The 71,214-nt window shown below is 44.7% G+C and overlaps 4 protein-coding genes across 6 annotated transcripts in view; 1 reads left to right on the plus strand and 3 right to left on the minus strand.

Moving 5' to 3' along the window:
- Positions 1-17,927: 17,927 nt before the first annotated feature.
- LOC121440281 (paraneoplastic antigen Ma6E-like) lies at positions 17,928-20,252 on the minus strand. The gene is made up of 2 exons (XM_041641060.1): positions 19,788-20,252; positions 17,928-19,430 (listed from the first exon to the last, which is right to left on the minus strand). Exons 1-2 carry the CDS (start codon positions 20,250-20,252, stop codon positions 17,928-17,930), a joined length of 1,968 nt encoding a protein of 655 aa, XP_041496994.1.
- Positions 20,253-37,457: 17,205 nt separating this feature from the next.
- On the plus strand, positions 37,458-52,228 carry LOC121440315 (zinc finger protein 92-like). Of its 2 annotated transcripts, none has more exons than XM_041641130.1 (6): positions 37,458-37,677; positions 37,947-37,996; positions 44,634-44,703; positions 45,019-45,145; positions 46,355-46,453; positions 46,780-52,228. In XM_041641130.1, exons 3-6 carry the CDS (start codon positions 44,671-44,673, stop codon positions 47,934-47,936), a joined length of 1,416 nt encoding a protein of 471 aa, XP_041497064.1. In that variant the 5' UTR covers positions 37,458-37,677; positions 37,947-37,996; positions 44,634-44,670; the 3' UTR covers positions 47,937-52,228. The 2 variants fall into 2 exon arrangements, with proteins under 2 accessions (XP_041497064.1, XP_041497063.1); XM_041641129.1 differs by lacking the exon at positions 37,458-37,677 and adding an exon at positions 37,726-37,745.
- A 13,161-nt stretch (positions 52,229-65,389) lies between these two features.
- LOC121440262 (three prime repair exonuclease 2) lies at positions 65,390-66,100 on the minus strand. Its single transcript, XM_041641014.1, has one exon. It carries the CDS (start codon positions 66,098-66,100, stop codon positions 65,390-65,392), a length of 711 nt encoding a protein of 236 aa, XP_041496948.1.
- Positions 66,101-68,709: 2,609 nt separating this feature from the next.
- Positions 68,710-71,214, minus strand: part of LOC121440304 (HAUS augmin-like complex subunit 7) — a 21,134-nt gene continuing 18,629 nt past the window's right edge. For both annotated transcript variants that reach the window (XM_041641113.1, XM_041641112.1), the window contains one exon: positions 68,710-68,938. In XM_041641113.1, the coding sequence (XP_041497047.1) occupies positions 68,868-68,938 (71 nt within the window). In that variant the 3' untranslated portion in view covers positions 68,710-68,867. The remainder of the gene's footprint in view (positions 68,939-71,214) is intronic.

The following is a 71,214-nucleotide window of genomic DNA, read 5'->3' on the forward strand; positions in this document are numbered from 1 at the left end:
GGTAGGGAGGTTTTTTATGACAACTTCTAATTCTTCACGACTAACAGGTCTATTTAGATTGTTCACCTGGTCCTGGTCTAACTTTGGTATATGGTACCAAAAAAAAATGTCCATTTCTTTATCATTTTCCAATTTTGTGGCATATAGGCTTTTGTAGTAAGATCTAATGATTTTCTGAATTTCCTCTGTGTCTGTGGTTATATCTCCCTTTTCATTTCTGATCTTGTTAATTTGCATATTCTCTCTCTCCGCCATTTGATTAGTTTGGATAGGGGTTTATCAATCTTGTTGATTTTCTCCAAGAACCAGCTTTTTGTTTCATTGATTCTTTGGATTGTTTTATGTGTTTCTATTTTGATGATTTCAGCCCTTAGTTTGATTATTTCCAGTCTTCTACTCCTCCTAGGTGAGTTTGCTTCTTTTTTTTCTGGCTTTCAGGTGGACTGTTAGGTCTCCAATGTGTGCTTTCTCTGTTTTCTTTAAGTGGGCACTTAGTGCTATGAACTTTCCTCTTAGCACTGCTTTCATCGTGTCCCATAGGTTTGAGTAAGTTGAGTCTTTATAGTCATTGAATTCAAGAAAGACTTTAATTTCTTTCTTTATTTCTTCCTTGATCCAGGTGTGGTTCAGTAGTTGACTGTCCAGTTTCCATGAGTTCTTAGGCTTTCTGGGGGTAGCATTGTTGTTGAATTCTAACTTTAATCCATGGTGATCTGATAAGACACAGGTGGTAACTAATATTTTTTTGTAACTGTTTAAGTTTGCTTTGTTACCGAGTATGTGGTCAATTTTCGAGAAGGTTCCATGAGCTGCAGAGAAGAAGGTATATTCTTTCCTATTTGGGTGGAATATTCTATAGATGTCTGTTAAGTCCATTTGATTCATTACCTCCCTTAATCCTCTTATTTCTCTGTTAGGTTTCTGTCTGATTGACCTGTCCACTGGTGAGAGAGGAGTGTTGAAATCTCCTACTACTAGTGTGTGTGGTTTGATGACTGCCTTGAGTTTTAGTAATGTTTCTTTTACATAAGTGGGTGCTTTTATATTAGGAGCATAGATATTCAGGATTGAGACTTCATCCTGATGAATTGTTCCTGTTATGAGTATAAAATGTCCCTCTCCATCTCTTCTGATTGATTTTAGTTTGATGTCAACTTTGTTAGAAATTAGTATGGCCACACCTGCTTGTTTCTTAGGTCCATTTGCTTGATAAACCCTTTCTTAGCCCTTTACTCTGAGTAGATGTCTGTCTTTGTGGTTGAGGTGTGTTTCTTGTAAACAGCAGAATGTTGTATCCTGTTTTCGTATCCAATCTCTTAGCCTGTGCTTCTTTAGAGGTGAATTGAGTCCATTGATATTAAGTGATATTAATGACCAGTGGTTGTTAACTCCGGTCATTTTTTCTTTTTTTGGTAGTAGAGTTTGTGTGTTTCCCTTCTTCGAGTTGTACTGGTGAAGAGTCATTAGATGTCTGAGTTATTGTGGGCATTGTTGGACTCCTTGGGTCGTGATTTTCCTTCTATTACTTTCTGTAAGGCTGGATTTGTGGCTACGTATTGTTTAAATTTGTTTTTAACCTGGAAAATTTTGTTTTCTCCATTTATAGTGAATGAAAGCTTGGCTGAGTATAGTAGTCTGGGCTTGCATCCATGGTCTCTTAGTTTCTGCAGTACATCTATCCAGGACCTTCTGGCTTTCATGGTTTCCATAGAGAAGTCAGGTGTAAGTCTGATAGGTTTACCTTTATAAGTAACTTGACCTTTTTCTTTTGCAGCTCTTAATATTCTTTCTTTATTCTGTATGTTTTGTGTTTTGATTATTATATGGCGAGGAGATTTTTTATTTTTGGTCCAGTCTATTCGGTGTTCTGTATGCTTCTTGAACCTTCAAAGGAATATCTTTCTTTAGGTTGGGAAAGTTTTCTTCTATAATTTTATTAAATATATTTTCTGGACCGTTGAGCTGTACTTCTCCTTCTTCTACCCCTATTAGTCTTAGGTTTGGTCTTTTTATTGTGTCCCAAATTTCCTGAATGTTTTGTGATGAGAATTTGTTGGTTTTGCTGTTTTCTTTGATCAATGTGTTTTTCTCTATGGTGTCTTCAGTGTCTGATATTCTTTCTTCTATCTCTTGTAATCTGTTGGTAGTACTTGTCTCTGTTTGTTTACCCAGATTTTCCATCTCCATCCTTCCCTCGGTTTGTGTTTTCTTCATTATTTCCATTTCATTCTTCAAGTCTTGAACCTCTTCCCTTACCTGTTTGATTGCTTTTTCTTGTTTCTCTTGGTTTTCTTGGGTATCTTTGAGCGATTTATTCATTTCCTCTACCTTTTTGTTTGTAATCTCTAATTGTTTATGGCAGTTTTTCACCTCCTGTTAAAGGTCCTCTATTAATTTCATATAATTCACTTTTGAGTCGATTTCTTCTAATTCTTCTGGAGTAGGGTGTACAATTCTTCTTATTTCGGGATCCCTGGATTCTGGTGATGTCGTGTTGCCTTTCAGGTTGTTAGAGGAATTCTTGCATTGGCGCCTTCCCATCTCTTCCTTCAAATGAAGCCAGGAGAGGCCTGGTGTCTTGATCCAGTCTTTGCTGTGACTGACTCTCTGGGTGTATCTATCTCCTCAGTGTAGAAGCAGGAACCGTTCCAGTCCATATGGAACTCCTCAGCACCAAAACATGGACGCCTGGTAATCCAATGACCCGCGGACAAACGGGCGAACTTGGGGGGCAGGGCAGGGTTGAGTAGAACACAGGAGACCCTGCAGCACACGCTGAAGGTGCCCGGGCTCCCTTGCAGGGGTCCTAGAGGCCTGCCCGATAGGCAGCCACTCACTGCTTTGAGTGGGTAGCCTTAGTGTAGGAACAGAAAACTGTTCCTGAGCAAAGGACCCCTCAGAAAACGCAGGCTTGGGGGGGGGGGGTCGTGTGTAAGAAAGACAGCCCTGCAGAAGGAGCTGGGGGAGGGGGGTTTGTGCTCTCTTCCAGGACAATCCGCCTCTGGATAGCACACACTCATCCGTCCAGATGGAACACCTCAGCACCTTGTAGAATATTATTTTAAGGTGTGTTAGGACCTAGCAACAGGCACTGTTTGAGGTCCTGATTGTTCCTAGCCAATGGAGGGGCAACCATGTGATGACAACAGATCGGAAAGCCTGGGTGCTGGGAGGGTATATATGTTTTCCCCATTGTCAAATAAATGAGTCTGCCCGATCCCTTTCACCAGATTCCTAATGTCTGCGTTTGTTGATGTCAGGCCTTCTCACCCCCTCCCCCAAGGAAAACATTAGGTCCCAGCAACAGCAATCAGGAGAGAGGACCCTGCATCTCACTTAAATGGAACCTGAAAAGGAGAACTGGCCCAGCTCCTTGCTGTAGGCTATATTGGGTGAGCTAACCGAGGCAGTGTTGGAGAGCAGGCTGCCCAGGTCACAGTGACAATAGGGAAAACCTAGACTGACCAGCCCAGCTACTAACCAAGTCCAGAACCAGGGCAATGAGTTATCCCGTCCCAGCATCTATGGTCTTCTGGAGCACATGAAGGGGCTGACCGTGCAGTTCCAAAGTTGCAGGATCTCCATGACATAGGACAAAAACGGGATATCCAAGAGGAGCCCCATTGAGAGCCCAAAGATAATAAACTGTGATTAATAGGAAGATAAACATAAAGGATTCATTTCTAATTCTCAAGTTGTAATATTTAATTTCTGAGTTTTTCAAATTCTGATTTATCGTTTTGTCTAGTTTGCTTTCTATTGCTGTAATAAGCAATTTGCGAGGGGAAGGAGTTTCTTTGGCTTCCATTTCCATGTCACAGCTGATCATCGAGGGAATAGGCAGGAACTCAAGCAGGAACAGAGGCAGGAACCACAGAGGAACACTGCTTACTGGCTTGCTCCTTATGGCTTCTTCAGCTTCCATGTCAAGCACTATTATCTGCTGAACCGCCTGGCTGAGCCCTTTTACCTCATTTTTCAATATTAATTGCTATTTTGCTCAGTTTTAAAGACTTGTCTCTTTTAATAGCTGTAATAACAATAATTATAAATAAATTAAAAGTTATCAAATATGCTGTGTGTGATGGTGCATTCTATAATCTCAGCATTGAGAGTAAGAAGCAGCCTTTGAGTTCATGGAAATCTGTTCTACACGGTGATTACCAGGCCAGCTAAATCTACATAGTAATACTTGGTCTCAAAACAAACCATCAAATATGTTTAAACACAATAAAAAAATCTTTGTAATTATTTTTTAAATGTCTGCTGTATCCACTGTGACTGCCTTCCCACACACAACTCAGCTGGCCTATATATGGGCTGTCCTCTCCCAGCCAGCAGCACAGAGTCCTTGACAAATGTAGCTCTGTATTAGTCAGGGTTCCCTAGAGTAACAGGAGAGTTTTTGGAAAGACTTACAAAAGGCGAAGTTCTGTGGCAGGAGGGATTCTTTGATTGAATCTCAACTTCCACTGTGGCCAGTGGAAAGCTTGTTAGGGTGTTTGTTTCTTTTGACTATGTTGGCCAATTTTATGGACCTTTGAGCAGCAAATGATCTCTGCTTTTATGATTTTTGGCTGTATACTTAGTGACAAACATAGTGGAGCCATTCTTCTTTGGATTATTATTCTGGTAATGCCCCCACAAGGCCCTATCACCTACTGTCACCTGAAAGGTAGATGTAAAACTAACCTTCACATCTTTTTCTCCTATGGGTCAACAACAGGAGCTTCTCACTCTGCTGGGGAACTGGAGATACACAGAGGAGGTAGTACAAAGTGATACTCACCTTCATGAAGCCCTTGCCTCACAGGCTTATCTCCTTCCTCCTAAGCAGCCTGCCTTTGGTTGGTGAATGCTATTTGGAGATCCCTTGATATTCCCCCACACACACCTCATCTCAGGGAACCAAGGAGGCATGAACTAAGGTAGCCACAATTTGCTCGAGGCCATGAAATTAGCAAGATCATGTATTAAACTACAGTTTCCTTCTGGATCCCCTGTTAGTCAGAATTATTGACTTGAGCCCCAGGAAAGAAAGGTGGCTGAGTTGGTCACATGGAGAGTATAGCAGTTGATGAGCTAATATTGATTCAGAGTTTGTGCATGACTTGTTTACACCAAGAACTGCTCCAGTCTTTGTGGGAGCCTAGGCAGTTTGGATGCTCACCTTACTAGACCTGGATGGAGGTGGGTGGTCCTTGGACTTCCCACAGGGCAGGGAACCCTGATTGCTCTTTGGGCTGACAAGGAAGGGGGAGGGGAGCGGGGGGGGAGGAAAATGGGAGGCAGTGGTGGGGAGGAGGCAGAAATCTTTAATAAATAAATAAATAAAATTAAAAAAAGAACTGCTCCAGTATGGATTTATGAAGTTAATTAAAGCCCTGAAGATGGCTCTTTATGTGGCATTTTGCTTACCAATGCACCATCTGCACATCTGGCTCTGTCTGGTAAATACCATATATTGAACTACAAGGGATTTGCCTTTTATGAACACAGATTTTTTTTATTTTCTTTTTCAGATTTTCAGTTTTATATCAAGCCATTTCATGGTGCAAAATCTCTGGGCAGCCAGCAGTCTGCATGTGGTTTTCATTGCAATTTCATCTCCCATGTCAGATGAGTAGTCTGCTGTTGCCATGGTGAATTGGTATTATACTGTGACCTTGATTCTGAACAGAAATGTACGTTGCCTTGACCATGATTACACAAAATTCGTTGTCTAGGAAACAGCACAGTTCCGAGAACAGGAAGGGCCAGATAATTCTTAGCTATAACTGGAAGCCACGCAGGGTTACCTTGTACCCAGCAGTGTCTTTGTTTTCCTCAAGAGGCTTCTGGACTTCTTGTTTGCCTGTGTGATACAAACTGAGTGAAGGAGGGATGGAAGGAAAAAATGAGAGCAAGAATTGGGGGAACCTCTCTCTCTGTGACGGAAAATTCTGAAGCAGAGCAAGCTCTTGCCGCTGTTGAAAGTGGCCAGGGCTTAGCACACCCTCACATTTTTTACTGGGAGCTACGAAAGAAGGAGTGAACAATACCTCTGTCCTCCTGGATGTTCCCTGCCATCCTGGTTTTATCTATACGGAAGGTATACATGTGCATGAATACATAAAACACTGAGACACAAACACACATGTATGAATCTAGCCCACCCCCCCCCCACATCACATAAGCCAAGGGCAGATTGATAGGACTGGAGTCTGTCACTTTCCTTATACACACACCATACATATCCTCTAGCTTCTTCCCAGTCATCTGTGCAAGTCACCTGAAGCAATCACAGAAGAAGCTAAAATGGCAGACAGCCCTAGTCCATCCAGGCAGACATAAGGTAGAGCCAAAGAAACCCTTTAAAAGGCTGCCCACAGGAGAAACAGCCCATGCTTGTATGCATTTTGCTTCCAGTCCAATGACTTCCTCTCTTCCAACCCCATGTCCTTTCCTCTCATAGAATCCTAATTGCTCAAATTGTTAGCCTCATCCACAACACCCACCTTTTCCTCAAGCTTAGGTTCCAACTTGGCCCTGCAAGTCTGTCAGGAACACCCGATATCTTCACCCCTCAGCAGTTCCTAACCACCCACCATCCCTCCATACTCCTTTGACCCTGGCCTGGGCCTACCACCTCCAGTGTGTGGCCTGCACACAAGAGCACAGCAACTACTTCATGAGTCAATAGCTGAGGTAGAGAGAGAAGTCACAATGAGACAAGTAGCAAGAAAAGGAAAGAGAGCTGGTATCCACTGGAAGCAGTTGTGTATTACAGGAATATCCAGAGATAGTGGAATCCACTCCCAAATCTTGCACCCAGCAAGCAGTACCTGCCACTAACATGAGCCCCAAACCCAGAATTTCCAAGACAGAAAAGAGATAGATACAGGAACCGGCAGGTGAAACTACTCCCGACAGGGTTATACAATACACCAAATGAGTGCAGTCAAACACAAGAATATAGGATTCCATTTCTATAAAACTTTAGAATAGATAAATCCTAAAGTCAGAGAGCAGATGGGTGGCCGCCAGTGGCTGAGGCCAGAAGAATTGGAAAGTGACTTGCCGACAGAGACATGGGCAAGAACTATTAAAGGAAGAGGATTTCTTTCTTTTGGGGGTGGGGTGGGGGTTCAAGACAGGGTTTCGCTGTAGCTTTGGAGCCTGTCCTGGAACTAGCTCTTGTAGACCAGGCTGGTCTCGAACTCACAGAGATCCGCCCACCTCTGCCTCCTGAGTGCTGGGATTAAAGGCGTGTGCCACCACGGCCCAGCTGAGGATTTCTTTTTGGGTGGTAAAAATACATGTACATTAATGGGGGTGTTCTTAGAATTTTGTAAATATACTAATGACCACGAAATGGTACAAACTAAAATGGCGATGCTTAGGGTTCTTTGAATTACAGCCCATAAACTCTGATCATTGTGTGTGAGTGCATAGAGATGGGGGGGGGGGACATGTACTGTGTCTATTTGAAAATGTTATACTCATTCATTTGTAAACAGAAAGAAACTTAAACACAACGGAAATAATTGTTGACCTACAAGAAGTATTTGTTCCTAAAAGGTAAGGAATAAAACTATGTAAATGTTAAACAGTTTGGAATATTATGCTTACTTGCATGTTCTGGAACAATGAGTAAAAACGTCTTGAATGACAGGTGAAAAAAAAAATCCTACATACACTTCTTTTCCATAGCATAAGTTCTCAACCTATGACTTTTGTTACATTATATTTCCATGGCATTTGACACTTGCACTCTGCCCTATAGTACCAGTCAGCATATGATTACCCTGTTGTTGAATATTAGTTCAGCAGGCAAACACTGTGTCTGTGACTCTCCCATTTCTGAGTTCTTTACTCTGATATTTCTTTCACTTGGCTAGAATTTGTTCCTTTGCTAATTTGTATTGCTGTTTTTAAACATGAATGACAAACTAGATAGATGCACAGAGCACTGTGGGATGCCGCACATCTTCCTTGCTTCCTGGCACCATGAGCAGCTTGCTCTACCATGCATTTTTCTCCAGCATGATGTAGTGCCTCACCATGGGCCAAAAAGCAACAAGGCCAATCAAATCATGACTAAAAAGTCTCCAATAATGTAAGAAGAAATAAGCCTGTCCTCATTTTAAGATGATTATATCCAATATTTTGTTATAGAAATATAAGGCTGGCTATCACATCATTAATCCATCCATGTGTACTTCAGTTTATTCTGTATCTTTGCTATTGTGAATAATGTTGCAATAAACATGTGAGTGCAGGTACCTTTTCTTTGGATATCGTCCCAGTAGTGGGATGAATGTATCACATGATCGTTCTATTTGTAGATGTTTAAGGAACCCCCCTGCTGCTTTCTCTACCAGCTATATAATTTACATACCTACAAACATAGATTGAGAGTTTCCCTTGCTCCCCATCCGCATCGGATTTTGTATTTTTATAATATACATTCTAACTATGATCTATTGAGATCTCATAGACTAATAGAACAAAAAGAGAACCCCTAAATAAATGCATGTATTTTTAGCTATGTTATCTTTTTTACAAAAGCAACAAGAACATACTTTGAAGAAAGGACAGTGTCTAATCAATGATATTGGAAAACTGGGTATCCATGTGTAGAAGAATGAAATTATACCCCTACTCCTCACCCTGTACACACACTGATTCTAAATAAACCAAAAGCTTGCATGTAAGATATAAAAGAAACTCAACACCATAAAACAATTTAATGGCTGGCAAGTGATCTGAATTACCATCCTCAAATGAAAATTATCAAGTGGCCAACAAGTTTAAGAAAAAATTATTCAACATCACTAATCCTCATTATTTTTGTAGTTATGATTACTGTTTTATGTATAAATCCTATGCTGGTTTGTGGTACCTCATTTCTACCAGTGTCTTCAAATCATCTTTCACTTTTATAACATCTGCCTTGGGATGTTCTGCTACTCCTGTGACCTGTAGCCTTCAATTTCATTAATCTAATTCAAGATTTGCTTTCCATTTTTCTGTGACTTTGGGGACTGTGACCCTTAATTCTGGAGCAATGATTTCTGCTCCGGTTCTGAGAAGCCATTGTTGGCTCAGGTCACCCCTGCTTTGTCCATGCTTATCACGACTTGGCTAGGTCACTGCTAATTTGTGGTTTGGAGTTGTAGCACTTTTCGATAGCATTTTTTTCCTCTTTGAAGTTGCCTTTGAAGCAAGGCCAGCCCATCATTTTTCTATTTAAATGAAAAGGAAAATAACCCAAGACCTTGAAGGAATTTCCTTTCTAAAGTTGGTATCTTTTGCAGGCAGATAACATTATAGGCCATGAGCATGGCATGTCCTTGGCTCCATCTGTCCCCAAACCAAGTTAGATCATACAAAAGGTGCTGGTCCTGGCAGCAGGGTACTTGTGGCCCCATCTTGAAGACTGGTCTAGGTTGGGAAGCTTACCCTATCTAAGGGCTCATCAGTGGGCAAGATGAGCCCTGACCTCTTCTGGGATCATATCCACTGTGAGGGTCATAGCGATTGTGTCAGTAAAATGTCACAATATGGATTCAGGATATGTCTGACATAAGGGCAATAGTCACACTGGGAACCAGTCCTCAGCTGATAGGTGCCCCAGGAGGTTGCTGAAGACAGTGCAAATAAGGGGATGTCTCAGTGTTCCTAACTCTGGCTAGAAGTGACTAGTGGGCAGGGATATCAGACACCTTGCTCAGGCTCAGCAATTCTGACTGTTCCTTTAACTGTGACCTAGACATAGACCGAGGCCTTTCTCACCCATTTGGGAGGTTAAAGAGAATGTGGTCTGAGTCATCCCTGAAAGGTTAAGCGAAGGAGTCAGCTCTCGAGCGCCCCCAGGACAGAACAAAAAAAAGAGCAGGGGAACCAGGCGCTCCTTGTCAAGCCAGGGGCCAGGCAGAAATGGGCAGCAAATTCCTTGGGAGCCAAAAACATGCAATCCCTGTGCCAGAAAGGTGCCCTAGGGGAATGGTATGCCACTTATGGTTTATTAGTCAAAATCAGAGTTCTATATCTGGATGACAATTGATTTGTCATGGGATTGTAGCTGCTGGAAGGGGCTGCCAACTTTGTGCCTACAGCTGAAACTGAAGTCAGTTGGACTAGATGCAGGGAGAGGAAAAGGATGAGGATGCAGATGCCACTTGGCTTCTTGCTACCTGAAACCCCCACCATGGACGAGCCTTCTCATAGAGCTGCACTTGGCCTTGCACGTGGACATTTGCCAGGGAGTGATGAGGGAATGACACACCAGGTGAGGTGACTGTTTGGCAGTTCCATGTGATCTGCAATGACTCTGGACTACATTGAACCAAGCTGGGCATAAAACAAATGAACAGTTTCTGGTTTATTTCTCCTGTGGTCAACCATAACCTAAAACCATAAACGTAATTGAGAAAAATAGCTCTAGGCTAGTGCCATGGGCACAGTATGCTTAATACTATCTATAGTCTGGGAGTATCTCCTTGCTGCCTCTGCCTGCACCAGCACTATGTACCTACAAACATGCACCTTATGCTTCAGTGACATGCATTGCCCTCAGCTTCCCAACATCTCCCAATAAGTCCCCAGCAGGCCATGTGGAACACCCAGTGCCGCATGCACTTCAGTGTATAGCACCAGAGGACTACCCCAAATAAAGAGACTTGGAATCCCTAGGGTAACGCAAGAATACTGCAGATCCAGGTGACTGAAGAGCAAGGCCACTGCCTCTGCAGCAGATCTGACACACAGTTCACACTTGGCCTATGTCAGAGCCAAGCTCCCAGTTTATCTGGAAGGTGACAGTGGCGCAACTGGCAACAATTTAAACAATGATAATAGAACTTGTCTGTCTTCAGACAGGGGCCCTAAACTTCCAGAAAGTAAGGCTCTGGAGCCTGCAAGATAGCCATAGGAGAGAGGCCTTAAGGCATGTTTTCACCCCACTGCTCTGCCTCCCCCAACAGCAGGTAAGGAAAAGGTCAGAGACCTGGAGAGGGCTGAAGAATCCAAAAAATGGGAGAAAAGGAGACAGACGAGGGGGAAGATTTAAAAAATGGGGGCAATTTACTGAAGAGTGGTCCCAGGGGGAAGGAATACAGCAGGCAGAAGCAAAGACAAAAAGGAAAGTAGATATTGTCTGTGACGAGGAGTGGCTGCCTCCTTATGTCCCCAGCCACTGTGGAAAGGATAAAATGGGAGAGGGGTTTGGGACAAATAAGGGGGTTCCATCCTTGCTAGGAGGAAATGAATATACACTTGGGTGGGCCAAGAGGGAGATGAAGGAAAGATCAGGCCTCTGATCTCCTGGGACAAGATTTGTTAGAACAAATTAATGCTGTTATTACAACTGACCACCTAGCCTTCTATGATGATAAAACTGATCAAGATGTTATCAGGCAGACTCCTGACACCTGGATTCATCCCCCAAAATAGAGGCCACCGCTCCTAGAGCCCCCCCCATTAGATGGGCACCTGGAAAGCCGGTATGGGTGGAGCAGTGGCCATTTCCTGAACTTAAAGAAGGATGGATAAGGCCCTCAATGAGCCCCTGGAACAGCCCTGTGTTTGTGATATGTAAGCTTAATGGGACCTGGAGATTGTTACAGGACCTATGAGCAATCAATGCTCATATGGAGCTAGTAGGGACCCCTTTAAGGGCATTATCTTGGGCCCCAACAATCCCCTCCCAACTTCACCTCACTGTAATTGATCTAAATGACTGCTTCTTCTCAATTCCTCGTCATGAGGAAGATGTGAAAAGTTCCTACAGTTAACTCCTCTCGACCTGACAAGAGAAATAAATGGGCTATTCTCCCACAGGGGATGGCCAATAGTCTGGCATTTTGCCAACAATATTTGTATAGTACCCCCTCTCCTTATTTTGACAAAGAAAATACTTACTATATATTTATATAGATGATCTAATCATTGGGCATTTTGAGAAATCAGAGCTAGCTCCCTGGGTAACCTCTATTGTTGATATCTTCCAACAGCATAGCTTTAAAATAGCCCCTACAAAATACAAGAGGTACCCCTATTCCATATATTGGGATCCCAATTAACACTCAAGCCAAAGTGAATGAACCCCAATTAATCCTGCCTGAACCTCTCACTTTATCAGGGTTAAAAAGATGCTGGGGGAAATGAACTGGGTAAGGCCCTGGTTGCCTGTAGAGACTGGGGGACTAGATGTGTTATATGATCTCCTAAAAGGGAGGCAACCTTATGAGATCATTGGACCACCAGGGACTCACTGAATTCCTCAATGAGCTCCATCAGGCTTCTTTGGTGAGATATAATCCTAACATTCCAACCCAAGTCTAGATATTATTAGGGAAAAAATACCATGCTGGCTGCCCTTGTACAGCAGTTACAACCACTAGAATGGGTACACACCACACTGAGGGGCACTCCCAGAGTGTACTCTCTAGTCGATCAAATAGCTGATCTGATCATAAAAATCAGGGACACTTCCCTCAGACATTATGGAAAAGAACCCTCTAAATTAATAATTCTATTCAAAACTAAGAATGTAGAATGGGGTGGTCAGACATTGTTCTCAATTGGGCCTCACCCTGGAAGGATTTCTGGGGACCCTGAACACCCACTTTGGGGTGTCCCAGTTAGTGAAGCTATATCAAGAACTATGTTGGAGAGTGTAATGATCTGTCCTGTCCCTGTAAGACACAAGCCCTGCCCACTCCCTCTCCAGATCTTCCTTCTTGCTTGCAGCCTGAGTCTCTCCTTTTTCCATCTCCCTTTTGAAGAGGCAGCTTCTGTCTCTCCTTTCTCTCTCTGTGTCTCTGTCTTTGCCTCTCTGCTCTCCTCCCCTTCTCCCCTTTCCCCTCCACAACCCACTAAATAAGTATCCAACCTCACTCTGCATGGTGTGCCTATCCATGTCTCTGTCTCTCGCCCACCGCATGGCTCCCTGCCCAGGACCAGCCACCTTTGGAGACCTGTAGCATGGTCTTGTGGCATGTCCATCTGTCTGTCTCTCCTTGTGAGACTGGCTGCCCCATTGAGGTCTCTCACCCACCATGTGGCTCGTGGCCACTCAGGGAACTGTGCTGTCCCTGCCTAGGACTGGCTGCTCTCGGGACTGGCTATCCACTGTCGCTGCTTGGGGACCTGCAGCATTTCTGCCACTGCAGCCACTCATTTTATTTTTACCATTACAGAGAGTGCCCTTAGTCTTTTCTTCTAGGCCCCTGCCCCAAGCATTCACTGTTTGTACAGATGGCGGGAAGAATGGGGCCACCTTTGTAGTTTTCCCGTGGGGGGGTCAAGACAAAGATTACCATAATTCTCCCTTGTGGGCGATGCACTCAATATAAGGAAAGGATGGCTGTATATATTGCACTACAAGAGGTCCCAGATCCCTGCAGCCTCTATTCAGACAGCTCTCATGTGGTGAACTTACAGCCACACTTACTTTATGCCTATATCAGAACGGATGCTAATCCTATTTCTGCCTTGATGATACAACTCAGATCACTCTTGGAAGATAGAAAAAAAAACCCATATATATTCAACATCTCAGAGGACACCAAAACCTCCCTGGCCTCATTTCCCAAGGGAATGCTGCTGCGGATGCTGCAGCTTCAGGGGCCTGTCTCATAGAGATCTCAGCTCTGCCCATACAAAATGCTACCCATATGCATGACTTAACTCATGTCAACTGGAGAGGACTCAAATACCTATACTCCCAGATCCCTAGAACAGATTTAAAGGGAATTGTTCATACATGTAAGAATTGCCAACAGTTTCTCTGCACTCCCCCTTTACCAGGGCTGGGGGTGAACCCAAGAGAGTTATCATCTGGCAAACAGACACTACCCTCCAATTGGCAAATTAAAACATATGTTTGTGACCATACACTCATACTCTAAGGCATGCTGAGCTCCCACCCACTCTGGGGAAAAGTAACTCATGCCAAAAGCCACTTTTTACAATGTTTTGCTACACTGGGACTACCACAACAGGTCAAAACCAACAACGGCCCCTGTTTTATAAGTAAAACCAGAGATGGAATATATCCCATATCACCGGGACCCCATACAAGCCTCAGGGTCAAACAATTGTCAAAAGACATCACCAATATCTCAAAGAGGTCCTTATGAAACAAAAAAAGGGTATAAGTCTCCCCCTATCTACAACTGCAAAAAGCATTACTAACCATCAATATTTTAAATTTTCAAAAATCAGATGAATAAAATAGATTCCAGAAACATTGGAGATCCCTACCAATGAGGCCCTGCCTAAAGGTTAGGTGGAAGGATCCTCTCACTAACCAATGGAGGGGCCCAGATCCTTTGTTGACACAAGGCTGAGGATATGGATGTGTCTTCCCAAACAGAGGGGAAACGCCCATATAGCTACCTGCTCATAACTTAAAATTTCTCCCCTCCCCTCAGGACAATGGGGAAGACCAAGATGACCAATAAAGAAAGAAAGAGATTATGGTGGACAACCCTTAAATTCAAACACAAGATAAGAAAAATCACCACTGCCCAAGGGAGACTGACCCTTGAGGAGAGTGTTGCCTGTTTATCTATTTCAGATGGCCCTCCCGGTAGTAATCATATTAACTCTTCTCATGGGGACCAAGGTCCAGGCAGCAAGCCCCCACCAACCACAGAAGGTGACGTGGATCTTGTCAAGCGCTGGCACTGGAAGGATCCTAAACCTCCAGACTTCTCAGATGACGACACCCTGGACATTGTGGCCTGACCTGATGTTTGACCTCTGTGATTTGCCGCGAGGGAACCGGGATGTGGGAGACTGGATTCTGGGGATGGAAGGGAGACCGGCATTCAGGTTCTCAGGGGTGCACCCTACCTCAGGCATCTTACCATAATGAGCCTGGGTGTTCTAATGTCCTCAGGAGACATGCCTTCCTGCAGACACCCTTTTATGTATGCCCAGAAAGCAACCGGACTGCCTCTGCTATTAGAAACTGTGGGGCAGCTCCTGATTACTATTGTTCTTCCTGGGGATGTGAGCAGACTGGGCTGGACATAATTAGAAAAGGCAGAGACTGCATCAAGTTATTTACAAAAGTCTTTGGATTCTTTAGCAAGAGTAACCTTACAAAATAGGAGAGGCTTGGACTTTCTGTTTATGGAACAGGGTGAATTTGCAGGTCACTTGGAGAAGAATGTTGCTTCTATGTGGACCATTCTGGGATAGTCACGAGAACCCTAGATGAGTTAAGAAAAGATATTGATTCATTTAAGTCAAGGACCCCCTATGAGACCTGGTTTAATTGGTCCCCATGGCTTGCCATACTCATCTCTTCCCTAATTGGGCTGATGGCTATTGTTTATTGATCTGTCTTTTTGGCCCATGCGTTCTCCAAAGGCTGAAACAAGCATTCCAAAAATAGATACAACAGGTACAACTCATAGTCCTTCGAGTGCATTATGATAGGCTCGCTACATCTGACCCCACGGATGAACTCTCAATTTGAGGGTATTCAGGCCAAAACTCCAGATAGGGGTGGCCCTGACCTGTACTCTACCCGGTTGGCTATTCTGGCTTGGTGGCACACAGAGTAAATGCTATGACAAACATTTACAGGTCACCACAGCCTCTCTTTCCTTGCTCAGGGCCTTTACACAGTCAGTTCTATAGACATATTGTTGAATATAATGCTCACACTTCATAGTTGGGGGCTACATTGATGTAAGGAAAGACACAGGGTTGAAAGGTACTCTCTGTTTTATACCCTGAGCCACATCGAACCCCACAGCCTATGCTAGCCTAGGCATTTGGCACTGTCAGTAAGAATGAAGGCCAGCGGCTAGAGGTATTCAGTCTACTACAGGCCTCAAGTCAGTGTGGCTCACAGCTGGCAGAGTAACAAAACGTGAAAAGTGGTATAATGGTTAGTATTGTCTTCTCCATGTGGTACTGTCCTTAAACTAAGAAAACCAGCATCAACAAAAGTCATTTTGCATGTTTTAAGAGACAGCCTAGCAGTTAAGAGCACTTGCAAAGGACCATAGCTCAGTTTCCAGCACCCGCACTGGGCAGCTCACAGCCACTTGAAACTCCAACGTCAGGATATCCAAAATCCTCTTCTGGCCTCTACAGGCACCTGCACAAATGGCATATGAACACATATGCATAAATAAAAATTAATAGGGTTTTGCATGTAGCTATAGCCTAGGCTGTCCTGAAAGTCCCTGCATGGTTAGACTACAATTGTAAGTCTAACAAGTGCTAGGATTACTCATGGGTCATCATGTCAGGTTGGTACAATATTTTGTTTTGTTTTGTTTTGTTTTGTTGGTTTTTTGAGACAGGGTTTCTCTGTAGCTTTGGTTCCTGTCCTGGAACTAGCTCTTGTAGACCAGGCTGGCCTCGAACTCACAGAGATCCGCCTGCCTCTGCCTCCCGGGTGCTGGGATTAAAGGTGTGCGCCGCCACCGCCCGGCTGGTACAATATTTCAAAAGCCCAAATGAGACCAGTGAAACTGAACCACAAATCATCTCTCACAATCCCTAGCTCGCTTATTGAAGTGCTTACTCCTTACCCTCTCAGTAACGATATATCCCACGGGTGCCAAGCTGAAATTTCATACTCCTGTAAACCCATTCCTTCCCCCAACTGCCCAAGGAAAAGGTTAGATAGAGCTGAAACATCCAAAAAATTTATTAAAGAAAAACATTTAATGAAACCATTGAAAAAATGTAAAACACTAGTCAGAAATACATCATAGTCACCAGAAGCTACAGTTCCCAGACTACTCCTCCTGGGGCTCTGAAAGCAGCTTGGAGCCCCTCACCGTTTTCTACCTTTTCAAACATCCAAGATGTGCATCTTATCAAGACAATGGCCTCTGGTGATACTCATTTACTTTGGAGGATGACCCGGCGGGGCTGCCTTATTATTGACACAGGCCAATTATGGTATACATCAGATATCAAAACGCAGAATACTCCCACCAAGTAGAGGATATAGGGGTCATGAATAACAACTTAAATGGAACAAAAACATGATGTTCAAGTCCCTCCCAGGTCCAATGTCTTTTTGCCTGTGCAGAGCAATCAAGTGACAGTCACAAGATAAGCATCAGTCAATCCCTTGGTGTCTTCTGTTCTTCCAGCTGGGTCATGATGCTGGACTTGGGGCCTTCGGAAAAGACCTGCTCAGGTTATAATGCACATATCTGGAAGACAATCAGTCAGTGGCAGACCTAGGTTCACACTGAGAAAGCAGCTAAGTAGCTCACAAAGAACAGGAAAGGCCTGACTAGGACAGCAGCTCACTGCACTTGTCTATATGGAAGTGGCTGACCAGGTGGCCAGAATTTCCACTTGTCCAGTTTAACGTATTTCATGGCTTGGCACACAACCAATGGATGAGGGGGAGTGTGTGAAGGTGAACGCTCTGGAGAGCTGGCACTATAAGGCAGACAGATAAGAGTGAACTTCCCATGGCAGAAAGCAGCCTGCCTGCCTAGACACTGCAAATGGGAGGCGGTGGGTTGCCTGTGCTGGGAGAATGAAGTAACCGAAGTGTTGGGATGGCCTCTTTCCCACATCTTCCAGACTAGAGCGGTTGCATTCTCAGGCCACATCCTTAATTGTGATGCTGGGACCTCAGCAATGTGTTTCAGGCAAGTCAAGCCAGAACAGGTCAGGACTAGTTCTGGAGGTAACATTGTCATGGGAAAGGGAACCTCTCCTGACTCTACTTGGTGGCAAATGTGGTCACCTGGATAACTCGAATGAGAGGTGGTGGTGGTGCTGGTGGTAGCCAGAACCCCTTGGGCATTTGTGGGAGAGAGTTGGTTTAAGGTTGGGTAAAACTTTTTCTGGGCCCTGCTGTACTTTGGGGGTGAAGCATGGGCCTTGGGCTTCCCTTGCCTGCCTCTAAAACTTGAGGAAGGAGGAAGCCCTTGAACCTTGTCAACCTATTTGCCAAAGGATTTGGGGTGACTACCTTCCCATGCCCCATCCTCATTTTCTGACTCTTCCTTCAACCCCTCTGGTACAGGCTCTACTTCTTGCTCTCCTGCACTGGCCAAGCTCTCAGGCACACCTGGACCTTCAGTGGGTCCTGCCTGGCCTGAGCCAGAAGGGGCCAACACATTTTCATCTCTGTCGGTGACAGGGAAGACCTTGGCCTCGTCAGAATCAAGGCCTGCCTTTGTGGCACCATCAATATCAGCAGCAGCCTCAGCAGCTTGCTCAAGAACAGCAGCAGCAGCCTGGCCAGCAGCTTCACTGGTTGGAAGGGCCTCTCTAACAGCAGGTGCAGGCTCAGTGCCCCCAACACCAATAAGGGCAGCCTGGACCACATCCAGCTCTCCACCATGCACTTCCACCCCTTCCCCTACTTGAACCACTGCATTTTCTACCAGAGCTGCCTCCCATGCCTCAGTCTCCCGAACAAGTCTGAGCAGCCCAACAAAGCGAGGTGGCCGCCTCTCCAGTCGCATCCTCCTCAGGTTGTTCTGCAGCATCTGGTTGGGCCGGGCTCGCATTAGCACCTGCCTTGCCCTCACCTGATCCACCATTGCAGGCTGAATGGCCCCCTTCTCCACGGCCATCTGCAGCAGAGCTTCCAGGCGCATCACATAGGCAAAGAGCGTCTCCTGAGGCCCTTGGGAGCAAGTCAGGAACTTCATCCGCGCGGTCATCACGGGATCCTTGTTGCCAAACACCTGCACCAGTGCAGCCAGGCAGTCCTGCGCAGGGGTGTCTGGATTCTCTTCCAGAAGCTCACACAGGAGATCCAGGGCAGGGCCGCCCAAGCTCTCGACCAGCCGCCGACGCCGTTCCGTCTCGGATATGTGGCGCCACATGTATAGCATGTCATTGGCGTGGTCCAACCAGCTCTCGAAAGACAGACCCCCACAGCCGGGCTCTTCCATCCCAGAGAAGTGCCTCAGCTCCTGGTAGGCCATGTTTTCCAGGATGGGCTGCATGGCTTGGCCCCACTGCTGGGTCCAGGCTCCAGCCCCACGTGCCCCTCCTGCCACATCAAAGGGCCCTTCCTCACCCGAGCCTCCTGCCTCACCTGCGGCTCCTGCCAATCCCACGGCTCCTAGAATGCCTGCAACTCCCATGTCACCTGCAGCTCCCTCCTCATCTGACAGTCTTGCCTCACCTACTGCTCCTGCCTCATCCTCTCCTACAGCTCCTTCTTCTCCCACGGCCCCTCCATCATCCACAGAGCCTTCATCCCCTGCGGACCCCTCATCGCTCCCAGAGCCCTCATCACCTGCAAACCCCTCATCATCTCCAAAGCCCTCATCACCTGCAGACTCCTCATCACCTGCAGACCCCTCATCACCTCCTGCTCCTGCCTCTAAAACGCCTCCTTCTCCTGCAGCTCCTACCTCACCTGCAGCCCCTGCCCAACCCATAGCTCCTATAACACCTGCGACCCCCATGTCACCTCCAGCTCCCTCCTCATCAGACATTCTCGCAGCCCCTGCCTCAACTACATCATCTTCCCCATCCACAGCCCCCTCATCTGACAAGCTTGCTTCATCTACTACTGCTGCCTCATACACAGCCCCTCCCTCATCTACAACTCCTTCCCCATCCGCCGCTGCTCCTTCCTCATCTGGCATGCTCGCCTCAGCTGCAGCTTCTTCCTGGGCTGCTCCTCCTGCCTCACCCGCTCCTTCCTCACCTTCTGTTTCTTCCTCTTCTGACACTCTTGCCTTGGCTGCAGCTCCTTCTTCCAGTAGGAAGGGGGCAGGAGGAGCCACATCTGCTCCTCCTTCCTCACCCTCGGCTCCTTCCTCAACAGGTACTCTTGCCTCATCCTCGGCTCCTTCCTCAGCTGCTCCTCCTGCCTCACCCATAGCCCTAACTACATCTCCTTCCTCCATTGTAGCCCCTGACCTACCTGAAGCCCCTGCCCCACCTGAAGACCCTTCCAAAGCTTGCCCGTGAGCAGGGAAATTGAGTATGTCCTGTAGCTCGATATCAGGGACCCGAGGCAGGAAGATCACAGTCCAGGGCCCCCTATCATTTGGTATTTGTTGGGGGATCAGACTTTGGTTTAAATTGTCAGCGAATTCAACCAAAGCGACCTTTGCCCCGATCTCTTTTCTGAAGACCTTGCCAAGCACTCGGTACCTGCCCAGGGGCCTGAGGGCAGCCTGCACAGCCTCCTGGAATTCTTCTTCCTCACAGTCATCGGGGATACCCAGGATGAGCAGGGAGCGCTGGGCATTGGCACCCATCCACCTGCACCAGTCCTGAAGAATAGCCAGTCCCATAGCAGTGAACTTGGAAGGAAACATGACCAGACAGGGATGTGTGCTGACTGAAGCAGGCTTCTCCTCCTGTGAGTGGAAAAGACAGAAAGGCATATTGATGGCAGGCAATCCAGGTCCTACCAAGCTTCCCCAGAAAGTGTAGGACCAGTCCTATTAGGTCCATTTTGTTTAGTTTTAAGAAAATCTTTAACAAATTAAATCTATTTACGATATTTTATCTAGTGGCAGTTCTAGTATGTTCTGTCTCCTGAAGAAACCTGCAATTTGTAAGTTTTCAAGCTTTGGTGAAAATCCACACTTAACATTCAATTCTCTTTTTAAATGTCTGCATAGCCTGATACAGTGTCTTCTTTTCATTCTTGATATTAGTTTTTGTTCTTTTATCTTGATCAGTAGTGTTCATCAGTTTTACAACTCTATTTTGATTTTTCAAAACAGAGTTTCTCTTTGTACCCCTGGCTGTCCTGGAACTTGCTCTGTAAATTCCGCTGGACTAGAACTCAGAGATCTATCTGTCTCTGCCTCTTGAGTGCTGGGATGAAAGGTGTGAACCACCACCACCCGGTTCCAGTTTTACAACTCTTTAAAGGAACATTTGTGTTGTTTGTATACATTTCTGATATCCTCACTTGTGCACAACATTTCTTCATTTGACACTTTATAAATTAGATTTACTCTTGGTCCTGACTCTAGTTTCTTTAAACTGACCCTTAGATCACTATCTTAAGCATTTGTTCTTTACTTTTTGTTACATAAAATTTATTTTATGTCTGTGAGTACATGTGTCTTATCAAGTGCCCTATAGAGATTAAAAAACAACTTTTAGTCTTGGAGAGATTAGGGATACAAGGTTCATATCTAAATATAATAAAAGTAATATACAGCAAGCCGACAGCTAACATCAAATTAAATGGAGAGAAACTCAAAGCCATACCACTAAAATCAGGAACAAGACAAGGCTGTCCACTCTCACCATATCTCTTCAATATAGTGCTTGAAGTTCTAGCAATAGCAATAAGACAACATAAGGAGATCAAGGGGATTCAAATTGGAAAGGAAGAAGTCAAACTTTCATTATTTGCAGATGATATGATAGTGTACATAAGCAACCCCAAAAACTCTACCAAAGAACTCCTACAGCTGATAAACACCTTTAGTAATGTGGCAGGATACAAGATCAACTCCAAAAAATCAGTTGCCTTCCTATACACAACGAACAAAGAAGCAGAGAGGGAAATGAGAGAAACATCACCTTTCACAATAGCCACAAATAGCATAAAATATCTTGAGGTAACTCTAACCAAGGAAGTGAAAGATCTATATGACAATAATTTAAGTCTTTGAAGAAAGAAATTGAAGAGGATACCAGAAAATGGAAGGATCTCCCATGCTCTAGGATTGGGAGGATCAACATAGTAAAAATGGCAATTCTACCAAAGGCAATCTATAAATTCACCACAATCACGATCAAAATCCCAACAAAATTCTTCACAGACATTGAGAAAACAATAATCAACTTTATATGGGGAAAAAAAACAGGATAACCAAAACAACACTATACAATAAAAGTACTTCTGGAGGCATTACCATCCCTGACTATTCTATTACAGAGCTACAGTAATGATAACAGCTTGGTACTGGCATAAAAACAGAGATATTGACCAATGGAATTGAATCGAAGACCCGGATATTAACCCACAAACCTATGAACACCTGGTTTTCAACAAAGGAGCTAAAATTATACAATGGAAGAAAGAAAGCATCTTTAACAAATGGTGCTGGCATAACTGGATGTCAACCTATAGAAGAGTGAAAATAGATCCTTATCTATCACCATGCACAAAACTCAAGTCCAAATAGATTAAAGACCTCAATATAAGTCTGACCACACTGAACCTGATAGAATAGAAAGTGGGAAGTACTCTACAACACATGGGCACAGGAGACCACTTCCTACGTATTACCCCAGCAGCACAGACATTAAGGACCTCATTGAATAAATGGGACCTCCTGAGACTGAGAAGCTTCTGTAAAGCAAAGGACACTGTCACTAAGACAAAAAGGCAACTTATTGAATGGGAGAAGATCTCCACCAACCCCGCATCAGACAAAGGTCTGATCTCCAAAATATATAAAGAACTGGTGTGGGAGAATTGTCTGTATTCTGTCAATCATGTTTTGAATAAATGCTGATTGGCCAGGCAGGAAGTATAGGCGGGTCAACCAGACAGGAAGTAGAGGCAGGGTGATGAGAACAGGAGTATTCTGGAAAGAAGGAAGCTCTTCCCACTCTCCTGCACAGACCACTAAAGAAGCAGGATGTAATCTGCCCGGCTGAGAAAGGTACCAAGCCATGTGGCTAACATAGATAAGAACAATGGGTTAATATAAGCTACAAGAGCTAATAAGAAGACTGAGCTAATGGGCCAATCAGTTTTATAACCTATGTAGACCTATGTGTGATTTTCTTTGGGGCTTGCCAGCTGTGGGGAACTGGGCAGGACATAAACCCCAACAAGCAGGCCCCTTCATATTACAAAGAACTTAAGAAACTAGACATTAAAACTCTAATTAACCCAATTAAAAAATGGGGTACTGAACTTAACAGAGAATTCTCAACAGAAGAAGTTCAAATGGCCAAAAGACACTTAAGGTCATGTTCAACCTCCTTAGCAATCAGGGAAATGCAAATCAAAACAACTTTGAGATACTATCTTTCACCTGTCAGAATGGCTAAAATCAAAAACACCAATGATAGCCTATGCTGGAGAGGATGTGGAGTAAGGGGAACACTCATCCATTGTTGGTGGGAATGCAAACTTGTACAAAAACTTTGGAAATCAGTGTGGCGGTTTCTCAGCAAACTGGAAGTCAACCTACCTCAGGACCCAGCAATTCCACTCTTGGGAATATACCCAAGAGATGCCCAATCATACTACAAAAGCAGTTGTTCAACTATGTTCATAGCAGCAGTATTTGTAATAGCCAGAACCTGGAAACAACCTAGGTGCCCCTCAATAGAAGAATGGATAAAGAAGGTGTGGCACATATATACTTTAGGGTTCTACTCAGCGGTATAAAAACAATGACATCTTGAATTTTGCGTGCAAATGGATGGAAATAGAAAACACTTTATTGAGTGAGATAACCCAGTACTCACTCATAAGTGGATTCTAGCCATAAACAAAGGACATTGAGCCTATAGTTCGTGATCCTAGCGAAGCTAAATAAGAAGGTGAACCCAAAGAAAAACATATATTTATCCTCCTGGATATTGGAAGTAGACAAGCATTGCCGGGCAAAAGTTGGGAGCATGGAGGTGCGAAGTGGGTTGGGGGGAGGGAAATTGGGGATAGAGAAGGGAGAAGAGGAGGATTGGGGAGAGCTTGGGGGAGTGGGATGGTTGAGATGGAGGAAGGGTGGATATGGGAGCAGGGAAGAAGATATCTTAACTAAGGGAGCCATTTTAGGGTTGGCAAGAGACTTGGCTCTAGAGGGGTTCCCAGGTGTCCAAGGGGATTTCCCCAGCTAGGTCCTTGGGCAGCAGTGGATAGGGAACCTGAAATGGCCCTATCCTATAGCCACACTGATATTTTGCATATCACCATAGAACCTTCATCTGGTGATGGATGGAGATAGAGACAGAGACCCACACTGGAGCTCCCAAGGCCCAGATGAGGAGCAGAAGGAGGGAGAACATAAGCAAGGAAGTCAGGACCAGGAGGGGTATACCCACCCACTGAGACAATGGGGCTGATCTATTGGGAGCTCACCAAGGCCAGCTGGACTGGGACTGAAAAAGCATGGGATAAAACCGGACTCACTGAACATGGTGGACAATGAGGGCTGATGAGAGAAGCCAAGGACAATGACACTGGGTTTTGATTCTACTCCATGTACTAGCTTTGTGGGAGCCTAGGCTGTTTGGATGCTCACCTTCCTAGTCCTGGACGGAGGGGGGAGGACCTTGGACTTCCCACAAGGCAGGGTACTCTGCCCTCTCTTAGGACTGGAGAGGGAGGGGAGGGGGAGGGGAAGGAAAATGGGAGGATGGGAGGAGGTGGAAATTTTTAATAAATAAATGAATAAAAACACTTTCAGGAATTCCTACAGTTCCACCTGGTCAGCCTGGGTAATCAAACTCCAGCTGTCAGGGGCCTTTACCTTCTCAGTTACCTTGTCAGCCTGTATTTGTTCTTTTCTAATAAAAAAAAAAGTCTAAAACAATTTTCTGCTGATCCCTTCTTTATTTGCCCTCTTAATTTTGGCAAGTTGTGGTTTTTTATTATTGAATTTGAAATATTTCCTTGTAGTTAAATTCATCTCCAACATATAAGGCAAATCATACTTTTTTGACCCATAGGATTCCAAATATTTAGCCATTAACAGCTTTTCAGCTGTTCTATTGTCAACACTAGCAAAAAAAATACACAGTATTAATTTCAGAAAGAATTTCACCATAGTTTTAAAAGATTATATACTAAAATACGTACTTTTAAATGCTTGGTATTTTCTCAGGATAGAATTCCTAGCTTCAAGTGATCCTCTTGCCTTGGCCTCTTCAATATCTGTGAGTACAAGCCCACGTTACTGCTTGTAACCTGTAAAGATATTTTTAAAAAAATTGTTGCTCAATGCATGTATGGTCTATTTCGGAAATTGTACAACGTACAGCACTGCAATTCACATGGTTGCTATGTCCCCCATAGGGGAATCTGTGGATTGTCAAGCCTTTCTGATCCCAAATGCACAGCACCAGCCCATAGAGGCACCATTCCATCTTCACATTCATCCCAGGAAGCCACTTAGCCTTGTCTTCTGTATGCCCTCCACCCTCAAGCAGTGACCATTTCTTCTGATTTGCCCACCTGCCACTCACAAGGTTCTGGCATATGGCAACACATAAGCTCATTCAGTCAGCAGTAAGCTTCTCTAGGCTAGATGGCAGGGTGCCTCCAAGTGCTTAAATATTGTTGGCCTCCTTTGGCCTCCAAAAAGCCATAGACTTTTGCCCCATCCCAAGCCAGCAGGTATTCATTTCTTCCCCAGAAGCCTCTCGTATCACTCTCAGAATCAGGGTGCTCCAGAACCCTAACACATCCCCCACCACTGAGAGTTGGCTCACCAGGGGGGAAATATTGCCCCATCTCCCGTCAGGACTGTCGCCCCTCCCCTCTCCCTTTCCTCTATGCTGAGGTTGGCCGCCATGTTGTGTGCCAAAGGCAGCCCTCCCTACCTCAAAGAGACCCAACAGATGTTTTCCCGCCAAAGACCAAATGGGCACGCACGCCTACTCCACAGTGAGGCATCTGCGCTGTGTGAGCTCCATTTGTTCAGGAGCTTGGCCTTTCACCATCATAACACACCCCTCCTTCCATAGCTAGGCATTCACATGTGGGCAGGCAAGCAGGAAACACACACATGCACGTGCACGCGCGCACACGCAACATGCCGGCACGTGAACACGCACACACATACCAGGGCCCAGTCCCATGCAGAGTCTGCAGCCTGACATACTGAGCACCCTAAGGCCTAGACTATGGCACCTCATCACTCTCCCCGCGTGATTGCCTGCACCCAACGGCTCCCTCCTGACCTCTCCCTCAGAGTCTGCAGACTGAGCCTACCACCACACAGCCTCTGTGTCCCTATACCCAAGCAACCTCTTCTCATCCATCCTGTGGCCACAAGGGACTAGACTAGGCCTGACCTCGGTCAGGCGGGTCCAACAAGGCCCTCGACACACCCTCGCCATACCACTACCGTGGCAGCCCCGAGGCACCCAACGGGGCGCCATACGCAACTAGTGTCTAGGCCAACGGATGTCCCTACCTGACTGTTGATTTTCCCTGCCTTTGTTCTCCTCAGGAGTCCCAAGCGCGCGAAAATCCAGTCACCTCTGCAGCGGAGCAGCTGAGCGGAACGGCTGAGAGGAGCGGAGCGGCAGGCGAGACGTGTTAAGCTCGCAATCACCCGACGAACTCCCAGAATCCCTTGTTTCTCCCAGAAACCCCCTCTGTATCTTGAAGAAAATTCTGGAGCACTCTATGGCAAATGATTGGATCAAGAGCTCTCGGGGGCGGAGCCAGTGTTAACAGGGGGCATATCCACCAATGTGAAGGCTTGACATGGCAAAGCTTGAAATGTCCGGAAGTAATAGACATGCTCATTGGTCCTTCCTCCGGTCCTTTAGACAGAGGCGTAAAAAGGCTGACTTTTCTGTAATTGATTTTGAAGCTTTCTTATTTAGTTGAACAACATGAATTTTATGTGTTCCTAATAAATTTACCCACATATCATGGTGAAGTTTAATCTTAGCTGATAGTTTTAGGGGGATTTTTGTTTGTTTGTTTTTGTTTTTAAAGACAGGGTTTTTCTGTGTCGTGTCAGTTGTCCTGAAAATCACTTTGTAGACCAGGCTGGCCTTAAACTCACTGAAATCTGCTTGCCTCCACCTTCCGAGTGCTGGGATTACAAGGCATGTGCCCCCTTAGCTGATAATTTTTAGTCTTTATTTCTATTATTAGCACGATGTTTAGATATTACTTTCATGAAGCCTCGGGTTTGTGCACAAACCCAGGAGTGGCTGTGGACACTGGTCATGGAAGTAGAGGGAGGTAGATCAGGAGTTCAGGGTCACTCTCAGCTACACAAAGAGTTTGAGGCCAGCTTCGGCTATGTGACTCTATCTGTAAAAAACAAAAAGGAATAACAAGTTAATCCTTGCCAGGCACGATGGTGCAAATCTACAATTCTAGGTGCTGGAGAGGCTAGGTTCAATTAGTCAAAGCTAGATTGTACAATTTAGAAAAGCTGATGAAATAAAGAGGAAAAAGAAAATGAATGAAGGTAGAGCTCACAGGCACAGATCCTGGGTTCAGTTCTCAGGGTCACAGGAATGGGGACGAGTTGTTTCCATTTTCTTTTACTTACTGTTTGTGTGTTGTTATTGTGCATCTCTTACTATCACCCCAATGGAAATTTTTGACTCTCTTAGAGACCAAAAGCTTTAAGATTTTTTCCCCCACCCTTACCAAACTTTGTACCCTTCTGCCTCAACTCCAGAGTAGTTGGATTTACATCAGATCTGGCCTACTTTTCTTCAAGAATTTTATTTGTCTGGGGCTCTTTCCTCTCTCCTTGGATTCTTTGTACACATTTATCAGACCTTATGTCTCACACAGAACATCACAGGCCTATTTTTTTAAATTTCTTTCTTTTTTCTTTTATTTTCTTATCTTTTAAAAAATCTTTTATCCTCTCAGATTTCCAGAATGGATACTTTCTCTATATCTATGTTCAGAAAATTGTATTCCTTTTTCTGTAATCTACAATCTTTTTACAATAATCAGGTGAAAATTACACTATATGCTTTTTTTCAATTCTGGATTCATAATTAATTCTTTTATCTTTGACAGGGTGAATTGTTTTAGAAATACTCTCAGTGAATAGCCTTAAGATGCCTTGTAATTCTCTATGTAGCCCAGCCTGGCCACAGAATTGCTGCAATCCTTCTATCTTGGCCTTTGGAGTATTGAGTTTACAGGCATATGCCACTATACCTAACTCATAGCTGGTCCTTTTCAATACTTTTTCTCTGCTGAAATTTTTTGAAATCATTATAAGCATAATTTATGTCAATAAAAAATATATTTAAATATTTCTTACTTTGTAAACTAGCATACAAGGTATTACATATCATTATGGAATTTTTAACACAAGTACGTTTTAGTAGATTCTCCCTCTAGCCACTCAAATCCATCCTTGTAACCTCCTCTTAGTCTCTTTTCCTCTTTTCCCATGCCTCATCCTTCTTATCACCTCTTTTTACCCTCACATGGTCTACCTTCTAGTTGCTGTTGTTTTTAAGTTTCACCTACATTTATACATTACATTTATATGTTACATGTATATAGTACAGTTTAGGTACTAAATATGAGATAAAATACAGTTTTTAATTCTAAGTTTGAGTCACATAACTTATTATACTTACCTAATCCAGCTATTTGCCTGAAACTTTTATTTTTTTTTACAGAGGTATAAAATTCAATTGTATATGCATTCATCTGTTTATGGCCATCTAGATTGTTTCCTTTTCCTTGCTATGATGGATAGAGCACCAATAAACATGGATATGTAAGTATCTCTATCTCTATGTAAGCATCTCTATCTGATATGGAGTCCTTTGCACACATGTCCAGGAGTGGCATAGCTATGTCATATGGTTTTAAAAAACTACCATACTGATTTACATAATAGCTGCACTAGTTTGCACACCTATCAGTAGTGAATAAAAGTTCCTCCCCCACTCCATCCTCACAAGAATTTGTTCTCAGATTTCTTTATGACAGCTATTCTGACTGTGGTGAGGTGAAATTCCAAAGTGGTTTTAATTTGTATATCACTAATGGCTAGGGACATAGAACACTTTATAAAATCACTTATTGGGCATTTATAGAACAGTTTATTCCTTTCAATAGCCAAATTTTTAATGGCCATGGGCCCTGTTTGTATGTTTAATTTTTGCCATTCTTTTCAAATTCTGGATATTAGCTCTTGTCTGAAATATAGCTGCCAAAGTTTCCTTTGCTGTGGAGAAACTTTCAAATTTCATTTTTTCTCATACTTTTTTTAGTATTATTATTTACTTTATATTTTTGGCATTTTGACCTTAGTGTGTCATAGAGTTTCTTCTTTGATAATGTCTGGTGGGATTATGAATGCCTCTTGTGTTTGTATTTATACTTCATTCTCTAGATTTGGGGAGTTTTCTGCTACAGTTTCTCTAGGTAATCTGTCTATTTTTTATATTTTCTCTGAGCATCTTCTACACCATGAATTCACAGATTTAGTCACTTGAATGCACCCCAGAATTACTAGAAATACTGTTCATGTCTAACTTTTATCTTTACTGTTTGTATTATGTCTTCACTAAGTTCTCTGTCCTGAAATTTGTTCTTCTCCATGGTCTTATGTTTCCACAAAGTTTTCCAGTATGGTTTTATTTAATTAGCCATTTATTTCATTTCCTGAGTTTCTGTTCAGAACTTTTAAAATATTTTGGTTTTCTTGCTGAATTTTTCCTTTAAATTTTTTTCCTCAAATTTGTTAACTTTTGCCAGGCAGTGGTGGCACACACCTTTAATCCCAGCACTCAGAATGCAGAGGCAGGGGGATCTCTATGAGTTCGAGGCCACCCTGGTCTGCAGAGCGAGTTTCAGGACAGTTAGGACTGTAACATGTTGTGGGAGCTGTGGGCTGTGTTCCTGCTGCCCCAGCTCCTGGTCGCCTGGCTAGCTTATACCCTGAAATAACAACACACAAATTGTATTCTTTTAAACACTGCTTGGTCCATTAGCTCTAGCCCTTACTGGCTAATTCTGATATCCTGATCAACCCATCTCTAATAATCTGTGTAGCATCAGTCTTACCGGGAAAGATTCAGCATGTCTGACCTGGCAGCTTGCTTCATGGCGTCTGCCTGAGAGAGGGGAGCATGGCCTCTGTCTGAGGTGTCTTACCTCACTTCCTCTTCCTCCCAGCATTCTGTTCTGTTTACTCCACCCACCTATGTTCTAACCTATGAGGGCTTATAATTAACCAATGACCTTCTTCCATCATTTCCCTTTTTTCTGTTTAAACAAAAAAAGGAAGGCTTTAACTTTAACATAGCAAAATTACATATAACAAAACAGTTATAAAGCAAGAATTACAGTTACAATATTTACATCTACTTTATCTTTTATCATAACTAAGGAAAACTCTAACTATCTATATATTCTTTAACTCCATCAAAGACTCCAGAAGGATATAATATTACCTAAGTAAACAAGTAAGAAACTTCCAAAACTCTAGAAGTGACAGAGACATCTCACTGCCTGGACAGTCACCCAAAGTTCCTCTGTACCATTGAGGCATCCATCTTCAGCCTACAGGCCATAGTATTCAGCAGACATTTCCATGAAGCAAGAAATTTCAAAGGCAGTTCAGTCACTATCTGTTGTGTCCTGCAGAATGTCTCATAGACACTTTCATAAGTCAGGAACCCCGAAAGATCATCTCACCTTTAGGCAAGTTCAGCAGTCCTCTTTCTGAGGGTTCTCTGTGTACAGTTTATGCAATAGTCCAGGCAAGAGCAGTTTCTTGTCCAAATGGCTATCAAACTCCATAAGGATCCTCTTCGATGCCCATCTTCCTCTTGAAGTAGATTGGTGCTGCCAGGATCAGAGTATCTCATTGTCATGAAAAGTCCTAAGTTATTAAAACATTTAAAAATGCCATATTCTGTAATCTTTGAAAAATATGAAGAATGCCTAACTAAAATATATCTATGTACATCTAGAAAATCTTAACTAACATGACTACAAACTTGACTATTATGATTATCTATTAACAACCTATATACATTACATTTTTAAATGAACTACACAATCACAATACCTTAATCAAGATCAGAAACACATATACATATAACAAAATTGAACTTAAATTTAAATCACTAAAACAAAATCCATATCAATGTAAATTATTCATACCTATATCATATCCCCCTTTAAATGTAAAAGAACATTTATAAACAATATTTGGGAATATGGGCACAGTTATTTCTCTCCAAACTGCTTCCTGCTGAATGGGGGCGTTGTAATTTAGGTCTTTCATGGTATAACCTGTGTGCTAGATTCATCTCAGTCAGCAGTCAAGTAAAGTAATTTTTTGAAAGTGTTCACAGCAACCTTTCAGGAGGGCGTGGTCCATCATACCATATTGGGATAGAAGCAATCCACAGGATCTCATCCTCTGTGAAAACAAAAGAAGAAACTCTTTTCCAAAGTATCATATCCTTAGATCCAAATTCTGAAGTCAAGGTATTTTTAAAATCTCTACGTTGGATTAGTTCAGCAGCATTTATAAACAAATATGTTTTAGCAGATGTTGCTCCTTCCTCACCATTAAAACAATTCAAAGAGAGCAAAATAACATACAGTATCAAGATTTTCTTTGTATTTTCCATCTTTGTGCGGCTTTATTTTAACCTTTATTTCATTTATTTTTACTTTTAACTTTTTGCTTTTTGAGACAGGCTCTCTGTATATCTTTGGCCTGGAATAACTCTATCGACCAGGCTGTCCTTGAACTCTCAGAGATCCACCTGTCTCTGCCTCCCAGGCATTGGGATTAAAGGTGTATGTGGGAGGTCCTTCCACTCCTCCAGGCAATAGTAACACAGAGAAACCCTGTCTCAAAAAAACAACAACAAAATGCTAACTGTTTAATTCAGTTTCACAAAGATCTCATTCGGGTCTTGGATAGATTGCCTTAGTTCATTCATTTTCTTGTTTAAATTTTCTATATGGTTCATAATTCTTTTTAAAAGGACTGAATTATCTCTCAGACATTTCAGCTACTTCTGTGATTTTTTTTATTACATTGAGAGATTAGGACTGGGTCATAGTTGGTAGTTGTGCCACAATCTTAGTTTCTTTTCATGTGTTGTGAATCTTCTGAAATGGGTTTATCTTCCTGTTTTCACTTTCCCTTCTTCCAACTTCATTTGTCTATTTTTTTGTGAGTCTCCCTAAAAACATGTATATACACAAAATTCAGCTATGGAGACTGATGAGGCTTGATGTTGATTACAGGTAAGGTCACTGAGGTGATCTTGGTTAAGAGACACCAGGACCGTTGTTGTGAAATATTTTACTAAGGTGTGTTACATTGACTTATGCTGTGGAATATTAGTTTAGTGATGCAAAAATGTGTTGCATTCTTTTATGTTGCATTCGTTTAACTCTATGAAATTGTGTTACTTTACTGTCTAAAACAACTGATTAAGCTAATGAAGTACTGAACAGCCAATAGCGAAGCAGGAGAAAGGATAGGTGGGGCTGGCAGGCAGAGAGAATAAATAGGAGGTGAAATCTGGGAAGAAGAGATCAAGGAGCAAGAAAGAGGAAGAGAGGAAGACTCCAGGGCCAGCCATCCAGCTATACAACAAGGCACATACTAAGAAGTAAAGAAAGGTATAGAGAAATAGGATATGTTAAAAGCCCAGAGATGAAAATACATGGAATAATTTAGGAAAATCTGACTAGAAACAAGGCAAGCTAAAGCCAGACATTCATAAGTAAGAATAAATCTCTGTGTGATTTATTTCAGGGCGATTTCCCCCAAAAGAGTAAAGACTAAAAACAACCAACTACATTTCAGTGTTTCAAAGTGGGCCCAAATTTCCACTTAGGCCTGAGAAAGCTGGGAAAGAAAAAATAATTAATACATCCCCTTTAAGAAACTCTGCCTTAGATATCCTGTCTCAAAAACACAAAAGAAAAAAAGAAAAAAAAGAAACTCTGCCTTACAGAAGAGTACTTAAACTGCTTTTTCTCACACTAAGTAGAAACAAATAAACAAAAAAAAAACTAAGTAAAAACCTGTCACAGTGCAACCATCAGCCTTCTAGAGATCTGGGGATCAAATGCAGTTTCTGGTCATACACTTGTGACTGGGCTTTCACAAACCAAGGAGTAGGTAAAGCCATCCGATAAAGCCGCATGGAGGACCCACCTGTAGCTTAGCAGTTTTAAGTTTCTTCACAAAGGTCAAAAAAGACTAGAGATACGCAGTAAAAGAGGTCCAAATCAAAAAAACCTCCAAACAGGTTCCAGGGTGTCTAACCGTGGCATGGGCTTAAGAAAGAAAAGAAATTGGGTATTGAGAATTGTGGAAAGAAAGAAATAGTTTAAAGAAATAAAGTCTTAGAGAGTAAAAGTAATTTTTTAAATCCACATAAAATGGGAAGTAGACAGGGAGTCCTGTGTGTCATTGTGTTGATTTTGAATGCTTTGATTGCTGATAAATGACAGCTGCTAAGAGACCTGGACTTGAAATAAAGCATTTTTTTTTATTCCATTTGACAAAACGCCTATTAAACCAAAATGCAAATTGCAACATACAATATCAAAGAATATACACTACCATTCCAAAAAAGTAGGAATTGGGGGGATACTGAGGAAATAGTTGACCAAAGCAAGACCGAAACCTAACAGGGCAAATTCTAAATCCTGTTGCTCCATGTCTGATGTCACATGCTTACTTAGGTGGCTTGACTTTTCCACCTTTGCTGCCTGCAACATATTTCTCTCTCTTGGGCTGATTCCACTCCCTGTCTGTAACTCTCCTTGGCATCTGGCTCACAGCTCTGAAATCTCCAAGTTCTTAAGATCTCTAACTTCCAGGCTTCACCTTCACAGTTTCACTGAATGGCTTCTCAGGGCCTCCATGTAGGGACTCCACTGCCAAACACCTGGCCTACCTCAGCTGCTTTCCTTAACCACAGAAGATTCTTCAACCTCTTCTTGCATACATCCTTCATACTGTAAAGTCAGAACCACAAACCACATGGCAAATACTGCCAAGTTTGGCTGCCTGGTTGGGGTAGATCTTGGCCCCATTATTGAATTATTTTTGTATAACATTTGATTTGTTGTAAGAACAAAAATTCCTCAGCCCTTTTCCTTTCTCAGGATGAAAGCTCAGCTGGATGGGGTCTTGTCCTGAGGTCACCACTCCCTTATTCCATTTTGAATCAGGATTCTTCCTATCTTTTTCAGCACAAGTCTTATTTCCAATATTCAGTTTCCTCAAACTGTATATTTTGTGTTTCTTTTGGCCCCAATTGTTCTTTGTCACCATAGAACTCTTCAAGAGTGATTACTAATAACCATGCAACAGAGTCAATATTACGCTGTCTTGAGATCTCCTCTGCCAACAAAATTAATCTAAAATTTTTCAAATGAGCCTAAGGCATTTTCTTAGGATGAGGGCAAAAAGCAGCCACATTCTTTGCCAAAATATCACAATAATAAATGGTTTCTAGTCCAGTATCTAATGCTGTTCCCCTCTGAGACCTCATAAACTGGGCCTCCATAATTTACATTTCTCTCAGCACTACTGGCTTCCAAGCTCCTGTTAGGACGGCCCATTAAACCCCACTTTCTGCATTCAACCACTTTCCTAGCCCAAAGTCCCAAAGTCTTCCACATGACCCCCTAAAACATCATAATCAGACTTGTCACAGCAATAACCCACTTCCTACTGCTGTGACAAAACACAATGACCAAGGCAACATATAAAAGAAAGAGTTTAATTGGATTTGTGGTTCTAGAGGACTTGAGTCTATGATGGCAGATTGAAAGTATGATGCATGCATGTGGCTGGAGCAGCAACTGAGAGTTTGTATAACTGATCCACAAGCAGGGGGCAGAGGGTACTCTGAGCCCTTGAAACCTCAAAGCCCACAACCCCAGTGGCACACCTCTTCTAACAAGGCATACCTCCTAATTCTTCCCAAACAATTCCAGCAGCTGGAGACCAAGCATTCAAATATATGATCCTATAGAGGCCATTCTCTTGAAGGAAAAAAAACTAACACAGGCTGAATTGATGTTTTATTTATTATATCATTGGTTGGTTGGTTAGTTGTTGTTTTCAACAGACATGCTTTGAAGCCCTGACTTGTCTGGAACTCATTATATAGACCATGCTGACCATGAGCTATCAGCTATTGTCTCCTACCTCTGTCTCTCTCTCAAGTATTAATACTAATCTGAGTCACCATGCCTACCTGTGATTTAAATTTAACAAGAACACTTGGGCCTGTACAATTGCAGGAGCCCACTAACTGGTTATGATGATTTAAATGAAAAATGTTCCCCATAGGCTCTCGTATTTGAATACTCGGTTCCTAATTGGTGTCACTGTTTGGGGGAGGTTTTGTTGGTGCAGTATTGCTAAAGGAGCTATGTTGTTAGTAGCAGGCATTGAGATTGAAAGCTTCATGCTGCTTCCAGTTCATTTTCTCTGCTTCACGCTTGCTGTTAACTATGAGAGCTCTCAACTTCTTGGTCCTGTCATCATGCTGTACCACGATGATGGGCTCTTATCCCTCTGGAACCATAAGCCACAATGAACTCTTCTCTTCCATCAGTTGTTTTTGGTCACTGCATTTTATAGTGTCTTTGTGCTCTATTGCTGTGATGAGACACCAAGACTACGTCAGCTCTTATGAAAGAAAGTATTTAACTGTGACGTCCTTCCATTGTCACAGATTAACTCCGTCATCATCATGGAGGGGAGCACCCGTGGCACGCAGACAGACAATGGTGCTAGAGAATTTTCTGAGAGTGCTGCACCCAGATCTAAAGGAAGCAGGAAGAGAGAGAGAGAGAGCCATTGGGCCTGTCCTGGACTTTTGAAACCATAAAGTCCACTCCCAGGGACACACTTCTTCCAACAAGGCCATACTTAATCTTTCCCAAATGACTAAGCATTCAAATATATGACTCTATGGGGGCAATTCTTATTCAAACCACCACAGACACCACCAGAAAAATAACACATTAGCTTCAAGTATTATTTCTTCTAACTAACTCATTCATGAAACCTGATACAGAAGTTTTGCATGTATCTCAGTGAATTATTTTAAGGGCCAACAAGATGACTCAGCAAGTTAAGATGCTTTCTTACAAGCCTGTTGGCCTGAATTTGATCCCTGGAATGTACATGGTATGAGAGAATCAACTCACACAAATTTCAAGAGCTGTAGCTTAATTCTGCTCTCTGGAATTGGGTGGGGGGTGAACTTCAGACTCACTTGTACTAGAATAGACCAGAATGGCTGCCCAGGCTCTTTGGAATGGCCAAGGCCAAAACGGGGGGTGGGGGGATATTGAGACAGGGTTTCTTTTTGTAGCCTTGGCTGTCCTGGAACTCACTCTGTAGACCAGGCTGTGTTTGGACTCACAGAAATCTGCCTGCCTCTGCCTCCCAAGTGCTGGGATTAAAGGTGTGTGCCACCGTGCCAGGCTCCTAAAACATTTTAAGTTCCCCTGATTGCTTCAGGAATTTGAATCCTGGAGTGGCCACAGCAAACAAGCAGAGCCTGTAAGGACCTGACTCCCACACGCAACTCTAGAGATGGGAGTCTAAAGTCAGCGTGCACCCCTTCACAGGGACCGGGGGAGGACCCTTCCCAGCTCTCCTAGCAGCTCAGGGTGACCTCATCTCTCCATCTTTAATGGGGCCAACCTCCACAAGAATGTCTCTCGTGTGCAGCCACGGGCCCAGGAGTCAGGAGGTGCACACATATTCCAGCAGCCCCAGTGAGAGGGCATCTCTTCATTGAAACCCTCAGCTGAGGGTCCCTGGGTCCCTCCCAGCCTGTTCCAGGAAAGGGACTCCAAAGCAGAGCTTGCTTTTGCCCCCTTATGCTCTCCACTCTTCATTGCCAGAAGCATCTTTGCTGGGGGGTCCTAGCCTTCCTCCTCAGCCTGGAACAAAGGACAGTAGGATCACGGACTTGCAGAGGACTCCTTGCCTTGGGTTTGGCCTGGTCAGCTTTATAAGGGAAGATACAGCTCAGTTCCCAGCAGTCGGGGTTGGGAGGCATCAGTAGAACCAGCAATGTGGTTGATTTTCCTTATTCTTTATCCTTTGCTCTTTGTCATAATTTTTTCTTGGAAGATCTCAAAACTGTCCAAAGAGAAGTGTCCAAGTCTAGCCCTTGGGTTTCCACTATGTAGATGGTGATCTGTGGGGAAATGGCATTCCTAATGGCCTACCCTGGGGGTCTGGCTTGTTGACCACATAGAGTAACCAGAGAAAGTCCTTGTGCTCAGTAGGGCACCTCCACTTTTTTCACTTCCTCTCTTCTCTCCATCTCTACCTTGCCACCTCCTAAATCCCCCTTCATGCCCTATACTCCCTTTCTGATTCTTGTCCTTCCTGCTCACAGGCATGGTCTTTAATTAGGAGACCATGGCCCGGCCACTTGATGCTAGCAAAATGGATGGATGGATGGATGGATGGATGGATGGATGGATGGATGGATGGATGGAATGCTCAATGGTCTGATCCATGAGAGGTGCGTCACCAATGATATGGGGTCGACAGCTTTTCCTTTGTCTGCTTCAGGACTATGATATGGTGACCATTGCAACCTGTCTGCTTCAGAGTAACCCAGACGGAAAACGGAAGTGTCCCGGGTGCGTGGGGTGCGAGACCAGATGCCTGAGTGGGGCGGGAGCAGGACAGGAGCGGGCCCAGAGCCGGCCGAACCGCCCTCCTGCAGCGTCGCGCATGCTCTGTGTCCCCCTTTGCGCCCCGTTCCCACGCCGCCGCCGCCGTCGCCCCCCCCCCGCCCCGGCCCTGACTGCTTGCGTACCCTGCTCCTCCGCAGCAGCGGCGGACCTGGCTTATGGACAGCCACGCAATACAAACCTACTGAACAGAGGTGAAATCGACAACAGTTTGAGAGCTTTGAGTTTTGCAGGGGCGCCTCCCGGGAGAGCTTCTCGGAGGCAGCATCCTTAGCCTCGGTTCTGCCCACAGTAGGGTTGCAGAGGGAAGACCAAACCTGCGTGGTGCGCAGGTACGCAGGCAGGCTGGAAAAGAGAGGCGCTGCGGGTCGCGGGCCCATCTCAGCAGCGGTGCGGAATGGTGGGCACAGGTGGCTGGAGGGTGGAAAGTGGAGCGGTGGCGGAGGTGTTTGGGGAAGCCTTGGGCTGTGGGCCAACACTGGAAGGACTGGGCAGGGTGGCTCGGGAATGCCCCTTTCTAGCGCCTCGGGGAAGAGAAGCCGGCCTGGCTGGGCTCTAGGGAACTGAAGCCATCTTTTTACGTTTCTCTCCTGATTTTCAGACGCTGGTACGGGGTCTGGCACAGGAGCATTGCACTGCTGATCTACCCAGGTAATTTGGGTTTTGCACCCCTGGGTGTGGGAACTCCTCCAGGCAGGCTCAAATTGTGTGATCATGGCACTGTTACACAGGGGTGCCTGGCCAACAGTCCGCAGGCACAATCCCTAAGGGCCCCCACACTGGGACAGGACGTCAAAATCCTGAACTTGTGGCTCTTAGAAGTGGAGGGTTGTGTGTGTTGACCAATGCCCAGCGTGCTTCCCCCATTCAAGGGAAGAGCAATAAGCTTAACCAAGCCAATGCCTAGGAAGGTAAGAGCAGAGTGAGGTGGGAAAGGGGGTGAGAGAGTGAGCAGAGCTGAACAGGGAACTGCAGTCGTGCTAGGATGACTTAGTTTCGTCTATCAAGGATTTGCCAAGACCCATTATGAGCTGGGTTCTTACAGACTTCTCTGAGATCTGTCAGAGAAGGAGATGGCAAAAGTCTCTGCTCTATGGTTGGAATTCTAGTGACAGCACAGACCATGAATCATAAACGGCTTAAAATGGTAGCTGCATAGGATGAATGAAAGATAGTAGGAGCTGAAAAAGGCACAGTTGCAAGCTTAGGTGCTGTGACTAGAAAAGGTGATGAAATAATAAGCCATGTGCTTCTGTTTTGGAAGAATATTCTAGACAGAAGGAATAGCTGGTATGAAAGTCCTGAAGCAAGAGTGTTCTGACTCCTGAGAGGCCAGTTTGACTACAGCTGAGGGAGGAATTGGGAAGGGCCTTGTGAGTTTACTCTGAGTGACAGTTTTGGTAAGGCTGTGGGCAGAAAAGGCCAGGATCTGACCCACCTATTCAGAGGATCAGCCATGGTTGGCCCTCTGTCTAGGCCAGCCTTGGTTCCCGCCTCCTAGAACTAAGCCTGGGGCCTGTAGTCACAGGGGAGACCCCTGAGGGCTTTGGCAGGACAGGCTCCTCAGATGGCCCTCTCTGGCTCTTCTACCAGGTCAGGAGGGAGGGCAGGAACAGCAGGTGGGGTGGAGAAGAAGTATTTGGGAGTCTTGAGCTGCTAGACCCCAAGGAAAGTTCCACCCTAAGTAACCTACACCTCCCTTCTTGTAGATGAAAAGGCCCCAAATCCCCTTGTGATGTAAATAAGGAGGATTCTGAATGTTTTTCTTGCTGATTATTTGGTGGGGTTAAGGTTTCTTTGTCTGGGAAAAGTGCCCCACCTCGTGGTAGCCTGTAGGGTGGTGCTCTGAGGCTCTGAGCACCACACGTCCTGGCTTCTCACCCTCCTCCCCTCCTGCTCCTTGCAAGCAGGAGTTGGGGGAAGCTGGTCTGTGAGCAAGACCCCTGGCAGGACCAAAGCCTAGGGGAAGGGGTGTTCTGTCTACAGGCTGATCTGTTCCCTAGATGATCGCCCTGAGACCCCAACCTACTGTGCCTCAGGCAGGCCCAACCTTATATGGGGACAAACCTGAGTTTCCAGGCTTAGAATCACCTTTCAGCTTGTCCTGTGTTCTGGAGGCCCACAAAGGTAGTCAATGGGAGGAAGATGTTTTCCAGTTCCACCAAGCTTCTTCCAGAGCTTACACACACACACACACACACACACACACACACACACACACACACACACACACGAGCATGCGATCGAACAGACTGGAGTTACATAGTAGTTACCTGGGATCCCCATGAGGTTTGTTGTGTCTTGGCAAGAGCTGAAATCATGCCTGACTTTCAGGGGGTAGGTCTCAAGGACAGACAATGGTGTGTAACCCCCTTGTGTGACTATCACTTCCAAGGGTCTATCCTTCTACAGGTAAAACCATGTCCATTGGGCCTGACTCTAAGGACAACGTAACAGAAGTGTACCACCTCAAATGTGGGGAGGGATGGGCTGAAGCAAGTGGACTTCTGACTTCTCTGAAATGGATTGTGTCAGCATGGTGCCATTATGGTGGGAAACAAACCTGCATTGTTTTTGTTTGGCGTGAGAGAGAATGCACCATGATGCACACAAGATCAGAGGACAATTTGGGGAAGTCGGTTTCATCTACAGATTTGCACTATCATATGTTTTGTTTGATTAAAATGTGAGTTCCAGAAATCAAATCCTGATTGTCAGGCTTATATGACTAGTGATTTTACCTGCAGAGTCATCTCCCTGGATCATGTTTGGGTTTTTTGTTTGTTTGTTTATTCAGTTGATTGGTTTGTGTTTTGTTGTTTGCTTGGTTTTGGTTTTTCGATACAGGGTTTCTCTGTGTAACCCTGGCTGTCCTAGAACTCTCTCTGTAGACTAGGCTGACCTCGAACTCGCAGATCTGCATGCTGCTTCCCCATAATCATGTTGTTTCTTTAAAACTATATATATATATTCAAGACAGGGTTTCTCTGTAGCTTTGGAGCCTGTCCTAGAACTCACTTTATAGACCAGGCTGGCCTTGAACTCACAGAGATCTGCCTACCTCTTCCTCCTGAGTACTGGGGTTAAAGGTGTGTGCTACCACCACCACCAGGCTTAAAACAGTAATTTTAACCTGAAACACTGGGGTCATCTCCTCCACACTCTTTTGGTGTTGTAGTGTATCAATAATGAAATGCAGATGTAACCCGTGGACATCCAAATGATGAAGAGAACCCCTTTCCCTTCTTATTTGTGTGTATGTGTGTACGTTTTTGTGTGAGATTTCGGATGCATTTCTATGCAGGGAGGCCAGAAGTCTATGTAGGGAGGTCTTAGCTGGTTGTTCTCTACCTCAGGTTCCCCTTCTTGGTAAGTAAGCACTTTATCAACTGAGTCATCTCCCCAGCCTCCTTTCCCTCTTTTTTTGATGAGGCAAAAGTCACTTACCATAAAAGACACCATTTGCAGGGCTGAAAAGATGACTTTATGGTTAGAAACACTGGTTGCCCTTACAGAGGGACCGGATTCGATGTCCAGAACTCACATGGCACCTCATAACCATCTGTAACTGCAATTTCAGGGGATCCAATGCCTGCTTCTGGTCTCTGTGAGCACCAATAATCCACTGATACACAAACATGCATGCAGGAAAACACCCATACACATAAAACAATAAAAATTTAAAAATTCAAACTTAAAGGCACTATTTTAAAGGAAGCTATCCAGTGCATGCAGTGCACTCACTGTGCTGCTCAGCCTGCATCTGGTCCGAGAGCATTTTCATCGCTTCATGAAGAAACCCCTGAATCCACTACGTCATTCTTCATATCTGGGCTCCCAGGCCAGCTTTCTAGCTATGAATTTGCCTCTTTCAGACTCAGTATATTCTATAAAGATTTTGAGGGAGTTCACTACACAGTGACATTGTACCACAATAAAGGCAGCAAGAATTCTCTTATTTGCACCCCTGAATGAGAGAAAACAGCCACTTGGGACCACATGGAGGTGCATTTAGGGACAGGGAAACTGTTAGGATATCTGTGCATAACAGGAATTGGGCCAGTTCCTTGTGGGGTTGTAGGAGCCATCTAGTTTTCTGGGATCTAGTCCCTGATTGAGAACCTGATAAGAAAGCAGCAGGGACAGGGTGAGTATTTAGTGGCTGTAAAGACTGAGACCTTATAGGATGTGGTAGGAATGGGGGCTTAGCAACTGCCTTTAAAAGACAAAGATTTTAGCCACAACTAAAAACTAGGTCAAGTCAGCTCTTGTGAAATGTCATTACATCATATAAATGGAATCAAAAAATATGTGGCCGTTTGTGTCTGGATCTGGCATTTTTAACTTTGCAAAAAAACCCCAAGGTTCGTTCATGTTGTAGCATACGTCATAATTTCCTTCCTTTCTAAATACAAATAATGTTCCATTGTTTATATATACCACATTTTGTTTATCCATTTGTCTGCTAATGGACGCGTGGAGTTTCTGCCCCTTGGCTAGTGTGACTGCTATGAATGTGTGTATATAGGTTTTTAGTGTAGACACCTGTTTGAAATTATTTTCAGTATGCGCTCAGGAGTGAAATTGCCTGGCCATGTGGTAACTGTGCTTAACTCATTGAGTAACCATTCAGATGGATTTGTTTTCCTTGTGTTGCGGGAGAATAGGCATTGAGTGTGTGTATGTTTCCATATGAAAGGACATACACACATGGCAGCGCACGTGCACATGCATATATATATATATATATATATATATATATATATATATATGAAGGCCAGAAGTAGATATTAAGTATCCTCCTCAACAATTCTCCACCTTATATATGGAGAGATAGTCTCACTTAAACCCAGGGCTGCTCAACTGAGCTAGTTAGTGTTAGCTAACCAGCTTGCTCCAAGGATCCCTGTCTCTGTTTCCTGTGTACTGGGATTACAGATGGCCCAACACACCCACCTGGTATTTGTATAGGTGCTGGATATCCAGTCTCCATTCTTGACACTTGAACTATAACCCCACTGAACAATCTCTCCAGCCACAAATGGTGTGTGTGTGTGTGTGTGTGTGTGTGTGTGTGTGTGTGTGTGTGTGTGTGTGTAATATGAGTGTGTGCTTAAGAGTACAGGTTCTATAAAGGCCAGAGACATCTGATCTCCTGGAGCTGGAATTAGAGATGGAAGTGAGCCATCTGATATGGAATTGAACTTTGGTCCTCTGGAAGAGCAGCAAATGTTCTGAACCACTGAGCCATCTCTCTAACCTCTTAAATGATCTTTTTCGTGTGAGTCATAGAAAATTCATCAGAAGCCAGGTAATGGTGGCACACACCTTTAATCCCAGCACTCAGGAGGCAAAGGCAGGCAGATATTCATGAGTTCAAGGCCAGCCTGGTTTACAGAGCAAGTTCCAGGACAGCCAGAATTGTTACAGAGAGACACCCTGTCTCAAACACCCCTACAAAAAAGAAACTTCATCAGAAATATGACTTTATAATTGGTCAGTGTTGATTGACAGTTCATCAAGGGATCTGGGGACAGTTTAAATTTTACGTAAATATGTGGCTGTCCTTGTGTTCCCTAGACTCCATCCCTTCTTCTTCTCTCCTGTGGCCTTATCACTGGCAAACAAACAAGCTTTAGTTGCCCACCAGGCATATCAAAACTCTTTCGAGCCATTGCCACACTGGACTTCCTCCTGGTTTCTCTGCTGCTCCACTCAGGACTCTCAAGTCTGGTTGAACAACATTCTTGAAATGGTCATTTGCCTGACAAGCTTCTATACTAACTGATGCACAGAACTCCGAGGCTAAAGTAAACTTTATCTATTCTGTCGCCCTTCAAGCCCTTGGACTGAGAAACAACTTCCTGCTGTCCTCACCCAGTCTCGTTGCCTGTGTCCATCATCCCAGTTCTTAGCAACACAAGCACTACTGACAGAGAGCCATGTCCGGGACTTTTATTGCCTGTGTTCCCTTGCAAGCACATTGCCACCCTCAGCCTACCATCGCCTCATCAGAGTGCCCCCACTCTTTTCTTTCTGCTCACACTCCACTGTGCCTCACAGTGTCCCACTCTTCTCTTTCTGCTCACTAGCAGCTATCACTCTGCGCCTGGAAGTTGAATTGTGTGTCTGGAGGGTTTTTTTTTTTAACATGAACCCAGACACTAAAGGAAGAGGAACCCATAAATGGAGCTTCCAGGAATGTCTGGAAACTTGGAGGGACCAGAAGAAAGAGATTTAAAAAATGAAGGAAATGAAGGGGGTTGCAGAGACAGCACAGCCTTTTAGAATACTGGCTGATCTTCCAGAGGATTGGGGTTTGATTCCCACTACCCACGTGGTGGCTCAAAACCGTCTGTAATTCTGGTCCCAAATGATCTGACACCTTCTTCTGGCTTCCTTGGGTACCTTGGGTTATATGTATGGTACTTAAACATACATATAATTAAAATAAAATAAATAAAAATAATTTTTAAAAGAAGGCAATGATAGAGAAAGAGCATGCTCTTTTGGAAGGCTGGAGAGGGCATATGAGCAAAGTTGGTATGTGATCCCTGGATTTTGGCCCACTCAATGGGCCAAAATAGAAAAGCATGAAAGCTAAGTTTGGGAATGTGTTGAGGACTGAATTGCCTTGTGTCTCTACAAAATGATCGCTTCATGTCCCATCCCCAACTTCCTGGGAAGATACCTTTACTTAGAAGTCGGACTTTGGAAATGTAAGTAAGGTTAAAATGAGACCATATTGGAGTATGGTAGGCCCTAACTCAATGAATAGTGTCATATAACACTAGGGAAATTTGGATCCAAGTGCACATAGAGAAGACATCCATGTGAAGATTCAGGAAAGCTTTGGAAGGATGCAGCTACAAGTCAGGGATCACTGGATGCCACCCAGTGGCTGAAAGAGGCAAGAAAAGCAGCCTTCAGGATGAAAGGAGGACCCACCCACCCCCAGCACCTAGATCTCAGGCTTTCAACCTGTAGAACTGGGAGAAAATATGTATGTGTGGTTTTAAGCCCCCTGCAGCAGGTATCTTGTTGCAGTGGCCCCATCAAGATGTAAGGAAAGTGTGGTGATCTGTAGCCTAGGTGAAGCTTCCAGAGTGAGAAAACCCTTTGCCTTGTCCTCCAAGGAGGGCGCAGAAACTGGCCTCTGGGAAAGAAATTCACCCTTTCTTTGGGACATACCTCATTCACACACACCACAGCATTCATTGTCTCACCTTGCTACTCTCTGGCAAGAAAAATAAAGCAGGTTTTGATCTCACTGACCCTCTTCTCTCAGCCTTTCAGCTGTGCCCTCTGTGGTCCGAGCCCTGACTATGGCAGCCAGTCTTCTGAGAGCAAAGCCCAAGGTAAGTAGTCAGCCTCCCCCTTACTGTCCTCGAATTGCCCAGAGCAGTTTCCCTCTGCTGCCCTGGATGTCTCAGGCCAGCAGAATGCTTTGCCATCCCCGCCGCCCCCAACCCCTGTGGCTTGCTGCTTTCCTGAGTTCCCTTTGCTAGGTTTTCAACATCTGTCTGTTCCTCTTTCCTGTGGCAGTAATACTTGCTGCTGACTCTCTCCTGACTGCTGAACTCCCTTGAGGCAGGGGGATTGCCATGTTTTACTGTTTTCAACTAGACTTAACCTGGAATTTAATTCCCTACTACATAAATTGCTTGTTTTAGGTACCGATATCTTTTGAGGATGTGTCTGTGTACTTTACAAAGGCAGAATGGAAGCTTCTGGATCTCAAACAGAGGAAGCTCTACAAGCAGGTGATGCTGGAGAACTACAGCCATTTGGTGTCAGTGGGTAAGTACCCTACCATGTACACACACCCAGTCCCACCTACTGTCTCTGGACTCCGATTCTGAATTTTTTTGCTTGTTGATGGCTATGAACCCAAGAATAAGTACATTTTTTATTTGACCCATACCTTGTAGATCAACTGTGGTATCAAAAAGAATAATATGGACTTGTAAATGTTCAGGATAAATTCAGTAATGACCTTTCAGACTTATTTTGCACATAAAATCATAGATTGCCCAAAAATTTCTTTCTATTGATAAACAGATGCCTATTATACAGGAATATTTACTTGCAGAATTTTAGACTCATTTTATTTTTAACAACAGATGTATTTGACATTCAACTTACTTTATAGAAGTTAGCAACATCTTCCACTGCCTGTGAGGCCCCTTGCTAGGGCCAGGCAGTGCATTTGGTTTCCAAGCCTGGAGACATCTAGGCAAGAGCCGGGGCAACTTCCAGCCTGCTGCTCTCTTCTTTCTTCAACATGCTCCACGCTCCTGTGTTTGTGCATCTGTAAGAGGATGTCCATCTTGCCAGTTCCAGGCAAAACCAAGATTCACAGGTTGTGTGGATGAACTCAAAAGCACCAGGAAGTGAGAGAGAAGAGTAATGAGTCCCAACTTCTTCCTCTAATGAACAGTCTAAGCTGGGGCCGTCCTCTGTTCTGGCATCTTTCTAGCTGAGATGGCTCCCTGGCTGGCTTTGAGTTGGGTAAGGATTTGTGAGAATCAGCCCTCTTCCATTTTCTTTCTGACTCTACAGACCACCAATGTCTCATCTGACCCCTTTGGAGGGAGACTGGTTCCTTCCCTGGGTTCTCTTTGACCATCAAGAGAAAGTTGGGGACACATCTTCCCATAAAACTTCTGGAATTCTCACTTGAGTTTTATTGGAGAAACATGCTGCCCCCAAGCACAAGACAAGGGATAATCTTTCTTGGCTATACTTTCTGAGGAGGTCTTTGCTCTCTGAAGACACAGGCTGAACTCTGTTTAAAAATTATTCTGTCCAGCCAGGCGGTGGTGGCACAGCCTTTAATTCTGGCACTCAGGAGGCAGAGGCAAGCGGATCTCTGTGAGTTCCAGATCAGCCTGGTCAACAAGAGCTAGTGCTAGGACAGGCATCAAAGCTACAGAGAAACCCTGTCTCGGAAAAAAAAAATTTGCCCTTAGCTAGAAAGGTGCTGATTTTCTTCATTTCTATGAACAGGGTTTGCTTTCTCTAAGCCTAACCTGGTGTCCCAGCTGGAGCGAGGGGAGAAGCCCTGGATTGCAGACAGAATGGGGACTGCAGCAGCATCCTGTGCTGGTGAGCAAGGCACCCTCAGCCAGCTTGCTAGTGGCAAGGGTAAAAAGTAAGGACTGGCCTAAGGAAAGTGGCATAGATACTGAAACTTTGGGTGAAATGTCCTCTTTAGTGATGGGTGTCAGCCTCCCTTGCTGGGGATGGGTGAAAAGAGACTTTACTGCCCTCTAGAAAGAGCAGAAGCTCTCCCTTCTGCCTGACTGATGTGTTGTTGTTATTGTTGGTGGTGGTGGTGTTTTATTCTGCAGTTTCTTGATGGGAAAATGAAAGAGGGGGAAGCACTATGAAAAAAAAACCTGAAGTGACAGTTTGTGGCTCTGTCATTACAGGAAATGGGATAAAGAGCAAGATGCTGACTTCAAGGCCGAAACTTTTTGGAAGAGGGCTCCTCGGAGACACCTCGGGATCCATGGTGCGGAGACGTCCTCACGACTTCAGGCCAAATTCCATTGTAAGGTACCGGCACTCCAGAATCGCAGATAAACGGTATCTCTGTCAGCAGTGTGGAAAATTCTTCAGCCGCAGCTCCAATCTCATCAAGCACCGGATCGTCCACAGAGGCGAGAAACCGTACAAGTGCAGCGAGTGCGGGAAGCTGTTCCGGCGGAACTTGGCACTGCTGGAGCATCAGCGCATCCACAGTGGCGACAAGCCCTACGAGTGCGGAGAGTGTGGCAAGACCTTCACGCGCAGCTTCAACCTTATGAAGCACCAGATCATCCACAGCAGCGAGAAGCCGTTCGTGTGCCGAGTGTGTGGGAAGGTGTTCCGGCGGCGCTTCGCTCTGCATGAGCATGCGCGCATCCACAGCGGCGAGCGGCCTTACGAGTGCGGTGAATGTGGCAAGACATTCAGCCGCAGCTCCAACCTTATCGAGCACCAGCGCACCCACAGCGGTCAGAAACCCTACATCTGTCAGGAGTGCGGCAAAGCCTTCAAGGGCATCTCGCAGCTCATCCACCATCAGCGCAGCCACCGCGGCGACAGGCCCTTCTCGTGCCAGGAGTGCGGCAAGGCCTTCCGCGGCCATTCAGGACTTAGCCAGCACCAGCGAGTGCACAGCGGCGAGAAGCCCTACGAGTGCAGCGAATGTGGCCTGGCCTTCGGTCGCCGGGCCAACCTCTTCAAGCACCAGGTGGTGCATGGTGGGGTGCATCGTGGCCGCTTAAAGGGACCCCACGGGTCCCAGGAAGCCGGGGAAGGCAGCTCGGCCGAACCCCAGCTCATTGACGCCAATAAGAAGCCCCAAGTGTGTGAGCGCTGCGACCAGGTCTTCGAGAACAAGTTGCTGCTGTGTCGCCATTTGCGCATTCATGACGACGAAGATGACAAGAAACAGAAGTCGATTACTGTGAGTACCTCAGGTTCGGAGGAGAGGTCGCTGCTCAGCCAGGATTTGGAATCCCAGCCCGCAGAAGGAAACGACAGCGAAAGCAGTGAAAGTTTCCTGTATGCCGAGAAGGCCCAGGGCCCATCCTCACCTTGAGGCCAGAAACAGGGCAGCAACTCAGAATGGCAGGGTAGCCCCTTTCCCCAGTGTGAAACAGAAGTAACTCAGAAAGACAGGGTACTCCCCACCCATCCACCCAATGTAATCTGCCCTACTCTTTCCCTGATGAGTTGAAAAGTAAGGCTCCCTCCCTAGTCCTGGATGATCCAATTGATACCTAGAGGTTGCACAGGAAGGCTCCTCAAAGAGCCTAGGCAGGGTACTCCTGTGTGTGCTTGGGTGAATGAGTGCCTGTGTGAATAGGGTCTCCAGGGCAGCAGATTTGCATAATACAGAGTTGGTCTCTACCATTCACAGGAGAATTGCTTGATGTGGTTGGGAAAGAAGGAGCAGAGTCCAGCCAACTCTAAGCACAATTACATTGAAGTTTACATGGGAATTACCCGTGTGTCCTTTCTCTTGTTAATGTGTTAGTGGGGGTGGTTGTCTCCCGTTAAGAGTTGTTTGTGTTTCTAGATAGAATATACTAAAAGCACTTTATTCCATTAAAAGTTTATAAATTAGCCTGCTGTTCTGAAGCAGAGTAGACTGTCTGTGAAAACTTGGGCCTTGTGTATGTGGCCCTGCTGCTGTTTGGAGGGTCTGTACCAAATCTTGCAGAGAGGTTAAGACCCAGGGACCCTGAATGTCTCCTTTTTGGGAATGGAGCCCCTTTTTTCTGGTCCCTCTCAGGAACAGGATCTAAGTAAGACCTGGCAGCATTTGTACCCCCACCACCCTGCTGGCTTCAGTCTCCTCCCCTCCCACTCAGGGAAGGCCACATTGGCCATTCCTATCCCCTGCCCCAGTGCCTAAAGCTTCCAATTTGTCTGCTAATCCCTTTCAAGCAACCACTGTGTGGTGACAGCAGGTTAAGAATTCACACTTAGGTGGCCCCTGTAGTGAGTCTGGCCAGACAGTTATCTTTAAGATGACATTTCTTAGCATATTAAAGTTGCCATTACTTTGATGTGCTTTTATTTGGGGATACCATTAGTTGAAAATGGAGATTTTTGTTATGTGAGAGTGTTGGAGAATTTATCTTTTAGAGAAATTCCTCACACAGAGGGCGTAGCTCAGAGATGGAGTATGTGTGCCTAGCAGACTACAGGCCCTGTGTCCCATCCCTGCCCCTCCCCCAAGAAAAGCTTGGACAGGAGGAAGGGGCCTTTCCAACCCATGACTGATGCGCATGGTGGCAAACCTAGCCCTGAATGATGATGTAACAACCCCCACCTCCTTTCCCTTAAGCCTGGCTGGCTCTTTAGAAGGCACTTTACTGCAAAGGAAGCCAGTGGCAGTCCTATTCCACCTGTGCTGCCCCCAGGAGACCTGTCCCTTGGCATACTCAGCTCAGCATCCTGGGTAGCAAGCTACTTTTCAGCCCTCTCCTATCCCAGAGGAGAGAAAGATTTTGTCCCAAAGACTGCCTGGGGGCAGTTTGTTGGTACAGGTGAAGTGGAGGCAGCTCTTGTACACTCCAAGAAAGAGTGGTGGCACCTCTCCTGCCAGCTGAGTGACGTTCAAAGATAGCTGTATCCTGCCAAGAGAATATGGGCAAACCTGAAAACCCAGGATGCTGGCTGGTTGGAGCCCCAATCATAAGAATATACACGGGGAGGAGAAAGAGAGAGTGAGAGAGATTGATTTTATGTATATAAAATGTTTTGTGTAAAGCCCCAGTTTGTAACTTGCTGTTATCTCTGTGTCCTACAGTAGATCCCTGTCTCCTTGTCCTGTGATTGTTCTCCTGTCTGTGAGCCTGCAGCTGCTCAGCCTTGTGTCTGCAGTCCAAGCCCCATGCCTGGGTACTAGTGAAAGAGCCTTGCTCCCTTGATCTGCTGGGTTTGAGTTATGTAGTGGTTGACTTCAGTGGCCCATGGAAGCAGTTCAGAGTATGCGTCACTTTGGTTTCCCAATAGAAAAAGAAATGCTAGGAACAGTGTCTTTTAAGTCCCTGGTAAAGTAATTGCTCTATCTACTAGGCCTCACGCAGAGCAGGTGCCCACAGTGGGAGGCTCTGTGCAAGCTCTGGTACATACTCTTGGGTGTTCACTTCTATGGCTCCAGGAAATGAATGAATGATGCCTATCTTCCGAGACAGTCACCAGCTTCTTTACCCAAGGCTGAGTTCTTAGAGGAAGGGTCATGTACAGGCATTTTCAGCAGGAAGTGGGTCTGCAGGGAGAGCTGTAGAGCCCTTCAGAGTGGGGACCCTGAAATGCTCCAGGGTCCCCACTTGTTGCCTACATACATAGCAGCAGAGCTCTTGGTCCGTTTCCTCCTTCAGTTCCTGTTCCTAGATGTTTTCAGCAAGCAAAGTAGTGAGTTCTCTCAGGTATGCTAATCAGGTATGCAAAATGAACAGAACAGGTTTCTCCTGGAAGAAAGTCAAAGTCACCAGAGGGACACTTGTGCTTTTCCTTGTTTCGTGCCTGAAGCCTGTGCTTCATCCCTCAAACTGGATGGGGAATGGGGCTGATCGTTCATTTGTGTGTTTTGAGGGGCAACTAGATTATAAAAGCTTAAACTATCAGAATCCCTGCTGTTTTCTAGTTCCTCCTCTTCCTGTCCCCCACCAAACTTTACCTTTTTGTCTTGTAAAAGACTTTGGCTGCTTTTCAGGTGCTGTGGGAATGGCCTAGCAGTGTCCCAGGAAACTCATAGGTGGTCGTCTCGGAATTAATTTATCATGAGGTGGAATTTTCAGCATCTTTGTTGGGTGAAAAGCCGACAGCTACTTGGAAAGGGGCTCCCCCATGTGGAGAGGGCTTAAAGTAAACAGACAGGTAGTGGGTTCAAGGTTACAAGCAAAAGTCAACTCTAACCTAGAAAGAGCCGAGTGATGCTACAGTTATTGGGGAGGGCTTGCTTCCCATGTGGGAGGGCCTGTCTTAGTCTGCCCAGGGTGCAGGCTTTTCACAGGGCCCCCTACTGCAACTCTGAGACCAGGATTGCCCAACAGGCTCCTTAGCAGAAAACTTCATCAGTCTCCGAAGAGGCCACAATGCCTGCCTTCTGGTTGTTTCTGCTACCAAGTTTCAGGCAGCATGAAAGCACCCACCTTGTAGCTTTCCAGGCAAGGAATAGAATATAGGGATTTCAGGTGTGTGGGGGTGGGGGGGGATTGCTGAAAAGTGCCTTGGTTGGGAGTGGGGAGGATGTGTATTAGGGAAGCCTAGAATGCACACAAGACTAGGACAGTCCTGAGTCGGGAGCTCAATTACTGTAGAGTATGGAGCACCTAGGATGCCATGTGTAGGAAGCCAGACCCTAGCTGGTTTCATTTGAGGAGAACTTTCCTAAACGAGAAATGAAGTCAGCGTTAATGAGAACTGCTACGGGGTGTGAGTGCGCACCTCACCAGCCACTCTGGTCATTTAGATGGTTTGGAGGTCTGGGAAATCTCTGCAGTGAGACAGCCACCATGAAGAGGTAGTGCGAAAGAAGAGGAAGGACTCGAGTGACCCAGCCACCTTCCTCTGAGTCCCCACGAGCCCTGGCATTTGTAGCTGCCTTCATGTTTTTGTGAGCCCCAATTCATCTGTGTTTTCACAAAACAATTGCCCTCTGAGATTCCTGGACACTTTCTTTGTGAGAGGGTTTCTTTGGGGGATGTTGTCTTAAGCTTGTATAACACAGACTGGTCTTCGACTCTTAACCCTCCTGCCTCTAACTCTTAAGTGCTGGAATTACAGGTTTGGGCCACCATGCCTGGCTTCTGAAGATTTTTTACATTTGTATCAAGTAGCATCAAGTTCAAGGCCTTGCACGTTTGTGAGAACAGTGCCTCCTTTTGTGTTCAATAGGACTGATTAATCCTGGTCTCTCTCCATTACCCGAGAATGGTGAGAGCAGAAATGAAGGCTTACTGTGCATTTGGAGGCCTCCTGACTCATTAACATTCTTTGGTAGATTGGTAGGGGTATATACAGCTTAAAGTGTGCCATTGTGGATGGATTGTGATGGGTGTCTGTACCCTTAAAACCATCCTTATTGTCAAGTCAGTAAGCATTCAGTATCTTATGATAATTCCTCCTTTCTGCTCCTCCGTGCCCCCTGTTCTTATAACCACTGCTTTCCATCACTGGTGATTACCTTCTTTGTAAGTGGACTTCCACAGTGTTTGTCTAGTCTCTCGGTGCCATTTTTTAGATATTTCCAGGTGTTTGTGTGTATATCCACACTTGGTATTTATCTCATTGTATACATGCCCCCCAATGTCTGTTGATGCCTGTTAATTAGTATTTACATTCTTTCCAGTTTAAGACAAATAAAGCTGCTATGAGTATTTGTATGCACATTCCAATGTGAACGTGTTTTTATTTCCCTTGAGTGCTTTGTTAGGAGTGGAAGAGCTGGTTCACATGGTGACACATTGTTTAACTTGGGGGAAGAACTGCCAAACATTTCCAAAGCATTCGCATTATTTCATATCCCTAATAGCTGTTGCATGAGAGGTCCAGTTTCCCCTGCCTTCATCGGCACTTATTGTGTCTATCTTAGTGGGACCACCCTAGTGTGGGGGAAGTTGTAACTAATTGTGGGTTTGATTTGCATTTCCTTCGTGACTAAAACACTGAACATCTTTGCATGCACTTGTTGGCCATTCACATTTCCTTTGAAAAGTATGTTTTTTTGTTTTAAATTATTTATTTATTATGTATACAATATTCTTCCTGCAAGCCAGAAGAGGGCACCAGACCTCATTACAGATGGTTGTGAGCCACCATGTGGTTGCTGGGAATTGAACTCAGGACCTTTGGAAGAGCAGGCAATGCTCTTAACCACTGAGCCATCTCTCCAGCCCCTGAAAAGTATGTTTATCTTTTGCCCATTTTAACTGAGTTGTTTGTCTTCTTACAAAGAATTACTGGCATCCCTTCATCAAATATATTTTTAACAATATTTTCTTCCAAACTATGTATTTTAAATTTTTACTTTGTATTTTTTTTTTTTTTTGGATTTTTGAGACAGGGTTTCTCCGTAGCTTTTTGGTTCCTGTCCTGGAACTAGCTCTTGTAGACCAGGCTGGCCTCGTACTCACAGAGATCCTCCTGCCTCTGCCTCCCAAGTGCTGGGATTAAAGGCATGCACCACCACCGCCCGGCTTTTACTTTGTATTTTTGGAGTCGCAGTTAAGAACTCTTAACAACAAAAAAATCACTAAGACATTATCTTATGTTTGTCTATAGAGCTTTTCATGACTTGGATTTTGTTGTTGATAGTCTTGGGGTTTTTTTTTTTTTTGTTTGTTTGTTTGGGTTGGGTTTTGCTTTCTTTTATTTTTCAGGTGGGGTCTTCCTATGTTGTCTGGGCTTGTTTTGAACTCCTGCAGTCATGTGATTACATTGCCTCCACCCCTGGAGCGTAGGACTGGGCATGTGCCACCACACTCAGCTTTGAACCCCTGATAATGCAGAACGTTCTCCCCTTCTTCCTTCACACAGACTTTTAAATAACTATTTGAAAGCCAAAGGGTGCTAGGATGGAAAGTGGGCTATATATGATGGCTAATTACTCTGGGAACTGTGTGGCCAGAGCAGGTTACCAACCTTCTCCTGTTTCCTATCAGGGAGGAGTTTTAATAATCAACTTCAGGAGAAATTGGGAGAACTAAAAGATGATTTTCCCTTTAACATCAAACAGCCTACACTGCAAAATTAAAATGAAACCTATATCATATTTAGTTTCTGGATTTTCCCTGGAAATTTCAAGGTGCCCCCAGGGACCCTAACAAAATTGAATGGCACTGGTGGAGAAAAGGAAAGAAAAAAGTAGGAAGTTACAGGTTGTACATTTATCTCTACAGTGTAGACTCATGGGAGAGCTTCAAAAAGCATTTTTCTCAGCCTGAAGACTCAGACCAGGGTTCACCCACTGACTTGCCCCACTGACCCCTGGGTGTTGCTAGAGAAGGGACTGCCACCTTCATTTCCATCCAATCTCTGCAATAGGGCCATACTTTGAAAAGCCCTTTCAGTCCTTAAAAAAAGTCTGTAGCTTTACTCTTAGGTTTAGCCCTCTAACCCAGTTTGTGCATTGTGTGAGATCAATTAAAAAACCATTCTGGAGGGTATTCCATTTGCCCAGCACCACAGTTGCCAAGACAGTCTTTCCCCCATTGAATTACCTTGGTGCCTTTGTGCAAAGGCAGGTGGCCATATGTGTATGAGTTGATTTCTTCATTCTTGGTAGCACCACGTCACTCGTGGCAAAGGACTGAATGCTTGTCCCCAGACCTCTGGTCATATTTGAAAATCCTGACCCGCAAAGGGATAGTGTTAGTAAATAGAGCCTTTGAGGATAATTATGCTTCAGGGAGGTCATGAGTTCGGGGCCTTGGTAATGGAATCAATGCCCTTGTAAGAAGAAACTTTAGTGTCTCATCTCTCTACAGTGTAAGACTACCATGAGAAGATAAGCACGCATAGCCAGAAAAGGGGTCCTTACCAGAAGTGGAATCTTACAGCGCCTTAATCTTAGACTTCCCAGACCCTAGAACTATGAATCATAAATGCCTGGTTTATGCCATCAAGTCAATGGTATTGTATTTGCTATTGTATCCAAACTGGCTAAGACAATTAGTCTATCTTACATCATAATCTCTTCATTGCTGTAGTTATGTACATCTTGACATCAGATATTGTGAATGGCTGTTCTTTTTCAAAATTGTTTTACATAATCCAAGTTCGTTGCATTGCCACAGATGCTAGGATTTAATTGGGGTTGCATTTAACCTATAAGTTTCATGGGTGCAACTTCCCCATCATATACAGAGGACACAATCTCAGAGCGAATGCCTTGGTCCTGTGGCTCTTAAAATCTTTCTGCCCTTTCTTCCATACAGTGGTCTCTGGGCTCAGTGACAGAAATGGCCACCTGCTGTGATCCCTGGTGCTACTGATGCTCAGGCAGTAACACAAGATGGAACTCAGAACAACTAAGCCTGTTACAAATTCCCTAAGGCTGAGTGTGCATGAACAGTCATAGCTCACAGCTGTCATGGTGAGAATGCAGGGTAGCGCGCCCTGCAGGTGAACAAGCAGACCAGTGATGGCCATCAATGGGCCTTCAGTGGACCCAAGTCACTCTGAAGCCAACTGCAGCCCTTGGCCCCGGAGTTTTCTGCCAGTTTTATCCACAAGAAAGCAGGGCCAATCACATCCTACAGCATTTTCCTGTTGAAAGATCCTTGCCCTATCCATTTCTTCTGTGTTTTTGATAGTAACATCTCTTTTGTAAGCCCTTTTTCTAGCCGTTGGAGGTGCGTATGAGTCCTTGTAAAGGCTTTTGGAGTGGAATGAGGCCTCGATCATCCTACCTCAGTCTTCCTGTGGCTGGGATTACAGAGGTACACCACCAAGCCTGGTTTTGTAGATTTCAAGCAATTAAGCATCCCACAAGTCCTGCTGCCCCAGGAAGTTGCTGTGAGCATAATATCCCTTTGCCCTCTGTTTGTGTGCTTACGGAGAACACAATTAGAACTCTGGCTGGAAAGCTTGGGGAAAATAGCAGCTCTTGGATCCTAATGCTAGCCAAGGCCACTCACTGCATAGGGGAGGAAAGTGGAAACTTGGGAGGACCCACTAGAAGCAAAGCCGTAAAACAGAGACTTGAGGGAGGAAGCAAAATATCACATCTGCATGTCTGAGGGCAGAGCAGCCAGCCCAGTGCTCTGTGAGGCTTCACTCTGCTTCTGTGGATGATAAGCACTAGGTTAAAGTCAGGGAACAATTTTATATACCACCTTGGCCAGGATACAAAACTCAGATTTTGGTTAAACAACAGTCTAGATGAGGCTGTAAAAATAATTTTAGATGAGATTGACTTTAAATAAAGTCATCCTTTTCCCTAGTGTAGGTAAGTCTTGTGTAATCAGTTAGAGGCTTTAAAAAGACTGAAATTACCCAGAGGAAGGGGTGCTGCTCCAGATGGCCCATGGATTTGAACTATATTTAGCTCCATCCTCAGTTGCTAGTTGGCTCAACTGCCACTCAGCTTCTATATCACGTGAGCCAATGCTTTGAAGTCTCCTGATAGATGAAGAGATCGATTCCCACGTATTGTGAGAATCCTAATAGAGTCATAAAGTCATAAGTACAAGCATATAAAGATTAAATGTATAACATAAAAACTACTTGACACAGAGGAATACTTCAATAAGACATAACTATAATGGAGGATTATCATATTTTGTCATGTATATAGGTGGGGCAACCAGACTAGGAAAGGTAGAGAATCAGTCACCAGCCAGACACAAAGGAAGCAAGATGAGAATGCCTTACTGAGAAAAGTTACCAAGCCATGTGGCTAAACATAGATAAGAATTATGGGTTAATTTACATTGTAAGATCTAGTTAGTAATAAGCCCGAGCAATAGGCCAACCAGTTTATAATTAATACAGAGGATTGTGTTTATTTGGGACTGAATGATTGTGGGACTGGGTGGGGCAAAAATATCCATCTACAAATGATGCCCAAAAATTTAGCAAGAATTTCCACATAAAGCTGAGAAAACTTTTTTTAAAAAAGTTTCGAGACATACAAGAACAGAATCAAGTGCAACTTCTTGGTAACTATCTTTTCTCTGGTAGGCTGGCTGTATTTGATAGAAGCAAATAGAGGAATGGCTCCTTTAATAGAGGCTTCCTGGGTCAGCATTAATAGCAAAAACCTTATAGATCTTTTAAGAGTCTCTGCCACCAAACACTTATGAGCACCCAGCGGCAGGCTTCTTGGCGGTGGCAGGGTCCTAAAAACTCCACAGAGTTGTGGCAATAAATGTGACTCCTGCCAGTACCTCTACATGAAGCTAGACTCTCAAAAAGTTAAGGAATGGGGTAGAGTCAGCCGCCAAAGTAGCAGTTTTAATCCTAGCCATGCAATTTGGCAGATTAAAAACTCATGTGGTCAGAAAAAGATAAAGATATATAGTAAAGACAGATTCAGGTGGGGAAAAAAATCTCTAAATGGTTTACAGTACATTTAAAAATATACATAGACTTGGGAGAGAAAAGAAAAAGGATAGAGAAAATCCTTTAAAAAAGAAGTGTGATGGCACACACCTTTAATCCCGGCACTTGGGAGGCAGAGGTAGGTGGATCTCTGTGAGTTCAAGGCTAGCCTGCTCTACAGAGTGAGTTCCAGAACAGCCAAACATACACAGAGAAACCCTGTCTCAAAAAAACAAAAATTAAAAAAATAAAGGAAATAGAGTAAAAAAGCCATGTAAAAGTGGAAAATACACAGAGAATCTGAATACTGTATGTTATTGTGTTGTCTTTGAATTGTTTAACTGTTGAGAAAGGAGCGAGAGCTGCTAAAAGACATTTGATTATAAAGGCTGCTGAATTAATTCAACATATATATTTTGAAAATGCTTTGATTTCAAAATTTAAGTCAAAAGACATGTTAATTTGGAAAAGAGGTTTTGCTTTTGTTTCCACAGGAAATGAAAGGCTATGGGTTCATTCTGGGTTAAGAAAAATAAGCTTTGATCAAGGAAGATTCCCCCTGAAAAATCTCTAATAGGAGTGGATGTCCCAGATGATCCAATATCTCAGAGCACCTGTGTTGCAGTTTCTCTGAGTTCTACATCCAGAACGGCCCCAAGAGTGCTGACTAAGATGATCAAGCCTCAAAGAATACTCCAGTAAGGACTTGATCATAATCCTACATTTTCTTTGTGTTCCCATGAGATTACCAGCACCCCCAATCAGAAGGAAGTAGCCTAGAAAACTACATCCACATTCCCAAAGAAATGGACTATGGATGTTTGTCTTTGGTTAGTGTATTGTTTACAAGTTGTTATGGATAATGGTCAGGAAAGAAGCTAAACAAAAGAGATTAGATTCAGAGTTCTTGTTTTGAAAAGAAAAGGGGGGATGTTGTGGGAGAATGCTCTTGTACACTGTAAAGATTTGTCACTCATATTGGTTTAATAAAATGCTGATTGGCCAGTAGCCAGGAAGGAAGTATAGGCAGGATATCCAAACTAAGATAATTCTGGGAAGAGGAAAGGCAGAGACGCAGTCACCAGACAGATGCAGAGGAAACAAGATGAGAATGCCTCACTGAGAAAAGGTACCAAGCCACGTAGCTAAACATAGACAAGAATTATGGGTTAATTTACATTGTAAGAGCTAGTTAGTAATAAGCCTGATCAATATGCCAACCTGTTTATAATTAATATAAGCCTTTATGTTTATTTGGGACTGAATGATTTTGAGACTGGGTGGAACAGAAACTTCCATGTATGCATGTAACTGGAAAGATGTAATAGATAAACAAGAACAGAATTGCAGAGCAGTGCAATTGTCAAACTATATTTTAGAACTATAGAGAAAGACCAACATTTCTTTTTTTTAATTTATTGATTTTTATTGAGCGCTACATTTTTCTTTGCTCCCCTCCCTGCCTCTCCTGTCTCTTTCAACCTTCTCCCAAGAAGACCAACATTTCTTTTTTTATTCCGAGACAGGGTTTCTCTGTAGCTTTGGAGCCTGTCCTGGAGCTAGCTGTCCTGGAGACCAGGCTGGCCTCGATCTCACAGAGATCCACCTGCCTCTGCCCCTTGAGTGCTGGGATTAAAGGCGTGTACCACCACTGCCCAGCAAGACCAACATTTCTTAAGGAGACATAATTTTCCAGCATCTAGAACACTTTATAAAGGTATGATGCTGTAAAAAGACATGTGACACACACCTGTAATCTCTGCACTAGGAAGACTGAGAACAGGAGGATTGCAAGTTTGGAAATGAGATCTGTACTAAAGCTCATGTTAAGAGAAGGTCATGAAGGTGGGCTTGGACCCTGTGTGGCTAAGAAGTAATAAGTAATAAAGGAGTCTCAGGCAGAGATTACATATATCATGTCATGTGAAGATGAAAGAAGAAATGAGAGTCCTGCATATGCCAACAAGTCACAGAATGGCCAACCATACAGACTCCAGGGAAGGAAAATGGACTAGATTCTCTTGAAAAACTCAGAAGGAACCTACCCTGCTGAGCCCTTAATCTAGGCCTTTTAGCACTGTGGCATGCTTTGATTTGGCAGCCCTAGAAAACATAAGGCCTACCCCAACCCCCATTTAAAGGTGATTTGGGTGAGTGAGATGGTTTAGTGAGTAAAAGCACTTGCCACATAAGCCTGACAATCTGAGTTTGATTCCTGTAACCCATATTAGAAGAAAAGACATGACTCCCTGAATATCATCCTCTTACTTTAACAGTAAGTGTACATGGACACATACACATGGCACACTAATAATACTGAAGGAAAGATTTTTTTAAATACTCAGAAGTTAGGATAAACTCTTCTATACAGCATTACATTGTGAGGAAAACAAAAGGTAAAACCATGAGCTATCTCTAATACAAAGTGAAGGAGCTGTCCAATAGCAAACCTCTGAGATATGGTCAGATTCTTACTTGGAGGAAATGGTGATTTTTGAGGACTTCAATTATTCAATAAAGATGATCCAAGAGGTTAATCTTCATCTCAGAAAATAATCTAAATTAAACAAGAGATGATAGATGGACATAATCAAGATAAAACTGAAGTTTAATGAAGCAGAAAAAAATTGAAAGTGTAAGGAAAGTTTCAGTTTGTTTTCCTTTGAAAGGTCCAATGAGGGGATGTGGAGATGGCTCAGCGGGAAAAGTGCCTGTCTCACAAACATAAGGACTTGAGTTTGTATCCCCAGAACCCATTTAAAAACTGAGCAAGTCAACACGTATCTGTAACCATTGCAGTGACTAGGAAGAAATAAAAGATACCCTGGGTTTCTCTGGACCGCCCATCTAGCCAATTGGTGGGCCCAAGTTTTAGTGAGAGACCCTGACTCAAATAAAATAAAGTGCCAGAGGTCCATATATGAACATGTAGACACACAAATATGCGTATACACATACTCAAAAGAAAGGGCCAATGAAACAGATAATTTCTCATAATCCTTATTATAACATGACTTAAAATAAGAAAGGAGACATCAGTATAGATGATAGAAGAATGAAAGAGATTGTTAATAAAACCTTAAGCTGGGTGGTCATGGCACATGTCTTTAATTCTGGTTGTTGGAAGGCAGAGGCAGGTAGATCTTTGTGAGTTTGAGGTCATCTTGGTCCATAGAGCTAGTTCCATGTCAGCCAGGGCTACACAGAGAAACCCCATCTCAAAAAAGAAAACAAAAAACCTTAAAGTCCTGCATGAAATTGGCTATAAATTTTTCACATAGAGGCATTTATGACTTTTAAGAAGTACCATATCTAGTCAAAAGTTTCCATGAAGAGCATTAGCACCCTTAGAAGAAATTACAAGGAATGAGCCAATCCCCTTCAACATGTGAGAATGTTGGTAGCCATGTCAGAGGAGCTTCAGTAAGCAATGGAGCTTGTAGAGTTCAAATCACTGTTGGAGGGAGGAGACCACTTGTTTTTCTAGCCACCTGGCAGCTTAGACCCAAAAGTAATTACACAGAAACTGTATTAATTAAACCACTGCTTGGCCCATTAGCTCTAGCTTCTTGTTGGCTGACTCTTACATATTAATTTAACACATTTCTATTAATCTATGTATTGCCACAGGGCTGCAGGTTAATGGCTAAAAATCCGTCTGGCTCCAGCAGGGCTCCATGGTTTCTCTCTGACTCTGCCTCCTTTCTCCCAGCATTCAGCTTAGTTTTCCTGCCTAGCTCTGTTCCCATATAGCTCTGCTATAGGCCCAAGGCAATTCCTTTACTTATCAATGGTAATCACAGCAGACAGAGGGAAACCCCCATCACCTGTTTCAATTTCTCTTTAAATAAAAAGGAAGGTTTTAACTTTAACATAGTAAATTACATATAACAAAACAGGTATCAAGCAACAATTACAGTTATAATATTTGTATCTACTTTACCTTTTATCATAACTAAGAAAAACTGTAACTACAAAACTATTACTCCATCAAAGATTCTAGAAGGATACAATATTACCTAAGTAAACAGGAAGTACATTGTAAGCAACTTCCAAAGCTCTAGAATTGACTGAGACATCTCACTGCCTGGACATTTACCCAAAGTTCTTCTGTAATGTTGGGGCATCCATCTTCAGCCTACAGGCCCATAGCATCTGGCAGACTTTTCTATGAAGCAGGAAATTTCAGTTACTTTCTTCTGTGTCCTTCAGAATGTCTAGCAGACTCTTTCATGAAAGCAAGAACCCCAAAGGATTGTCTCACCATTAGGCAAGTTCAGCAGTCATTTCTCTGCTGGTCCTACATGTCCAGTTCATCAAGAAGTCCAGACAAGAGGAGTTTCTTGCCCAAATGGCTAACCAACACCATAAGGAACTTCTTCGATGCCCATCTTTCTCTTGAAGTAATTGGTGCTGCCAGGAGCAGATGTGTCTCACTGTCATAAAAAGTCCTAATTTCTTTTTTTTTTTTTTGGTTTTTTTGAGACAGGCTTTGGAGCCTGTCCTGAAACTCCCTTTGTAAACCAGGCTGGCCCCGAACTCACGGAGATCCACCTGCCTCTGCCTCCTGAGTGCTGGGATTAAAGACATGCGCCACCACTGCCCGGCTTCCTAATTTCTAAAAACATTTAAATGCCATATTCTGGAGGTCTCTAGAAGATTTGAAGGATACCTAACTGAAATATATCTCTCTACATATAGAAAACCTAACTAACATGACTACAAGCTTGACTATTATAGATGACTATCTATTAACCTATATTTCTTAATTATACATTACATTTTTAAATGAGCTGCACAAACACAATACCTTAATCAAGAGCAGAAATATACATATAACAAAATTAACCTTAAATTTGTATCAATAAACAAGATCCATACCAATGCAAATCTCTATAGCATATCCCTCTCTAAATGTAAACAGACATTTATAAACAATATTTGGGAATATGGGTGTAGTTTTCTCCAAACTGCTTTTTTTATCTGAATCTGTCTTTATTGTGTATCTGTAATTATTTTCTGACCAGAAGTGCTTCTTAAGATGCTAAACACTTCTTAAAAACTTAAGCTGCACCATTACCCAAGTAATGCCTGCCTGCTTGTTCTGCCCAGTCCGACATGGCAGAGGAGGTCTGTTCACCTGAGCTGCACATACCACCCCAGTTACAAGTATGCAGTGGGTCTATGTCAAGCCATTAAGCAGTTTGTAACACGCTGTTTACAACCCCCATTTAAATGCTCAGCCTCCTGAAAAAGCCAGAGTTTATGCTCGCAGCATGGCCCAGAAAGCCAGCATTTCAAAATGGTGCATCTTTTTTTTCCTGCTACTACTTAATCAGGAAAACCTCTCTTAAAGGAGCCATGCCTCTGCTTGCTTCTAACAAACAGAGCCCAGTGAAGAAAATGCTGCTACCAAACCATGCTTAACTCTGTTCTTTTGTGTCTAAAATTCTTTTTTAAGCTTTCTCAGGTTTTACAGGGATTTAGTCCACCACATTGGCATGCCAATTTGTTGGAAGGAAGGCTGCTTGTTTTCCTGGCTGCCCAGTAGCTTAGACCCAAAACAATCACACAGAAACTGTACTAATTAAATCACTGCTTGGTCCATTAGCTCTAGCTTCTCGTTGGCTGACTCTTACATCTTAATTTAATCCATTTCTATTAACCATGTGACTATGGCTTACCAGCTACAGTTCCATGTGGCTGTGGATTACCAGCTAAAGCTCCATCTGCCTCTGGTGGGGCTCCTTGGTTTCTCCTTAACCCCACCTTCTTTCTCCCAGCATTCAGCTTAGTTTTCCCCACTTAGCTCTGTTCCCCTATAGCTCTGCTATAGGCCCAAAGCAGTTCCTTTATTTATCAATGGTAATCACAGCAGACAGAGGGAAATCCCACATCATTGCTGGCAGCATCCTCAGGTGCATTATGTGACATAATTTGTACAGCCTGCCATCCTACTGGGAAACATCTGCTTCTTTCTGGTTAAGGGGCCTTTGGAACCAAAATGTCTTGAATGTGTCCTGAATTTCTCTTGGGGAAATACATATGGGTGAAAGTTTATGTATCTCATTATGGTTGCTCCATTAACCCTTTCAGACACTGCCCAGCTGGTTCCCATGAAGCTGCATCGCCTATAGTCTCACCAAAAGCACAGGAGCCCTCAATCCTCTCTCATCTTTAACAAAGCATGTGATAGTCAATTTTTTGTTGCTGTTGTTCTAGTCATTCAGATGGATATTAAATGTTTGGAAAATCTGAGAGGCAATTGTTAAATGTTAACATCTGTTAGAAATGAAATTATGTAAACAAGCTGGACATGGCAACACCTGCTTATCATTCCAGCACTTAGGAGGTGGGGGCTTGAGGATCGGGAGTTCAGAGTCAGCCTCGGCTACATAGGGAGTATAAGAACAGCATGGGACACATGAGACCTGCCTCCAGAAAATAAAAATAAATAAGTAATATAAATGAAAAATTAAGCAAGTTATTTGAAAACTAAAGGAGATACCCAAAATCTATCACATCTTAACTGGCCACATTTTACTGTTACTGTGTATTGATGTGCATCTAGCAGAGCACAGTGAAAATCAATGCCATAGTGTGAAACCACAAATCTCTTCCTGGACAGTCTTGTGCATACTCTGTCCTCCTCCTATTGGCCACAGCGAAAGAACTACTCCCATAGAGGTTGATGGGCCAGGGCATGGTAGTGCTCAATTTATTTTTACTTTGTTGACTGCCATGCCTTGAGAAAATAATGGGGAACATGTTAATACTGCAGATTAAATCAGAGTGCTGCCTCTGTGGCCATAACATAGTGAGTAGTATGAACATGTGAAGTGCTAAGTATATCTCTGCTGCTTTATTTTTAACTTACTCATTAAGAGAAAGGAAACTGAGCCAGCACGCATATGGGTGGAACACACACACACACACACACACAAACGAGTGCATTTACTTTCCTGGAAAGCCACTTGGCATGAATTCATCAGCATATTATTGTCTCAGCTTGTCTGTGCTAAATGGAAAGGCACTTAGTGCTTAGCCTGACCAGTCTGAGTGGGCATGAAAGACTTGAGTGGGCATGAAAGACTTGGGGACAATATTCAAGACCAGACTACCAGGAGGCCAAGGGCGCTTGGATGGCTGAGGCAGAAACCTCAACCTCAGGGAGGAAAAAACACAAAACAAGACCACTGTGGAGGTGTCATAAGGCACAGATATTCTGGAATTGAGTCTTTCTGACCTGTAGCAGGGACAGCATTCTAAGGGCACCACTTTCTGGTATAGGCTGTCCACTTGAGCCTGGCCAGAAGGTAATCCAGCCTGAGAAATACAACAAACACACAAATCAGATTTTGCCTCTCTTCTAGACACAACCCTCTGTTACCTCCACTGTCCTCTGTCTCAGCCAGGTCAAGAGACTCTTCTGCTACAGCTGTCACCAGTACTCTGGCTTCGCCATCCTGCCCCCCCCCCCCCACACACACACACAAAGCCTCTCTAGTCATTTTGACCTACTTAGGGTTCCCAAACGGGCCAGGCTGGCTAGGACAAAGCTGGAGGCTTTGGTCATAGGAGTCACTCTGGGGTGTGGCCACCCCACCCCTTCTTACTTGCCCCAGCATTTGGTGACACAGCTCCACCTAGTCTGACTTCCCACAAGACAGGAATGCCTGAGGGTTGGGCCCCAAAGGCAGCTTACCAGAAACCTGCAGTCCAGCTGAGGCAGCTGGTGAGAAGGTGCGCACCCAAATCACTCCATGAAGGATTTGAGAGCTGGGATGAGTTCCATTCTGGGAGGTACCTTATGTACCAATCCGTATCTCTCCTCTGTGCCTCAGGAAAGTTCAGCACCCTAGCCCACCTGGGTGACCCCTCCTCCTGTGGCATCCATGTACCGTGTCCACAAACATAGAGATAGCTGTTTTACCCTGTGCCCTATATCAATTCACTGATGCTACTTTGCAAGCAGGGACAGAGGGGGACAAGGCTTTGAAGAAGGCATGAACTAGCTCTGCAGACTCAGACTCCTTCCAGTCCACTCCCCAGAGGATTCAGCCTGATCATCCCGAGGGCCTAGCAGAAAGAGGCAACACTCAAGGGGACCATGAAACACACCAGAGAGACAGCCAGGGGCTAGGGTCCAGCACCCCAACCTAACATACACCCCTTGGAAAAACCTGCATACTGACATCTTCCCCTCTGTACATTCAGAGTCAGGCCAGCATGGCCCCTATCTGTGCCTTGGTGTGATGGTTTTGGGTGTGGGCAGAGAGAAATCTGGCCAGTAAGACAGCTGGTAAATAGTTGCTGATATTTATTGAGAAATGGGAGGAAAGGCAGAAGCCCTGAAGGAGCAACCTGCAGGAGCCCAGGCTGGCCAGGGGTGTCCAGCTGGAGGTAGGGCACAAAGAGGGCTCTGGGATCCTATGGCCAGTTAGGCCTGGCTGAGGAAGGCCAGGTAGGCACTACAGAGAGCGAGAACATGTCTCAGGCCTCAAAGTTTGGACCATCAGATGGCACATACATGGGCTCAATGTGAGCCCAGCTGCGGGCCTGCTCATCGGCCCAAGTGAGCAGCTCAGCAGCCCGATGCAGGAAGATCAGAAGCAGTGTGTGCACATCACCCTCTGCTGAATGGGCAGCACTGGGCTCAGCCTGGAAGTAGCGGTGGAAGAGACTAGCCAGGCTGTAGCTCTTGCGGCCTTGAGCCCTGGTGCCATGACTGTGAGCACGGTCCAGGCCCCTCAGCGCAGGCAGTGTGTCCAGGCAGACAGTGTCTTGGGGCAGATGAGCACCCAGGCGTTGTAGCTCTGTGCAAAGTAGTGGGAAGTCATAATCAAAGCCATTGTGGGCCACGAGGCAGATGGGGCCTTCCTGGCGGCTCAGGAAGCCCTGCAGTGTCCGCACCACATCGGTATTGAAAGCTGCCTTTCGGCAGTGCATCAGGCCTTCGCTGCTCAAACCAGTAATCTCACTGGCCTTGGCAGTAAAGGGGCGCTCCGGGCACATGCACAGTGTGAGCTTGTCCAGCACACGGGGCAGCACCAGAGCACCAGAATCGTCCCGCTCTGGGTTCTCCAGGCAAGAGCGGTGAACAGCAAAAAGGGATATCTCCGCAATCTCAGGATCCATGTTTGGGAGCCCAGTGGCTTCCAGGTCCAGGAATACAAAGGTCTCAGCCCGGGGCGGCTCAGACATGCTGACGTTCTCACAGGAACAGTGAGGCCTAAAGCACCAGAACAAGTGGCATAAACCAGAGGGCTAAAGAAATGGGAGCAAGGCCCTTTTGCCCGCAGCCCCTCAGGTCAAAGCTCTATCACTCAGGGCCTCACTTCCTATGGCTCCACCCCACCTCATGAGACCTTTGGTGCTAGGCAAAGTTTCTAAGACTCATATCCAGGGACACCATGGGGCTGAGATCAAGTGACCAGGATCTGTTACTGCTGTCCATCCCTCCTCCTCCTTTCCCCAGGTCTCTTTGCAGCTAATCTTAGTTCTGCCACCTAACCAGACACAAAAGGCCTGCTGTGCCCAGGCCCCTCTCCCTTTTGCTGCGAGGCCCAGACCTAGTCACTGTCTCCAGCAAGGAGGGAGGCAGATGTAATCCACAAATGGTGCCTTGGCCCAGCTTCTTGGTAGACACCTTGGCTGGGAGCCTCAGGCATTATGCCCTGCTTTCTACCTTTGGGTAGCAGACACCAGAGGAATCTTACATTAAGACCCTAATTTCCCCATTTTTCTACCAAACAAGTGCTGTCTTAGGTTGGCTTCTACCTGCCTCCTGGCTCATGACACTGTCCACCCATCCCCACCACACTGGCTTACCTGGGGCAGGCTTCAGCTGGCTTCCTGGGCTGCTGGGCACCTGTCTCTGCACAGGCTGCTCCAGGCAGCCTTTAATCAGAGGCCACAGCCCGCCCCTAGCTACCAGTTGGGCAACCAAGAGGCCTGAGGCCGCAGGACCTGTGCAGCCGGCTTGCTTACCGCCCCCTCGTGAGCTTGCAGCCACCAGGACACACGCCCCATGTTTACAGACTGGGAAGCAGGGCTCTGGCCGCACGCAGGTTCCAGTGAGTGATGAGTACTGTCATGGACCAAGAGGAATGTGTCCTCACAGGCAGGAGGAAGTCAGAGTGTCAAGGAAGCCTGTCTTCCACCAAGCCCTACCTCAAAGTCTCATAGGGTCTGGGTTGTGGTTGCCAGATCTGGATAAACCAGGTGTGGTGCTTCCTTAGCCCTATGCTGGGACACATTACACACAGACAGCTGATCCTCTTCTCCAGGTCTTGGTTTCCTCCATCAGTGAGGATATGGACGTCCTTCATGAGATTACCATAATCTCAGGAGTGACAGGGGTATCTACTTGGGTTATGTTTAGTCTGTGAATGGGAAATCATGCTGAGAACAGGACCTTAGTCTTACTTTAGTAAACAGCGGGTGACCTCAGGAACATCTCCAATATACAACTGTCTGGTTGCAGATCACCCCTACCTTGTGGCCCCACTTTCTAGCAGCAAGCAGGAAGGTGATCTCTGCTTTTGGGTTTGACACTCAGGGGTTTGACACCTAATGTTGTTACAAGCATTTATTTAGTAGAGTTTTGGAGAAGGCAGGGAGGATAGGCAGGCAAAGGAAAGCCATGAGGTAATGAGGCCTGACCCAAACAGCCCTGAGCCGATTTTTTCCATTTCAGAAGTGGAAAGAGGCAGTCTGGACACCTCTAAGACTGTAGAGCAGTGCTTCTCAACCTTCCTGATGCTGTGACCCTTTAATACAGTTGTGGTAACCCCAACCTTAAAATTGTTTTCATTGCTACTGCATAACTCTAATTTTGCTACTGTTATGAATCATAATGGAAATATCTGATATGGACGATATCTGATATGCAACCCCTGTGAAAATGTCATTCGACCCCCGAGAAGGTCATAACCCACAGATTAGGAAATGCTCCTCTAAGGCCTTTCTTTCCTGCCTCACCTGACTTCAGGTGAAGGACACCCATCAAGACGTGAGAGTAGCTAGAAGGCTAGACCATTCATGGCCTCTCCTGAAGATTTTATTCCAGAGCTAGGTATCCAGCACTGTGGGCCTGGCCTCCCAAGGTTGTGTAGTCAATGCTGTACCTGCCCACTGCAGGCACTCCTGAGTCTGTCATAGAGAACAAGGACTTGCTTACCCATCAGTGTCTGAGCAGAAAGGGCCTAGCACCCAGCTGTCCAAAACTATCCAGGGAGCCTGGGGGAGCAAAGGTGCAGTTACAGGAGCAGGGTGGGGCAGGCCGCCACAGGTGTGATAATGGGCCTCACTAAGTCATTCCTGTTCCGGTGCTCGAAGGGAGGGAGGTGGTTGTGACAAGTATACTACTCAAAAAGATACTGGGTCACTGTTTCCTGGACAGCCAGGGGATCATAGGGAGAATTCCCTAGTGCCTTAGGAAAGAAGGAAGAAATAGCCTGGCTGCCAAGGACATGGCAAAGAGGGCATCTGCAGGACCCTGAGGCAGGAAAGGCAGTGAAGGGCACAGAGGCAGGAAGAGGTGTCATCACAAGGTGCAGTGCAGACCTCCAGGGCTAGGCATGGTCACCCTAACCAGGCAGTATCAGAAAGGAATGGAAGCAGCAGAGAGAAAAAGCCAAGGCCCACTGGGGAAGTAGAAGGGTGCCATCTGGCTAACCTAGAATAGCAGGGACGAGGACAAGAAGAGAGGCTGAGCATCCCAGGCCAGAGGGGAAGAGTATGATAAGCAGAAACAAACAGTAGTCTGGAGGCAACTTCTCAGAACATAAGGTTTCTTTTATTTCTAGCTCCCCTGTCCTACCCATCTCTGCCTGCCTTCTCCACCTCCCTCTTCCTTTTTTTCCTCCAATTGCGGATACCAAGCAAGTGGAAATTCATGTAGGCCATGAACAGAACTGGAACTGCCCCCCCCCCCGCAACAGCTCCAGGAAGGGCCTTCTCCCCCACATTATCTTGTGTCTCTGTGCAGTCTGTCAGTGAGGATCTTGTACTTCTGGGTTACTTCATCAATCCTTGCGGCTATACAGAAAAAGAAACACAAACAACAAAGTCAGTTCAGCGCTTGCAAGCTTGAAAGAGGCAGAAGCTGCCAGTCCATACAAGACTCCCTTGTCTTCCTACCAGAGCCCCGTCCTCCCTATTCTGCTCAGGCTGTCATTGGGCATGACCAGGTGGTAAGGGGACCACTCCCACCTGGTCCTCAAAGGGCTTGGAGCTTGGGGGTGCAACATCTACCATGACCCAGAAACACTGATCAGGGAGCTGCTTTGGGAGCCCCTTTGACTGGTGGTAGGCCAGTAGCTCAGGGGTCTCTGGTTGAATCACACTGACCAGACAGTGTCAAAGCTCAGACCAAGATGGGTGTCTGCCACCTCAAAGGCCAGGAGTTACTCTGGTTTTGATGGTGAGTGGTTTTAATCAGATACCAATATGTGCACACAGTAACAAAGCCAGCAACACAGAACTGCTCTAAGGCTTTTACAGCAGTGCTCTCCACCTTCCCAATGCTGTGATCCTTTAATACAGTTCCTCGTGTTGTGCTGACCCCAACCATAAAATTATTTCATTGCTAATTCCTAACCGTAATTTTGTATTGTTATGAATCGTAATGTAAATATCTGATATGCAGGATATCTGATATGAGATCCCCAAAGGGATCACCACCCACAGGTTAAGAACTACTGCTTTAGAGGAAGGGCATTCTCGAAAGTAGTTGCTACAGCCCAAGCTGCCCCGCTTTGATGGACACATCCTGTAAAAGCATCCACCTCCAGGGCCCTAACCAGACAATTACTGAATACCAATGAGGGATTTCTGCCCAATTGTAAGTTCTTTGCTTGTTTGTTTTTTTAACATATATTTCTGTTTTAAAGATTAGTTTATGTGTATGAATGTTTTAACTGTATGTTTCTACGTACACCGTGTGCATGCCTTGTGCCTGTGGAGACAAGAGGGTGTTGGCTTCCCTGGAACTGGAGTAAAAGATGGTTGTGAACTGCCACGGAATGGTGGGAACTGAACCCAGATACTCTTAACTGCTGAGCCATCTTTTTGGCCCCATGTATTTCTTTTATGTATGTGTATGCACATACAAGAACATACATGTCCTTAGCACACATGTGGAAGTCAAAGGACAACTTTCAAGAGTTACTTCTCTCCTTCTGCCTTGTAGATTCTGGGTATCAAATCCAGGTTGTCAGGCTTCGCAGCAGGTACCTTTACCCAATGGGCAATCACTCTACTCCTTTTGTTCTTATTCTGTGTTTTACCAGGCTGACCAGGAACTTGACTTTCCAGCCAGAATGATCACAGGTCACAGGTATGCCATGCTGGGTATTCCCAATGCAAATGCAGAGCTCTCCCAGGTAAGTGGAAGGTAGTTTCTCATAGAGGCTAAAACCTATAATTGGTGAGGTAGAAAATGAGCAGGCAAAGGTTCAAGTGGCTCTGTAGTAGATTTGGCACTGCTCCTTTTACCCAGGAATGCCTACTGCCCAAGAATTTGTCTCAAGGCACATCAGAAATCTGCACTAACAAGAACTGAGCCGGGAGCCCACCATCTCCACATCCCTGAGGCCACTAGGAACCAAAGCATGGGGTGGGGGTGCCTAACTCATACTGCCAAGCTGGCTACCAGTGCTAGTATGCCCTACTCACCAGTGAGCGGGCACAATGTTAAGACTATTAATGATCCTTATTGTAGTAATGACAGCATAGATTATGAACAATTTACTAATAGTAATTATGTGGACTATAGTGAGAGCAACAGTGACACTGGTAATTGGGGTAAATACTATAATAAATTTTAAGATGGAGGATCCTCTTATAGCTCAATAAGTAAGAAAAGACTCTCAAGTGTCTAATATACATTTGGCAGGTATGTGCCAGGGCAGAACATAGAAAGAAGGCCAGCAGTCAGAGAAAATCCCAATAAGGACCTGGTTGGTTATACAGCTACTGGAGAGGATGAGGGAAGAGTATCACAAGTTCAAGGCGAACCTGGGCAACTTAGTGAGACCCTTTCTCTAGTACTGGGGAAAAACGTCCCCAAAGGAGACAGCACAAAGCCTATGATCTAAGACCAATACTTGGGGGAAAATCAGTGAAAACAGCTATAGTCAAGTGTTTTACTTTCTGCTCACTAAAACAGTTGGGGGAAATAATACACTAAATCAAAAAGCTTGGAAGGAAAGGCTGGGAAGTGAGTAGTCCACAGGGTACCTAAAAGGACCTAAAAAGCCCAGCGCTGTGAAAATGCCCAGGAGAATCTGAACAAGTTTTTAGTCCACCTCCTG

This window comes from Microtus oregoni, unplaced genomic scaffold, assembly GCF_018167655.1.
Source record: "Microtus oregoni isolate MIOR12 unplaced genomic scaffold, Mior012 000067F_001, whole genome shotgun sequence".
NCBI lineage: Eukaryota > Metazoa > Chordata > Mammalia > Rodentia > Cricetidae > Microtus > Microtus oregoni.

What these genes read in the sequence shown, in the direction of transcription:
- LOC121440281 (XM_041641060.1), bottom strand. Translation starts at nt 20,252, where the DNA reads ATGGGACTGGCTATTCTTCAGGACTGGTGCAGGTGGATGGGTGCCAAT. An exon ending in AGGAAGGAGCCGAGGATGAG is followed by an intron (nt 19,431 to 19,787) that starts GCAAGAGTACCT and finishes ATGTCTGATGAG; the next exon opens with GAGGGAGCTGGAGGTGACAT.
- LOC121440315 (XM_041641129.1), top strand. An exon ending in TGCACTGCTGATCTACCCAG is followed by an intron (nt 37,997 to 44,633) that starts GTAATTTGGGTT and finishes CTCTTCTCTCAG; the next exon opens with CCTTTCAGCTGTGCCCTCTG. An exon ending in TTCTGAGAGCAAAGCCCAAG is followed by an intron (nt 44,704 to 45,018) that starts GTAAGTAGTCAG and finishes TGCTTGTTTTAG; the next exon opens with GTACCGATATCTTTTGAGGA.
- LOC121440262 (XM_041641014.1), bottom strand. Translation starts at nt 66,100, where the DNA reads ATGTCTGAGCCGCCCCGGGCTGAGACCTTTGTATTCCTGGACCTGGAA.